This window comes from Dioscorea cayenensis, chromosome 3 (genome assembly GCF_009730915.1).
Source record: "Dioscorea cayenensis subsp. rotundata cultivar TDr96_F1 chromosome 3, TDr96_F1_v2_PseudoChromosome.rev07_lg8_w22 25.fasta, whole genome shotgun sequence".
NCBI classification, from domain to species: Eukaryota; Viridiplantae; Streptophyta; class Magnoliopsida; order Dioscoreales; family Dioscoreaceae; genus Dioscorea; species Dioscorea cayenensis.
In genome coordinates this window covers 2,244,414-2,316,502 of record NC_052473.1, presented here as the reverse complement: position 1 = coordinate 2,316,502, position 72,089 = coordinate 2,244,414, and the positions used below count along the sequence as shown (strand labels likewise).

The 72,089-nt window shown below is 32.6% G+C and overlaps 6 protein-coding genes and 1 pseudogene across 7 annotated transcripts; 2 read left to right on the top strand and 5 right to left on the bottom strand.

The window, feature by feature from the left end:
• Positions 1-6,424: 6,424 nt before the first annotated feature.
• On the bottom strand, positions 6,425-9,826 carry LOC120255663 (annotated as a pseudogene).
• Positions 9,827-9,930: 104 nt separating this feature from the next.
• On the bottom strand, positions 9,931-22,487 carry LOC120255656 (disease resistance protein RPM1-like). The gene is made up of 2 exons (XM_039263432.1): positions 22,353-22,487; positions 9,931-11,931 (listed from the first exon to the last, which is right to left on the bottom strand). The coding sequence occupies exons 1-2, from the start codon at positions 22,452-22,454 to the stop codon at positions 9,931-9,933; spliced, it is 2,103 nt and encodes a 700-aa protein (XP_039119366.1). The 5' UTR covers positions 22,455-22,487.
• Positions 22,488-22,768: 281 nt separating this feature from the next.
• On the bottom strand, positions 22,769-26,315 carry LOC120256879 (probable galactinol--sucrose galactosyltransferase 1). 2 transcript variants are annotated; one of them, XM_039264550.1, is made up of 13 exons: positions 26,035-26,315; positions 25,616-25,869; positions 25,424-25,514; positions 25,277-25,325; positions 25,098-25,189; positions 24,910-25,017; positions 24,682-24,816; positions 24,183-24,593; positions 23,959-24,100; positions 23,805-23,872; positions 23,598-23,732; positions 23,300-23,517; positions 22,769-23,212 (listed from the first exon to the last, which is right to left on the bottom strand). In XM_039264550.1, exons 1-13 carry the CDS (start codon positions 26,223-26,225, stop codon positions 22,830-22,832), a joined length of 2,277 nt encoding a protein of 758 aa, XP_039120484.1. In that variant the 5' UTR covers positions 26,226-26,315; the 3' UTR covers positions 22,769-22,829. The 2 variants fall into 2 exon arrangements, with proteins under 2 accessions (XP_039120484.1, XP_039120491.1); XM_039264557.1 differs by having other exon boundaries at positions 23,100-23,212; positions 23,307-23,517.
• A 12,030-nt stretch (positions 26,316-38,345) lies between these two features.
• Positions 38,346-38,771, top strand: LOC120255646 (chaperone protein dnaJ 11, chloroplastic). The gene has a single exon (XM_039263426.1). It carries the CDS (start codon positions 38,346-38,348, stop codon positions 38,769-38,771), a length of 426 nt encoding a protein of 141 aa, XP_039119360.1.
• A 957-nt stretch (positions 38,772-39,728) lies between these two features.
• LOC120282654 (enhancer of mRNA-decapping protein 4) lies at positions 39,729-48,906 on the bottom strand. The gene is given in 13 exon segments (XM_039289494.1): positions 39,729-40,282; positions 40,372-40,503; positions 40,588-40,746; positions 40,950-41,120; positions 41,292-41,411; positions 41,497-41,856; positions 42,253-42,825; positions 42,827-43,873; positions 44,184-44,312; positions 46,416-46,634; positions 46,736-46,892; positions 46,970-47,019; positions 48,047-48,906. Coding segments are annotated over 13 exon segments (4,149 nt in total). The 5' UTR covers positions 48,773-48,906; the 3' UTR covers positions 39,729-39,976.
• A 6,731-nt stretch (positions 48,907-55,637) lies between these two features.
• On the top strand, positions 55,638-56,105 carry LOC120256493. Its single transcript, XM_039264173.1, has one exon. It carries the CDS (start codon positions 55,757-55,759, stop codon positions 55,946-55,948), a length of 192 nt encoding a protein of 63 aa, XP_039120107.1. The 5' UTR covers positions 55,638-55,756; the 3' UTR covers positions 55,949-56,105.
• A 6,204-nt stretch (positions 56,106-62,309) lies between these two features.
• LOC120256301 (BTB/POZ domain-containing protein At1g55760-like) lies at positions 62,310-65,618 on the bottom strand. Its single transcript, XM_039264011.1, is given in 5 exon segments — positions 62,310-63,173; positions 63,976-64,094; positions 64,188-64,336; positions 65,247-65,272; positions 65,274-65,618. Coding segments are annotated over 5 exon segments (987 nt in total). The 5' UTR covers positions 65,367-65,618; the 3' UTR covers positions 62,310-62,573.
• Between the last annotated feature and the right edge of the window lie 6,471 nt (positions 65,619-72,089).

The following is a 72,089-nucleotide window of genomic DNA, read 5'->3' as shown; positions in this document are numbered from 1 at the left end:
TTTATTAAATAGTAATAATAAAAAAAAAGAAGTTGAAGGAATATTTTGTGAATATGCTTTTTTTAGGGTAAAATTAGGGGTTTGTGGTTGGAGTCAGGGACGGAACCAGGACTTCATAGTAGAGAGGGCTGAAGCCTAAAGGCAAAACAAAAAAATAAAAAGTAAAAAAAATAATCTAACAAAATAATTATTTTAAATGAAGAATAATGTGCTAATATAACTAAAATTTGAATACACATATTAAAAAAATATATATAAAGTATAATTTAAAAATTTGTTATTACCGGTTGAAAATATATGAGATTTTCACTAATTCAACTAATAAGAATACATCTCAAGTTTGTATTTTTTTTTAAAATATGGTAAAATTGATCCTACTCACTACAAACAACCAAACTATTGTTTACGTTAGGCCTCATGATCAATCCAAATTTTTTTTTTAAATTACTGAAATTTGTATATAAGATTTATTTTATTAAAATTTTGAAATAATAGTAATTTTTAAATTAAAAAATAAAATGTGAAAAAATGCACCAAAGGATAAACCAACTAACCACTCAAGTACACCCACACTCCACACTTTCAGATGTCCAAATATTGTATTTTTCATGAAATTAAGTATAGAAAAATCGAAAACCACCTAATCTTATATTGTAGTATTTTCTCCTGCGCCGAGGGGGGCTTCAGCCCCTGCTAGCCCCCTTGATTCCGCCCCTGGTTGGAGTATAGTTAACCAAATTTGGGATTCGGGATAGAAATTTGGGGTTGTAGATTGGAGATGGTCTAACAATTTGAAATAGGAATCCAAATAAAATATAAATTTCAGAAAACACACTATGGGGTCTACAACCCCAAGGTTCGGTAATTAAAAAAAATAACAACTACAAAAGCAAAACCTGTGCACACACCCCGGTCCTAAGTTTACTCAACTGCAAAACAGGGACATCTCAGAGTACGTGAGCCGATCACAAAAGTAAAAGAAAATACATGCTGAACAGAAATTTACAAATATTGCACTCAAATGTTAGACATAGAATAGGATATGCATGCAGAGGTATAATAATGGACAGAAGTAGAAATACAAAAATAATCAAAATATTGATAATACTCGGAAAAAGAAACATAAATGTATATTTCCCTAACCAATAATAGAATCAATAGATCAAGGCCAGATCTTCGACTGTGAAGTCGGAACAGACAAAATATCCACAATCGAAATAGGATCTTCAACGGCAGTTGGAATGGACACGCATACTCGGTAGCGCTACTATAGAAAACATGTGCACATGGCTAAGATTTACTCCTCTTGTTGGGCAATTTGCCATGAATGGAGACGTACAAAAAACCGAAAAAAAATATGGCGTATAGACAATGAAATACAAAATAAATCAATCTCTAAAATAATTAATTTTAGAAAATATAATAAATAGCATTCAACTAAATAAATATAATACACATATAATTATATTTCCAAATGTTTAAATAATTTTTATTATACAAAAAAATATGTAATTATACGGGTACAAAAACCTACATGGCTCAGAATTACAGAATTTGGTTCACTAATTGCCTTGAATTAGAGCTCAATGTCGGGATGTTGGCACCAAAAAATACTACACTTAGATTTAACAAAACTTGAGCTAGATCTAAACCCGCAATGTTTTAGCAAGCACACAACTCACAAGACCTAACAAACAACTCTAGTAGGCATCTGTTATAGGGCTTTTTGGCGTCACGCCCTTGGCGCGGGAGTGACAAGGCCAAGTGAAGCCGGGAGTGGTTATTCCATTCCCTTAGACCGTTTTACAGCACGTCTGTACGGTCAGATATTTTACTCGGGCATGATCTGGTTTCGTGACCGAGAGCGGAGTAGCGACCCGCTCAACTACCAAGACATGGAGAATATCGATCATCATCCGTATAGGCATACGCGTACGGGCGGAGACTATCTCTCGATCAGCATGTGCGTTTATCGAGACATCCGGGGCGGATGCGCAGCAATTATCTGGCGCTGCGGACAGATGGAAGACAAGAGTGGGAAACACATAGTGACGACGGACCCCGGCTATTCGGACTTTAGCCATTGGATGGGGAACATGTTTCGTCTTCTTCCCTTCGGCCATGGAATTCATGGGAATGCGGCCGTCTCTTTCCCCTTGGCCAAGATGCCTTTCTTTGGCTATATAAAGGGACCTTCCTCTCCTTGGATGATCATCCTCACATCCTCCATTTCTCATTCTCATCTCCTCTCCTCACTTGAGAGAGTTTCTCTTGTAACACTAGGAGCCCGGAGTGCTCCTAGGAGGAGAATGTCTTGGGTGGTTGTAATAGCTTCCATTCATCAATAGAGAGTTTTATGTTTTTCTCTCTTATCCTTGTGTCCTGCTCTACTTTGTGTGCGTGTCCTTGGGCAGGTGTAGGTTTTTACACCCGCGAGAGCAAGCTGACTTGTGATTGCACACAAGTGCCGCACGGAGGAGTCTTGAAGGTTGCCACGCCGACAAGCCCCGTGTCAATTGGTATCAGAGCTACCGCACAAAGTAGTTATGGGAGCAAGATCAGGCGAGATGTATGAATGAGATTGAGGATCACGTCGGACGCTTGGAAGGTATCACTTATCAGCTGGATCGGTTGATCCAGGAGCTCGCGGAGGAGCTTGAACACCTTGAAAGTGCGGGGATATCCAGCAGCGAGTCTGGACGGGACATTGGGGTTGCCCGAATCCTCATCTTGTGGCGTTCCTGATATGAAGAAACTGAGAGGTCAGTTTCTTCCTTGCAACATGAATAGGGTTGCAAGAGTGGCCTTGATGGAGTTGAAGCAGGCAGGCACTATCCGGGAATACGTGAAGACGTTCACATCCCTCATGCCCGGCATCAACGACATGACCACGGCGGACCGATTGTTCCACTCCATTGCGGGATTGGAACCATGGGCTCAGGCGGAGCTCCGTCGGCAAGGTGCGGTTGACTTACCGATAGCCATCATTCAGGTGGAGGCCTTGATGGATGATTGGGTTACTCATAGATCGAGTAGTGGTATGGGCACAACTCGATTTATGCAGTGGAGACCCGACAGGGGGAAGATGTTCCTCGGTGAGCCGCGTGGAGGGCAGGCTCACGATACACCCAAAACCCTTGAAGCTTGCGTTGGGCCAAAGTCGGCATGCCCAACCCGGTGAGGGTGCTTCATCTGCGACATGCCACAGCGGACGAGGGGATCATGGCTGCACTCGTCACTACCGGTGATAGTGAGCCATTGGCCCGCACGGTATCGCTCGAGGATGGGCGAGGCGGGGCCTTGATTGTGCGCTCGTTCGGCGTTGGGCGAGGGTCGCAGAGGTATCAAGATACGGGCGGGAGACCGAGTCTTGTGGGTTGTATCACTGGGAATGCGGATGCATTACCCTTTTCTTGTGGCAAATAGGCAAGGATGAAGGTAATCACTCCATTGCTATGTTGTGACTCTAAGCAATTGTTTCGTGCTAAGTTCCTTTGTGGGAGCACGACTTTGCGACGGTAGAACCTTGTGAGGCAGGAGCTAGAGCCGTGTCACTTGGCGGGGATGATGGTACGTTGCGAGGCCAGGAGGGCAGGAGCAAGTACAGATCATTCAGTCGAAGTGAGCGCAGGTAGCATGACCAAGAGCAAGCGGGAATACCCTACCGTTATGCCTCGATGGAGAGGGGATCGGCAGTGCGATCCAAGAACGGTGTGGAGGCCATAACACTTGACATCAGAAGGCGGCTTCATGTCAAGGTGCCAGAGGAAGATCGAGTCATTAGATGATGATCTCGATGGGTCCTGAGGAGGATCCGAGTTTCCCATGGAAACTCAACTTCGGTGCGAAGGCGGACCGAAGGTTTTGTTGTCTGGACACAAGGGTGATCCAGAGTTCAACTTCAGCGTTCAGATAACGTAGGTGAAGATTGAAGATGACAAAGGGAGCGGACAGCTAAGTGTGCCACTTGGGTGGATGCCAAGGCAACTTAGTTCCCTCCGACGAGGGCGTCGGACTTTCCCGATGGGGGAGGTTTGTTATAGGGCTTTTTGGCGTCACGCCCTTGGCGCGGGAGTGACAAGGCCAAGTGAAGCCGGGAGTGGTTATTCCATTCCCTTAGACCGTTTTACAGCACGTCTGTACGGTCGGATATTTTACTCGGGCATGATCTGGTTTCGTGACCGAGAGCGGAGTAGCGACCCGCTCAACTACCAAGACATGGAGAATATCGATCATCATCCGTATAGGCATACGCGTACGGGCGGAGACTATCTCTCGATCAGCATGTGCGTTTATCGAGACATCCGGGGCGGATGCGCAGCAATTATCTGGCGCTGCGGACAGATGGAAGACAAGAGTGGGAAACACATAGTGACGACGGACCCCGGCTATTCGGACTTTAGCCATTGGATGGGGAACATGTTTCGTCTTCTTCCCTTCGGCCATGGAATTCATGGGAATGCGGCCGTCTCTTTCCCCTTGGCCAAGATGCCTTTCTTTGGCTATATAAAGGGACCTTCCTCTCCTTGGATGATCATCCTCACATCCTCCATTTCTCATTCTCATCTCCTCTCCTCACTTGAGAGAGTTTCTCTTGTAACACTAGGAGCCCGGAGTGCTTCTAGGAGGAGAGTGTCTTGGGTGGTTGTAATAGCTTCCATTCATCAATAGAGAGTTTTATGTTTTTCTCTCTTATCCTTGTGTCTTGCTCTACTTTGTGTGCGTGTCCTTGGGCAGGTGTAGGTTTTTACACCCGCGAGAGCAAGCTGACTTGTGATTGCACACAAGTGCCGCACGGAGGAGTCTTGAAGGTTGCCACGCCGACAAGCCCCGTGTCAGCATCCAATTAAACATAAAATGAGCACCGGATAAAAGCCCACAATTTTACTCAACCAGCACATATAAACTCATCAATCCCTTAATCAAATCAAACATTAATAGCTTACGCCAAAATTCAAATTCAACTGTATAAACTCCATTAACACTTTCTAATCCACAATTAAGATTTTCTTACCTTTCATCATAATTCCAACATCATCATCATCATCATCATCATCGATATCATCCAACACCCTCCTCATCATCATCAATCGAACTTAAACCATCATAATTCCACTAACCCAGCTGCAAAGACAGTTACAACCCACAAAATTGCAATTAAAACAGCAGCAGCAACATTAATAACAAGAAAGCCATATATATTTTTAAAGAGAAAGGCATCAAAATAATTTAAGGAAGCAACATGCTTATCTCCACTCAAACCTCTCCCAAGCTAAGTAAACTTAACAAATGAACAATTTCTTCTAAACTTGCATAATCTCATTCACTTCAACTTTCAAACAAGATGTGCTCAAGTCATTGACTGATGGGATTTCCTAACAGAATTATCACTCAAAAGCAAAGAACAATATAAATATATGCCTTCCTTTCATTGTTGCAAAACCATCCTCAACTTCTTCTCCTTCTTCTTTCAAGCTGGATATTTGTAAAGCTTATGACCGATTGGACTGGAATTTCCTACTAGCGATTCTTGTGGCTTTTGGTCTTCCCCTGCTTGGATTGAATTGATTATGTATTGTGTATCTTCGGTTCAGTTTTTTGTCTCTCATGACCAATTTGTTTTAGACTTATTCATGGCCAATTTATTTCTAGTTTGCTCTTTGCAGATAACAGTCTTGTGTTATTCAGAGCATCTGCTAATGAGGCAGTAGTCACTATGGCTGCTGTGTTGAAGGATTTTGCAAGAGCCTCTGGTCTGGATATTAACTGCAGAAAGTCTTCTATTATATTTAGTACAAATACTGAAATACATAAATACCGGTAAGTGGGCAGGTATGTCAAATGCTTCAGATACCGGAAGCTGCAAGCCAGGAAAATATTTGGGTCTCCCTCTGGTTTTTAGTAGGAAGAAGTTAGCAGCTTTCCAATTCATTTAGGACAGGGTCAGTGACCGTTTGAACACATGGCATCAATGTTTTTTATCCTGCTTGCGGGTAATATGATTCTGCTAAAGACAGTTGGTTGTTCAGGCCATTCCAACCAAATTACTGTATGAATGTTTTCCTTTTACCAACTTGGGAAGGTATATTCTCCACCAACTTGAATACCACAGCCTCTGCCATTTAATTCTCTTCCTCAATCTTCTCAAGAACAAATGTGTGTTTAATGTTCTTGATGCTGAACTCATTCATATATATATATATATATATATATATATATATATATATAAAAGAAAAGGTATTGATACCATGACGATCATATGAAGTGATGCTAACTTTTATATATAGTTTAGCCTTAGAATTTAACTTTGCTTCATGCCCATTTTAGTTCCTTATTAATGTCTTTAATTAAAGGACCTGCTTTGCTTGTTATATCAGTTATCTTTTGTATTTTGTTATAATTCTATCTCAACCAATGTGTAAAATGCAATCAAATCATTAGTTATTCATTTAGAAAATTCATACATAGTTTAATACATATCACATACTTCGCTTGTTATATTACATACTCTTTTAACACTTTTTCACCATAACTCTACACTAACACTCCATTTCTGCAACTCTTTCTTCTCTCCAAATCCCAGCTCCAATGTCAGCAAACCAGACTCTTCATTATATATGAACTCCACTTCCTCAGCATCCACTGTGATTCTTTTCGGTTTTATCGATGAATAAGCTCCGAAGACACCAGGTCCCCTGACTTTGATTTCGATTGTTCCATTCTTCTCTGTTTCGTATTCCAATTCTTTAACAGCTCCACCAGAATTGAACATCTTGATCAGGCCAATCGGTGCGAATGAAGCTCCATTGGAGAACTCTTTGACAGGAACCACTGTAAATACTTCATATTCCCGAGACTTTAGAGTCACAGGCAGTGATGCATCCTTTGGAAGATAAGTTAGTTCTCCTACAACAAATATTCGACAAACTTGAGTTTGTTGTTTTCATTTAGTTATCGAAGAAACTTTTGAGTACATTAGAAAATATTCTATACCTCCTATATGGGAGTATAAAATAGTGTTGCCTTTCCAGTCATCGTCGGCAACTCTTGACAAGTAATCGACATCTTTTGAGCGGATAATTCCTGTTATCGTGCCCGGTTGCTCGTCGTGAATCAAGTTCTTTTTACCTACTCTACACCATCCAGCTCCTTGACAATTGAAGACACCAATGACTCCACAATGGTCATTTAAATTCCAAATCTTCAGCAAGCTGTGCTATCATAAAAATAATAAGTAATTCAGCAAGCTGATCAATGACTAAAATCATATGACAAGAAGAGCATTGATCACCTCTCTCCATCTCGAGCAGGATCCGCAAACAGACAGTCCCTGGTTGGCCTCCCGGGAAGTTTTGCTCTCAGTATTGATCCATCAGGAAGCACAAGTTTCTTCAACAAATCAAAGTCATGGTTCCCCGGTTTATCACTGCATTAATGTGATCATTTCAGAATTAGCTTACTACAATATCACCATAAATTTTCATCACCGATACATTACCTGACATAAATGGCACAACCACCAACTGCGCGTGCAGCTCCATGGTATTCAGCCATAGGATGCAAGCTCTGCCATATCAACAATATCAATTATCAGTAGTAGATATCAATGATTTATACTTAAAGTATGCAATGGTTTTTCCAATTTTGCTTACATGGAACATATCCCAATCAGGTTGCATAAACTCCCCTAGGAAAACAGTATTATAAGCTACCGAAGCAATATGAATAGTGTGCGATGCAGGATCTTTCAGCCAGTAGTCATCCGATGCCCTCACAACGGCTGTCCTCTTCGAACTACATTCAAGAATCATCAACAATCAAACAGAATTAAACCAAGTAAATATATGTATCAGAAACAAAACAAGTATTTTTATACCTGTACAAGTTATGTTAGGATAATTAATTCTAACAAGTTATCAGTATTGTGACTCATGCATGATATAATGCCATTTTCCGGGAAGTTCCTCGCAATTGAAGCTTCCAAAGCTTGGTGATATTTTCTAGCAAGCTGAACCCTTCCACCATGGCCTGCACCTAGAGTCTCAAGAATGTTTTGAACATCTACTTTGACACCATCTATTCCAGTGGATGCAAGATAAGAGTGAAGTTCATCATAAAAGTTGAAAACTTTCTCTGGATTTACAAGGCCGAGACCGTTTGATGCTATGCTATTAAAAGCTTCGCAATCTTCATTCGATTTAACTCCTGGTGATGAAACAGGATATGCCATCTTAGATTCATAGTGTTCCATTCCGGTAACACCAGGCCTTACTCCACCCCAGTAACCAGTGATCGCGTGCCAAACATAAACATATCTGAAGATAAAAATTTAGAATTATGAAAAAATAGATCAGCATAGACTAAAACTATGTTTGCTATTAAAAACTACAATGAGTTTCTAACTTCAACTCATGTTTTTCTTTGATTTCGGAAACAATGTGAGCAAGGCCGAGAGCTGGATCTTCCTCTCTGTGACCCTCCTTTCCATTTTTCTGGAATTTGTGGTTTTCTTTAATATTTGTAAGTCAGTTTGCAAAGCTGAATCAAGAAAAAAAAAATCGAAGAACTGAAATTAATAAAAGCATTATTCAGTAGAAAATCAAAGCTTGTGTAAATGTATCAAGTGTTATACTTTGCTGAATTGTCGGATTCAAAGCCGACTCCAGAGGCGTCCATTCCGACTGATTGCCATCCATCATCGATGATTACAAATTTTGCGGGAATCCCACCTTTCTCGAAGCTGCAAGAGAAACAATCGTATCTGCAGCAAATTCAAACTCTTAATTAAGAGTAGAAGGATAATTCATTCACCTTTCCAATCCTTGACGAACACCTTCGGCGGTCACTTGGGTATAAAATGCATCCCATGTACACCATCCAAACCAATTTAACATGTCTTGCATCTATAACTCAAAGATCAAAACAATAAATCAGAAACATTATTGTCTGCAGTAAAATTAAAGCACACTTTGGTTGAAGACATTAATTACCTTCTTCTTTTCGCGATGAGAAAATGTCTGCAAGTGTCTTTCCAATCCTTTTTGTTGAAGGCAATCGAAATCCTTCTAAAAAGTGACAAATAAAAAGCAACAGAGGGTGTGTTATCTAATCTAATTCATGAACTCACTCTTATCTTTAGAATATTAAGGGCTAGATGAAATAAATAAAACTCAATATTATTAAGTGCTATTACACAAAGGAAAAGACTAAAGAATTAACTTACAATTGAGAGCTATATCAAAGCTCTAAGAACCAATCCTTGCATGCATGCATGTTATTACATTTAATTCCAAGAGCCACCAATCCAAATATCTTGGATATGATTAACCCTATGAAGATCTTCTTGATTCTGCTTGCTTTCTGATTTACGGCGTAATCGGCTTGTTAACTCTTCTGGCATACCACTTAAACCAAACAACTGTAAATTCTGCAAGTTCTCAATCCCCAAAGGCACCATCATCAAATTAGGACAATCTATAAGAGATAAATGCATAAGGGATATGAGCGCCCCTTTCTCTATTTCCACCTGATTAAGATGATTCAATTTTCTAAGCATCAACCATTTGAGTTTAGAGAATAATCCACCATGGAAGAATATAGTCTCCTCAATGAAAGCTTCGTTTACTAAATGCAAATACATCAAATTGGGTAACTCGCCAAGGAAAGGAATCGAATCTTGTCTCAACTCTGAGCTAGACAAAAATAATTGAGTGAGGCTTATAAGGTGGGATTTATCAAACCACTTGGGGAGCATTCCATTGAGTAGTTTAGCTCCTAATGTGAGACTTTGAAGATAAGGTGGTGGCGAAAGCAAGTCATCCAGCATTACCTGTTTTGCTACGAGAAAAAGCTTCCTTAGCTGCTTCATTTTCCTCAAGGAAGCACATAACTTGGTGGAAAGAACCCCTTTCCATGCTATTGTCAAGGATCTCATTTCTTCCAAGCATCCAAAACTTCATCAATAATCTCCTCATTTGCTTGGAAATCTTCCAAAGTTTGTAATGCAGTCAGTTTTGATAAACCATGCGGCAGGGGAATGAAGTCTGTAAGGAGATGCTTCAAATCTTTCAATCTCACTATTGCATTTGGAAGTTTAACTAGCCCTGTTCCTCGAACATCAAGAGTTTGAAGATTTCTTAGCATGCCTAATGCATTTGGTAGTTTTTCAATCTGATTGCAACCTCTCAAACTAAAATATCTTAGACAGGAGAGATTAAACACTTCATGCGGCAACCTCTTAATCTGAGAATTTTGAAGAACTAGGACTCTCAACAGTTTCAAACTACTGAATTGGAAAATTGTGGTAGGCATCTTATCAAATGCTAAGAGGGATCGTAAATGCCGAAAGTTTTCAATCTTCAGGTTTAAGTTACTTGTGCATTTACCAAATGACAAATGACGGTATCTTTCACTTACTGGAATACCTTGTGGGATGTTGTCTCCATGGATCAAAATGCAGAATTTACTCTTTTTATACTTTGATAAAATCAAATCTCGAACAAGATCATGCACTTTATATGAAATAATTTTTCCTGATGGAGTCTGCTTGGCAACTTGGATCATGCTTCTGTGAACAAGCTGGTTGAAGTAATCCTCAGCAACCTCCTCCATTGTCTTTGTTCCCCATTCTTTTGCAAAGCCTTCAGCTACCCAAAGCCTCACTAAAGTGCTTCGTTTTATATCATAATCTTCTGGGAATAATCCACAATACAAGAAGCAATTAACAAGATAAGGAGGTAAATCAATAAAGCTCAAATTCAAAATACACAATATTTGTTCAAACTCTTTATTTTCAGTGATCTCTAAGGTTAGGTTCTGGTAAATCTCCTTCCATATTACTTCACGCTTTTCTTTCAATGATAAAAAACCGCCTGTTGTTACTATAGCGAGTGGTAAACCGTTGCACTTATCTGTAATCCTTCGAGCCCAATGCTTCAACTCCTTTGGACATCTTCTATCAGGATCCATGCAAAATGCTTTCTTACAAAAAAGACTCCATGCAGCATCATCTCCAAGTGTCTCAATTTCCAAAACTTCATTAGCAAGTAGAGCAACATCATGTTTTCTTGTTGTGATAACTATTCTACTCCCATTCTTACTGTCTATAAACACTTGTTTTATCTTATCCCAATCATCCCTTTGCCATAGATCATCTAACACAATTACATACTTCCTATCTTTAAGATAATCGTGGAGTTTCTCCATTAAACTCTTGTAGTGCATTGTGCTGATGTTGCACGGAACATCTTCCTTCTTTTCTGAGTATAGTCCTATTAAAATTTTCTTCAGCAAATCATCCACGTCAGGGCTCTGAGATGAAACAGTAATCCATGCATAACAATCAAATGCATACTTAACTTTTTTGTAAACACGAGCAACAAGTGTGGTTTTACCAACACCACCCATACCACAAACTGAGATCATGCTACGTTGCAGCATTTCTCTATTATCATCCTTCAAATATTCCATCAATATCTCGATATATTTATCAATGCCAACAATTTCTTCTTCTTCAATGAAATGAGCCTTCTCCGCAAGATACTGAAACTTTTGCCTCTCATGATCAATACTTTGTTGGCCACTTCCTACTCCTACATCAATGCCATAAAGATTTTTCATATGAAGGAGATTTTGTTGAAGGGGTTTATCAACTTTGGCCAACTGAGAAGTGATGTTGAGCCAAGCATTAATGTTTGTGACATCATGAAAGATCTTGTAGATGCAAGAACCCCAAAAACCATCCTTTGCTTGCCTCATTTGGATGAGGCGAGTGTACTCATCAAGGATGTCCTCTACAAGGTAGCTGATGTCCCTTACTTGTTCCACCCAAGCTTCTGTTGCCTCACTTTTGTGCTTCTTCTTATCCACATCTCTAAGAAAGCCTTGCATTACTGCAAACTCTCCCTTTAGTTCACTCATCTTGTCTTTTACCTTAAAAGTATGCAAGGTTCATGGAATAAATATATTAGTGTTTCAACATCCGTTAAAAAAAAAAAACAAAAGAAAAAGAAAAAGAAAAAGGATAAACCATGCAAAACTTACCAGAAAGAGGGATAGCCCAATGGTATGACACCAAAATATAAGAGGGAGGTCATGGGTTCAAATCCCTCCTCCGACAGTACTGTTTACCGTACTGTTCACCAGGGATTTTTATACTATTCTCATATTGTACATATACTTTGGTATTGTTTATATTCATAAAAAAAAGGGCACTTGTTGTCTATTATTCAAAAAAAAAGAGGGTAAAGTACGTTACCAATTATATATTTGGTACCTCTATTTGGGTCATCGAATTATACAAAAATTCAATTTGATCATCTAATTTTAGAATTACAGTTATTTATAGATCAATGATGCTCACGCCATTAACAACATGCTGATATGGTGATACATCCCACCATTTCTCACCACATTAGCGAAATTTGACACCCATTTCACGCCAAACAAACATAGGAATATTGAAAAACATGTCATTCCATGTGGCATCATTAGCTGTGTGGAAATATTGATATGAAAATGAGAGTTTTAGTAGCAACGTTGTAGTGCTGGCATGGCATGAAATCGGTAATATGTACCGCCACAATAGCATGCTTTTAACGATGTGAGTATCAGGAACCCAATTAACAGTAATTCTGAAGTTGGATTACCCAATTAAATTTTTTATAATTTAGTGATTCAAATAAAAGTATCTGAATAATTATGTGACTGTTTAGATATTTTACTCTTAGAAATATAACTTTTATAGATACAGATATAAGGACTATAGTATAGAAAAGAGAAATGCTAGAGGGCACAAAATAAAAATAAAATAGGTCAGGCAAAAGAAAAATATAAGAGATTAGCAAAATTTTCATATCTTTAAAAAATAGTGTAAACCTTAATTTTGCAAGATAACATAAGCATTAACAAGTTAAATTAAGTTGAGTGTTTTGAAAATGTAAAATAAAAATAAACCTTAATGTAAAGTACCTGAGGAAATAAGTGACTATATATTCATGATTAGAGATGAGCACATGCCGGTTAACCAGGCCCAACCCGGCAAGTCCAGGTCGGCCTTTGGTTGACCCATAACCAACGTGACCAACAGTGATAACCCGCCAGTTCGGGCCGGCCCGACCAACCCTGCAGATCACGGGTCACCGAAGGGTGACTCGGATCAGGCACAGTGCCAAACCGGCGGGTTGGGCCAAAACCCGTTGGTCCATAGGCCGACTTGCGGGTTTTATAAAATCTTAAATATTTTAAATAAATGTATAAATTTATTACTATAATTTTAAATATAAAACAAAATGTCTAAAACAAATAACAACAAACAATGGTGGGTATATGATTGGTTTTATAGGCAGTTGCTATGCAATTTTTTTTGAAATTAGCCGATGTGGGACTAAATTACAATAGTATAAGACTTGTTTATTGATTTTAAGTTTTAGTATAACATTTTTGTCTAAGCAAAATCTATTGGTAAATTGGTTAGAGTAGTGGTGTTAATGGGTGATGAAGTTCTGACTTCAAATCATGGTGACCACAATGGTTGTTTTTTATTTGTTTTAAATTAAATCTAATTTTTAAAATTTTAAATTTGAAATATAAAGATGACCTTAGAGTAGCCATTAGATTATCATCAAACAATTGCTAATGATGTGGGTCCTTTTTATTGTGAAATTAGAATTTTTTTACAGTGAAAAAGGGACTGTGTAACCGTTAAATTTTGAACAAATAGTCACTTTTTAAACATCTTTAGAAAACCAGTAAACTTCATTTAAATATTTCATCATTCCTATATATATATATATATATATATATATATATATATATGATACAAAAGTGAAAACTAATAGGATGCAACAGTTTGTTTGTTTTGTTTGTTTGAAGATAAGTGGTTACTAGAGTTATAATTAAAGTTCCCATTTCCAAACTAGCTAGATAAATTTGAGAAATTCTCTAAATCCACCTCTATATATATATATATATATATATATATATATATAAAAGGACGCGGGGTCAGATGTATAATTTTTTTTTAAATAATGGATAAATGACAATATATTAGAGAAATTAAATATTTCAAATCTATATATATAGGGGTTGTTAGATTCATAACTATTTTGAATCAATATATATTACATTTAAAGGATATTGTCCATTGGTGCACAATCTTTAATAATACATAAAAGTTTTGAAGCATAGTAATTCTGCACATTGTCCTACTCTTTGTAAATAATAACTGTTATATTATAATCTAACGGCTATTATTGTTAAATATTGGCTTGATATCCTTGGGATGAAACCAAATCTTGATCTCTTTTAATCTAACGGTCTAGATTGCTCTGTTGTTTATATAGAGTAATGTTTGTTGGGTGTTGGGAAAAAAAAAGAAAAAAGGAGAGAGGGATAGAGAGGGTGAGTTCTCTTGTATTTGGAGAGTGAAAGAGTGGTGTAGAGGAGAGCTCTTGTTCTTGCTTGATCTCATTAAAGCAAGGTAAGACCCTTGTTTTTGAGGTAAGGTTAGTTTTCTAGAGTTTGGTAATTCTCTTGTGGCTTTATACCTATTTCTTGTACTCTTATACTCTTTTTATTCCCCCATGATATAGTGAAGCATTGTTCTTCCGTGGATGTAGGCTTGTTCTTAGTCGAACCACGTTAAATTGGTGTCTCTTACTTTATTCTTGTGAGATTGGTTTGTATGTTATCCTTGCATTGTCCATTCATTGTGTGATTGCTATGTATTGTGATATTGCACACCAAGTGTTCGACGAATTGTCACACTAGTTCCGCGCTCCCTCATACGCAATAATTGGTATCAGAGCTTTGTTCTAGGGTTGTGGAGGTTGTCTAAGCTTGCAATTGAAAGAATTGAGGCTTGTATTGGTGGTGATTCGATTTCATAGCAATGGATAAAGCAATGGAGTTTGAAAAGCTCAAAGAGGACAATTGGCCAATATGGAAGATAATGATGGAGGATCACCTTGTCTATAAGGAGTTGGATCTACCACTATTGGGGAATGATGTTAAACCCTCATCTATGAGTGATGAACAATGGAAGGTTCTTGATCGAAAATGCTTGTCGATGATAAGGCCATGTATTTCACCATCCATCTTGTTTGATGTTTATCAATGTAAGACCGCTCATGAACTTTGGAGCACTTTGGAGCAATCTTTTGAGCAACCATCGGGTATCAATAAGATGCATGCCATGAAGAGATTATTTCTCTTGAAAATGAAGGATGGTGTCACGGTGTGAAAGCATGTGAATGAGTTTAACTCTATTGTGGCACAATTAAAGGCTCTAAAGGTAAATCTTGATGAAAAGGTCTTATGCTTGCTACTTTTGAGTTCTCTGCCTCCAAGTTGGGATATTCTTGTTACTATCATGGCAAATACAATAGGGAACAAGTTTAAGTTGAATGATGTTGTTTCTTCATTGAGTAGTGAGGAGACTAGAAGGGCTTCTTCATAAATGTCCAGTGACTCAAGTCAAGCACTAGCGGCCGGTGAAAGAGGAAGGTCTCAACAAAGGGATGATGTTTTGGCTAGTAAGGGCAAGTCACAAGCAAAAGGAAGATCAAAGTCATGGGCCGGATTATTACTTGTTGGTATTGCAAGAATCAAGGTCATATGAGGAATGATTGTAATCTGTTGAAGAGCAAGCGAAAGGGGAAGCAAGTTGATGGTGAAGCAAGTATAGCATCTCAAAGTGATGATGGAGTCACATTAAGCATTGCTTGTATGGAATCTTCTTCCATAGATACTTGGTTGTTGGACTCCGGTGCTTCATTTCACATATGTCCGGATCGATCATTTTTCTCCACTTATAAAAAGGTTGATTGTGGTAATTTCTACCTCAGCAATGATCGTGCTTGTAAAATTTTGGGTATTAGTGATGTGGTAATTAAGCAAGCAAATGAGAAGGAGCATACATTGACTAATGTGAGGCATGTTCCCGAGATAACAAAGAATCTTATTTTGGCGGGGCAACATGATGAGGCCGGTTATGTGGTTACTTTTGGCAATGGATAGTGGAAAATCTCCAAGGGTTGTATGACGGTATTGAAAGGGCAAAAAGATGGAAGCTTATATACTTTTTTTGATTCACCTCAAAGATGTATGTCGGCAAGTGGACATGATGATGTGTATGTTTGGCATAGTCGGCTTGGACATCTTAGTGAGCATGGAATGAAGGTATTGCAAGATAAAAAGCTTATTCCTTTATTTGAGAATTCATCTCTTAAATTATGTGTGCATTGAATCATGGGCAAGCAACATAGAGTAAATTTTAAGAGGTATGAATCTCATGGAAAATTGAAGGCATTGGAGTTGGTTTATTCCAATGTTTGTGGCCCTATGAATGTCAAGTCTCTTGGCGGTGCTTCTTATTTTGTCACTTACATAAATGATTATTCTAGAAAGTGTTGGCTTTATCCATTAGCATCCAAAGATCAAGTTTTTGAAACTTTCAAGAAGTTCAAGGCCCGTGTTGAGAAAGAAGGTGAAAGGTTTATAAAATGCTTGCAAATCGACAATGGTGGAGAGTTTTGCTCTAGTGCTTTTGATGGTTTTTGTGTGGAGAGTGGTATCAAGAGAGTGAAGACGGTCCCTTACACCGCACAACAAAATGGTGTCATTGAAAGAATGAATAGGACCATTGTGAAAAGGGTAAAAAGTATGTTGTCTCACTCCGGTCTTCCTAAGTTCTTTTGGGCGGAAGCGTCAAATACGACGGTATATCTCATCAATAAATCACCAGTGCTTCATTGGATGGTGATGTTCCGGAAATTCTTTAGAGTGGTAAGAAAATCTATTATAATCATTTAAGAGTTTTTGGTTGTGAAGCTTATATGCATGCACCTTCCGAAAAGAGAAGTAAGCTTGATTTGAAATCAAGGAGATGTGCTTTCCTTGATTATGGTGGTGATGATAGAGGCTATATATAGGTTGTGGGATCAAATTGAAAAAAAGACAATTAGAAGTCGTGATGTCATATTTTATGAGAATGTGATGTTTAAAGAAAGCCATCATGAAGAGCAAAAGGATGAGAAACTTGTTCGCATGCAAGTTGACTCATGTGTTCCTCCTCGGCAAGTAGAAGAAATTTATTCTTAAGATCATGATGATGGAGATGGCCATGGTGATGTTGGTGGCCATGATGATAGCATGGAGGTGATTGAGCAAGAAGATGCTCATGTTAATGAGGAAGAACAAGAATTTGAGTCTCCACAAATTTTGAGGAGATCTACAAGGACTCCTAAACCCATCCAAAGGTATTCTCCATCCTTGTATTATGCTTTATTTACTGATGCGGGTGAGCCCGAGTCTCTTCATGAAGCACAAAATTGCCTTGAGAAAGCTAGGTGGCAAAAGGCTATGGATGAAGAGATGGCCTCTTTGCATCGAAACCAAACTTGGGACTTGGTGAAGCTTCCAAGTGGAAAGAAAGCATTAAAGAATAGATGGGTGTATGTGATAAAGCATGAAGCCGATGGATCAAAAAGGTACAAGGCAAGACTAGTGGTGAAGGGCTATGGTCAAAAGCATGGTATTGATTTCAATGAAATATTTGCTCCGGTGGTAAAGCATAGTTCCATAAGAGTTATTCTATCTTTGGTGGCTAATCTTGATTTAGAGCTTGAACAACTTGACATCAAGACAGCCTTCTTGCATGGTGATCTTGAAGAAGAAATTTATATGTCTCAACCGGAAGGCTTTGCTAATAAGTCTAATCCTAACTTGGTGTGCAAGTTGAAGAAGGGATTGTACGATTTGAAACAAGCTTCTCGATAATGGTACAAGAAGTTTGACACTTTTATGCAAGATGAGGGCTATTCTAGATGTGATTTTGATCATTATGTTTACTTCAAGGGTTCCACATGTGGCATGTTTAATTGCTTGTTGCTTTATGTGGATGATATGTTGATAGCTAGCAATGATTGGAAGGAGATTAAGTCCTTGAAGCTCCATATGTCAAGGAAGTTTGCTACTAAAGATCTTGGCGTTGCAAAGAAGATTCTAGGCATACGCATTCACCGAGATAGAGAGCATGGGCAGTTGTGGTTGAGTCAATCCAAATACATTGGCAAAGTTCTTGAAAGGTTTGGAATGGTTGATTGCAAACCGGTTTCTACACCTCTAGCGGCACATTTTAATCTATCAAAGAAGAGTTCTCCAAAGGATGATAAATTTGAAAATATTCCTTATACCTCCGCGGTTGGTAGCTTGATGTATGTTATGATATGTACAAGGCCGGATATTGCTTATGCAGTGGGGGTTGTTTTAAGGTATATGTCTTGTGCCGGTTGGGAGCATTGGCAAGCCGTCAAGTGGGTTCTTCGTTACTTGAAGGGTACACAAAATTTATGCTTATGCTTTGGAGGTTCTTCATTGATGGTTAATGGTTATGTTGATTCCGATTATGCCGGTTGTAGAGAGACAAGGAAGTCCACTACGGGTTATATTTTCACATTTGCCAACCACGAAGGTATAAGGAACATTTTCAAATGTGAAAACATTTGGTGGTGGCGCAGTGAGTTGGATGTCTAAACTTCAAGACATTGTTGCCTTGTCTGCTACGGAAGCGGAATATATTGCCTTGACCAAAGGAGCAAAAAAAATGATTTGGTTGAAGCATGTGCTTAATCAATTTGAAGTGGTACAAGAAAAATATGTGTTGTATTGTGATAGTCAAAGTGCGATACATCTTGCTAAGAATGCGGTTTTTCATTCTAGAACAAAGCACATTGATATGCGGTACCACTTTATTCGGCTTGCTTTGGAGCGTGGATATTTACATGTTGAGAAAATTCACACAAATGACAACCTTGCGGATTTGTTGACAAAGGTTGTGCCTACGGAGAAGGCTTCTCATTATAGGAGGCTTTCTGGGTTAGTGGAGACGTAACCCGAATGTTTGGAGGACAATGCTTAATGCTTCATTGATGTTTGATTGAAGATTTGTCTTCAAGTGGGGGATTGTTAAATATTGGCTTGATATCATTGGGATGAAGCCAAATCTTGATCTCTTTTAATCCAACGGACTAGATTGCTCTGTTGTTTATATAGAGTTATGTTTGTTGGGTATTGGGAAAAAAAGAGAAAAAATGAGAGAAAGATAGAGAGGGTGAGTTCTCTTGTATTTGGAGAGTGAAAAGAGTGGTGTAGCGGAGAGCTCTTGTTCTTGCTTGATCTCATTAAATCAAGGTAAGACCCTTGTTTTTGAGGTAAGGTTAGTTTTCTAGAGCTTGGTAATCCTCTTGTGGCATTATGCCTATTTCTTGTACTCTTGTACTCTTGTACTCTTTTTATTCCCCCATGATATAGTGAAGCATTGTTCTCCCGTGGATGTAGGCTTGTTCTTAACCGAACCACGTTAAATTGGTGTCTCTTACTTTATTCTTGTGAGATTGGTTGTATGTTATCCTTGCATTGCCCATCCATTGTGTGATTGCTAGGTATTGTGATATTGCACACCAAGTGTTCGACGAATTGCCACATTAGTTTCGTGCTCCCTCACACACAACAATTATTACATATGTTTGGTTTTTAAAAAGATAAAGTCATATATACTTAGAAAACTTATTCTATATATACTATGTTTTTATATAACTCAACGAGAAATATATCCTTGTGAAAAAGGCATCATTGATTATTTGAAATTCAATAATTTATTTAAATATTTAAAATGAAAAAATAAATAAATTTAGTTGAAATTTTATATGTAATTTAAAACTATTTTGGCTGATACAGTAACAACCCGTTGCCAATATCAAGTTCTTCATTGAAATATGTAATTAATCAATTGGTTATTAAATTTTAAATAGATGAATATTAGCCTATTTTTAGAATTTGAAAAATAATTTTTTTGAAATTACAATTGTATATAATTTTTAAAAAAAATTTCCAACTATCTATTCGTCGGTGTTAAATCTGATGACTTGGATTGGCATTATATGACAAGCCAAGTAGTGACATGGCAAAAGGAAGGTGATGTGACAATAATGACTCAACAAAAAGATTAAATGATTAGGATTATGATATGGCAAATGTTGATACCATAACATGTGAAGATACAAGGGTTAATAGATCAAGATAAAGATCATGTTTAGAAGAAATTCCTCTCAATGGAGTCATGTGATGATCAACTATTTTTGGAAAGTGCATCAAGTCTAAAGGATCTCTTCAAGAAAGGTAAGTTTTATCTTAGGTATGATTATCTATTCTTGGTAAGATCTGAGATGATAAATCATATATTTAATAGAACTCATTTTAGGAAAGATCTATTTTAAAAAAGAGAGGAATAATCTATCATTGGCAAGAATAGAAGATCATAAAGATTACATGGAGCTTAGTTTGGTGTGAAGCTATTTGAAGACACAAACTAAGTTAGGTAAGGACAAGCCAATGAGATTATCAAGGCCATATTTAGCAACACAATTTGAAGAAAAATCCAAGAGCTAATTATGGGTAGAGCTATTCAATGAGACTAATCATGTATGGAGATTGATTGAAGATTACTTGAGATATGATGGAAGATTTGAAGATCCAAGCATGGATGATAGGAGATCATGCTTGAAGATATTGAAGGCTAAACTTGGATGTGATAAGATCAAGTTTAGTAACAATATTTGCATGAGTCAAACAAAGATCATTTAGGAAGACCAAACTTGGGCCAAATTTGAAAAAAAGATCGGAAGATCTTCGGTGACAATCTTTGGTGAGATTATTGCGTGTGCCTTGGTAGGCACATTCCTCGAGATAGGAGACTTGTTGAAGTGACGTGAGGAATGAAGCAGCTTCATGTGGGAAAAGCTCGGGTCGAGTCAACTGCTATGAGGCAGACTGAAAGAACCGAGAAGGTTGAAGGTTGAAGGTCGCAGATTCGGGTGCGACTAGCTAAAAGTCAGTCATGTTCAATAAGATGGGCAGTGTTGCAACTGGGTGTTGCAACATCTAACTTTGGAAGGTGTCCAAGTTAGAAAACCACAGAGAATTCTAAAATAGAAAGATTTATTTGGACGTCGGTGCGTCTATATAAGATATCATGCTTGAAGATTTAGGATGAGCCACGGAGAGACCCTTTGGTGAGAGTTGAAGAGAGTGGACATCGGTCAATCTTAAGAGGGTATTCTTTGTCTTGAGAGAGTAAGGGAGTGTTGTACTTTTTATTCTATAACCTTTTTTAGTGGATTGTTTCTCTGAGCTTGGCCCCCAAATGTAGGCAAGATTGTGCCGAACTTGGTTACCAACTTGCGTGTCTCTTTTCTCTTGTTTGATTGTGTGTGTGTGTGTGTGTGTTTAATCTTCGAATGAGTTTTTGAGTGACTTATCTTACCACACTACTCACCAGAACTATCAATCGGAATATGGTACCGTCCAAGAAGATCTCAAATTCTTAATCAATTAGTTTATAATATTGTTGTGAAAGGTTTGTTTTTCTTTTGTTTTTTTAGCTTTGGACAATGGATGACAAGCATTCCCACTTAAAGATTTATTAAAGATCATACAAATACAGAGATAAATCAATTACGGTGACTTATCAACCCCCTAAAGATTTATTAACTCAATCAGATGCCACATGGGATAGTGAAAGTCGTCTACTTGCACATACATAGCAAAAGATTTACAAGATTCATATAGAGTTAATAAATTTTCTATATCATGCAACTCTAGAGGAAAGAGATACAACTCCTCCCATAGAGACCAACCATGGTTCATTTGAATACTACTGTTAATATATAGTATTTAATCTAGACCCCCGACAACGATGGATAAACAGAATTACTACAATGTTATCGGGTAGGAATTTGAACCTTGCTCGTGTTTTACAAACAATTAATTGCGTAATATTTTTTTTATATTTTTGTTGAATATACCATTCGTAGAATCACAAGAGGATTAAATCTCTAAAATTCTAAGCAATTTTTTCACTTCTAAAATTTAGACCGGGTATTATAATCATCTTACATCTTAAGTTAAAATGAACTCATGTTAACTATGGATCAAAGGACCTAATTATATGTAATAACATATAAAAATAAATTAAAGAGTTATCAAGATAAAAGAAGAGGGTTTTTTTTTCCAACTTTGGTTTTTTCCCTTAAAATTTCATAATGGTCTCAAAGTTATTTTATTCAAAAAAATGGCTTACGAAAAATTTTGTGAAATGCCTATAAAGCACATGGGGTTAACATCATCTTTAGGTTTTCTTTTTGTGGACAAGGTTTTAATAATAATAATAATAATAATAATAATAATAATAATACAGAATTCCCATCTTTATGCTACACATGAAGGTCATGTATATACTAAATCAAATAAAAACTACATCTGAAATTCAAATTATAAATTTATAAAAAGCTTGCCTCCATCAATGGTGCAATCCTTGACTTAGCTTGCTCCACAGCTTGGGAAGCCAAGACCGAAGAAATATCCTCCACCAACTTGAATACCACAGCCTCTGCCATTTAATTCTCTTCCTCAATCTTTTCAAGAACAAATGTCCGATTAATGTTCTTGATGCTGAACTCATTCATATATATATATATATATACAAAAGAAAAGGTATTGATACCATGATGATCATATGAAGTGATGCTTAGTTTTTATATATAGATTAGTCTTAGAATCCAACTTTGCTTCATGCCCATTAATGTCTTTAATTAAAGGATCCTGCCTTGCTTGTTATTTCAGTCATCTTTTGTATTTTGTTATAATTCTATCTCAACCAATGTGTAGAATGCAATCAAATCAATCATTAGTTATTCATTAAACAAAAACATATATAATTTAATATATATAACATACTTGGCTTGTTACAATTCATACTATCTAACACTTTTTCACCATAACTCTACACTAACACTCCATTTCTGCAACTCTGTCTTCTCTCCAAATCCCAGCTCCAATGTCAGCAAACCAGACTCTTCATTATATATGAACTCCACTTCCTCAGCATCCACTGTGATTCTTTTCGGTTTGATCGATGAATAAGCTCCGAAGACACCAGGTCCCCTGACTTTGATTTCAATTGTTCCATTCTTCTCTGTTTCGTATTCCAATTCTTTAACAGCTCCACCAGAATTGAACATCTTGATCAGGCCAATCGGTGCGAATGAAGCTCCATTGGAGAACTCTTTGACAGGAACCACTGTAAATACTTCATATTCCCGAGACTTTAGAGTCACAGGCAGTGATGCATCCTTTGGAAGATAAGTTAGTTCTCCTACAACAAATGTTCGACAAACTTGAGTTTGTTCTTTTCATTTAGTTATCGAAGAAACTTTTGAGTATATTAGAAAATATTCTATACCTCTTACATGGGAGTATAAAATAGTGTTGCCTTTCCAGTCATCGTCGGCAACTCTTGACAAGTAATCGACATCTTTTGAGCGGATAATTCCTGTTATCGTGCCCGGTTGCTCGTCGTGAATCAAGTTCTTTTTACCTACTCTACACCATCCAGCTCCTTGACAATTGAAGACACCAATGACTCCACAATGGTCATTTAAATTCCAAATCTTCAGCAAGCTGTGCTATCATAAAAATAATAAGTAATTCAGCAAGCTGATCAATGACTAAAATCATACGACAAGAAGAGCATTGATCACCTCTCTCCATCTCGAGCAGGATCCGCAAACAGACAGTCCCTGGTTGGCCTCCCGGGAAGTTTTGCTCTCAGTATTGATCCATCAGGAAGCACAAGTTTCTTCAACAAATCAAAGTCATGGTTCCCCGGTTTATCACTGCATTAATGTGATCATTTCAGCATTAGCTTACTACACTATCACCATAAATTTTCATCACCGATACATTACCTGACATAAATGGCACAACCACCAACTGCGCGTGCAGCTCCATGGTATTCAGCCATAGGATGCAAGCTCTGCCATATCAACAATATCAATTATCAGTACTAGATATCAATGATTTATACTTAAAGTATGCAATGGTTTTTCCAATTTTGCTTACATGGAACATATCCCAATCAGGTTGCATAAACTCCCCTAGGAAAACAGTATTATAAGCTACCGAAGCAATATGAATAGTGTGCGATGCAGGATCTTTCGGCCAGAAGTCATCCGATGCCCTCACAACGGCAGTCCTCTTAGAACTACATTCAAGAATCATGAACAATCAAACATAATTAAATCAAGTAAATATATGTATCAGAAACAAAACAATTATTTTAATACCTGTACAAGTTGTCGGTATTGTGACTCATGCATGATATAATGCCATTATCCGGGAAGTTCCTCGCAATTGAAGCTTCCAAAGCTTGGTGATATTTTCTAGCAAGCTGAACTCTTCCACCATGGCCAGCACCTAGAGTCTCAAGAATGTTTTGAACATCTACTTTGACACCATCTACTCCAGTGGATGCAAGATAAGAGTGAAGTTCATCATAAAAGTTGAAAACTTTCTCTGGATTTACAAGGCCGAGACCGTTTGATGCTATGCTATTAAAAGCTTCGCAATCTTCATTCGATTTAACTCCTGGTGATGAAACAGGATATGCCATCTTAGATTCATAATGTTCCATTCCGGTAACACCAGGCCTTACTCCACCCCAGTAACCAGTGATCGCATGCCAAACATAAACATATCTGAAGATAAAAATTTAGAATTATGAAAAAATAGAACAGCATAGACTAAAACTATGTTTGCTATTAAAAACTACAATGAGTTTCTGACTTCAACTCATGTTTTTCTTTGATTTCGGAAACAATGTGAGCAAGGCCGAGTGCTGGATCTTCCTCTCTGTGACCCTCCTTTCCATTTTTCTGGAATTTGTGGTTTTCTTTAATATTTGTAAGTCTGTTTGCAAAGCTGAATCAAGAAAAAAAAATCGAAGAACTGAAATTAAGAAAAGCATTATTCAGTAGAAAATCAAAGCTTGCGTAAATTTATTAAGTTTTATACTTTGCTGAATTGTCGGCTTCAAAACCGACTCCAGAGGCATCCATTCCAACTGATTGCCATCCATCATCGATGATTACAAATTTTGTGGGAATCCCACCTTTCTCGAAGCTGCAAGAGAAACAATTCACATTAGTATATGTGCAGCAAATTCAAACTCTTAATTAAGAGTAGAAGGATAATTCATTCACCTTTCCAATCCTTGACAAACACCTTCAGCGGTTACTTGGGTATAAAATGCATCCCATGTACACCATCCAAACCAGTTTAACATGTCTGGCATCTGCAACTCAAAGATCAAAACATTTAATCAGAAACATTAATGTCTGCAGTAAAATTAAAGCACACTTTGGTTGAAGACATTGATTACCTTCTTCTTTTCACGATGAGAAAATGTCTGCAAGTGTCTTTCTACCATCCTATGAAATTGAAAAGTTCAAGTTCAATTGTTGAGATTGATCATAAATCATATAATAATACATTAAAAACAAAGAACTAAAGTTATAGATAAGCATACTTCACTGCATTAGTGATAACATCAAATGGGTCATTTCCAGCAGCCATGAAAACCAAATGAGTTCCTTCAAATCCTTGAACAGCAGGACAACCTGAAAATGAATAACAATAACAAGAAATACACATTAACACAACATAAACATCAACAAACAAGACATTTAATAACAATGTTATTCTTAGTCATCTCCATTACCACTTTCCAAGCAAATCTCAAGCTCATCATTTTCATTCCCTTGAAGAACAGCCCGAAAGGCTCCTTCGACAATCGGCAAGAACACAACATACAAAGAAGATTGGCCAACTTCATGTTCATCTTCAAAATGTGAACCATCTCTCCCCTCAACAATCAAGAACTGAGTTTCATACGGAATGTCTTTCCCATATGAACCCATCCTTTGTGTCATCCACCATAACTTGAATCTAAATGTGCACATGAATCTCAATCCCCTAAAAATCAAACACATAAAAATCTCAATTTTAATTCAACTTAGCCCCAATTTTCCACCAATCACAAGACTAAAACACCAAAAATCACTTTTTTTTCCACAAGTTTAAACAGGAAAATCAAAAGCAGAAACAAATGGAAACAAAATCAAGAGAAGAAGAACTCACTGAAGCTTCCCAACAGGGAAAACATTATGGCAACCACTCCTATCTGTTGAAACACCAATGAAAGCACCATTAATCAAAGCATCACCACAAGCAGAGCTTAAAACTATGTTCTCATGAACATCAGACAAGATCTTAGTCCCCAAAACATTGAGATTTCCATCAGATACAGAGATTCCAGCTCCTATTGTCATCCTTGTCCAAGACTATAAGCTCTCCAAAGATGAAAATCAAAGAAAAGTTCCACAAAAATTGGAACTCCAACAACAACCTCCTCAAATCCTTGTCAGTGCAATAAGGGAGAAATGAGAATGCCAACATTCTTATATAGCAACAGAGTTTAGAGAGAGAGAAAAAATTAAAAAATAAAAATAAATAAATAAAAATAAAATAAAAAATAAAAAATAAAAACAGGGAGAGAGAGAAATTTATTTGCATACCCTCTCCACAGATACGAAATTATCCATATACCCTACAGTAAAAATCATATTTGTCTTTATATCTCAGTAAAAAATGTTTTTTTTTTATTTTTAAAATGAATAAAATAAAAAAAAATAGTTTTTTTAATAAAATTATTTATTTTGAGAAATTCAAACTCGAGACCGGTTAATCATAACCACATGTAATTACTATTAAGTTAATTTAATTGTTTTAGTTAGAAAAATATATAATTAAATAAGATTATATAGATATCATTTTTGTAAAAAGTATATAAGTAATTTTGAAACTAGTCAAACGCAATATTGCCAAAGAGTCTCTGATTGTGAGAGTGGATTTGCAGTCCAATCCCCGTATTGGACAGGTGAGTGTTCACAAGTTGAAAATTTAATTTTTGGTGATGTGCATGTTGCCCGTCTTGTTTAAAAAATTAATAGCTTATTAAATTTTTTTAAGGCATGTAATAAAAAATTCTAAAAGATTATTACATTTTTTATACTTTCTCATGTCCTTTTCATTTGTTCCATGTTAGAGGTTTTTCATTGGTTCTTTTTACTTGTGCATTTAGAAAATTTATAAAAAATTAAATATTACATTTTAAAATTTATTTTTATATATTTAATATATCTCTACAAGCTCCAATAAATTATGAGTGATACTATTCATCATGAACATATTTCAGGAAAATCGGGCCCGAATGCTAACCTCGGCTCCATAGTATTCGGCCCACCTATTCGTGATGAATATAGCATTATTCATAAATTATGTTCAACTGCAAATTTTTAAAACATATTTTAAATATAAATTATTTTTGAAAAGTTAATATAATTTTTATAAAATTTAGATTGTCAACTAACTAATTTTTATATAATTTTTATAGCATTATTCAGCCCACCTATCAACCGATTTTTTTATGTCAATCATGTAAAATGTATAAGTAAAACAAAAGGATGGAGTATTTCTTATAAAAAATATTATTTTTAATTTTGGGTTTGTTAAAAAAATTATCTATTTGGTACATGATATATACCCAATAAGTAACCTTTGAAATTTGAAAAATATCTAATGTTGTGCTCACTAGGCTAATTTGATGACCATGGCTTTGGCTTTACGACCTTTTTAAGTTTTTCAAAATTAACAAATATTAATTAAAACAATCAATAATACTCCATAATATTTTTTAGTCAATGTGAAAAAAAAACTGAGAATAAAACTTTATAATAAATTAATTAGCGAATAAAACTTTATAATAAAAAAAAAACTTTGGAAAGGAACGTGAATTAATTTAATATATTGATTACAGGATTGGCGGGAAGCAACGGTCCATATTCACCGAACGTGAACCGGTTCGGAAAAGCGTGCTTGTTAGATTCACTTGGTTTTTATTTTATTTTATTTTATTTTATTTTATATTACTTTACGGAACTGAAAAAGTGGCTTTGCGGCCCATTGATGAAGTGGCAAGCACTCACTTGCAAAAATATCTCTAATATTTTATTAAAATAATATTAAAAAAATTTCTCGATGATTTGAGTTGTTAATTCACTTTGCTGTATTATTGGAATTTTTTTAAAATTATTAATTTTTTTAAAATAAATATACCACAAGTCATGGATGAAACTCTGGATTTTTTAATTGGCATAAAAATGAATTATTTTTTTTTATGGTTAGAATTTTTTTTTGGATAAAATCAATAAATTGCGTCAAAAATGTATACATGTAATGAATTAATTACTCTCTTAATTTATCAATAAAATAGGAACATATTACATGAAAAATTCAATGTTAATAAATAAAGAGATCATTAATTAATATTAATAATTAATAAAATATTTAAATATATGTATTAAAAACAAGAGAGAGAACGGAGAAGAGACAAATGGACACAGAAGAAAAAGGAATGATGATTAAACAGGTGCACAAATATTGTCAAAATTTATTGTACTTTCATTCAATGGGTAAGTGCCTGAGTGTTTTATTTATTTATTTATTTATTTATTTATTTTCTCCATTGAGGGGCTGCAAATGAGGTTAGATGGTCCAAATTGCACAGATATCGTTTTAATCAATGATCAAATGGTTATCAATGGATCAAGTATTATGTACTATTTATCATGTTTGCACTATTCTTTATTAGGCACAAAGCTTATTGCACTCTACTTTGTTCATCTTACTAGCTATTATAGTTAACATATGCAATAACACAACGGTTGAATTTAATTGATGGTCATCCCTCTTAATTATTTATATATATTCTCAAAAATAAAATATCTTTATTGTTTTTTTTATTCCGAACTACAAAATAGGAAAAACACATCTATCAATGTGTTTAATTTATAGTAATATAATATAACAAATAAATAAAATTATGATATTAAATGCACACTGATATATCAACTAAGTGGAGTCTGGAGACCACTTTAGTAATACACAACAAAATTATTGACACCTTTTTTTTGTGGTCAAAAAATATTGACACCTTTAAAACCCATCTTGGGCACAAGAGTGATTCCATGCTTGATGTATACTTTCATTTTGAATGCATTAAAATAATAATAAAAAAAAAAAATCGGTCACTAAGTCAATGAATATGATTTCTCCACTCAAAAAAATTGAAATGTAGTCCGACTAAAAGGTCTTTGGCTGTGGTTGTAGGTTTACCATTTTCATACTAATTGGATGATGATTCATGAACTTGACATTCAATTATTAATTATGTTCATGCTCATAATTTTGTGCATATGTTTTTCACCGTCATACAAAATAAAAAAAAATAAAAAAGAAAGAAAAAATAATGATAACAATTTGAAACAATACAAAATCAGTGCAGTGGAAGGTGGAGAGTTTTTATTTTATTTTTTTTATTCTATTAAATTTTAAAATTATTTTTTTTTACCTAAAAACTTTGTTTTTTACTCAAATCTATTATTATTTAAATTCTATTTTTTTTCTAGAAAAAAATCTAGTTGACTCGGTTCCGTGGTAGTTACCACATAATGGAGATGTGGCTCATTTTTATCATAGGTTTATAAATTTTATTTTTTATTTGTTATATGATACATGAATAGGTTGGTAATTATATTAAAAGATTGTTATCATTTACTCACTCCGTTCATTTTTATTTGTCATATTTATATAATTCACACTGATTAAGAAAAGTTGGTTGAAGTTAGTTGGGTACCTATCTTTTATAAAAAAATTTCATTACTTTCCAAAACTATCAATAATTAAAACTCAACTAAGTAGAGTATATGACTTAATGCTTATTTGATTGTGATTTATTGAAAAATTGCACAAATACATTAAATTAAATGGTAAATTTGAAAAAAATATATGTTTTTAATGCTGCACAAAATTTCTAATATGATAAGTAAAAAAAGAGAAGAGTCCAAAACATGATAAGTATTTCCTATGTTCTTTTTTATCTGTGTGGTTAATCGAATCTCACATAGCCAAGAAACTTAATTATTTTATAAAATTTTATAAAAAAAAGTACTTATCTTTTCAAAATTAATTTTAATTTATATCTTTATATTTCTCTCTCATATTTAATTTGAAAAAAAAAATTGAAAAAAATATTAAGGATAATTTTGAAAAAATAATAATAAATACTTATTGAGCGGTTAAAACATGACAAATAAAAAAAAGTATGGATTTGTGACAAATAAAAAAACAGAGGAAGTAAAATGGAACAAAACGACGGAACTGAGTTTGCGGGATCATTGCTCTTGAAAAAAAACATTGGGAATTCTAAGTGTGTTGCTCGTGATGCAAGCATAGCCGAGGGATTGAGCTGGCGCTGAGTTAGATACATGACACGTCAGCTTTACATGGAAAAGTCAAAGGGTCAACATCATCCTCGTTGGTGTTTGCGTGGCATCTCCGGTTGTTGTCCCTCTCTTTACGATGATAGCACTATTACTGACAATGACCAATCTGCCCTTCTCTACCCTCTTTAAATTACAAGATTGCCCCTACAATGAAGGAAATGAAAAAGTTTATTATTATATTTATATAATTTCTTGCACTATGCCCATAAATTTCCTCAATTTGTCTCAAAATTTTTCCTCTGTTTTTTTGGTTTTTATTACTCAGAAGATATTTATAGAAGAATTGTCCTTTTTGTTTAATTTATTCCATTATGAAAAAAATTGTTGGTTATTAATTATGATGCATGAATAGTAGCAATGATTGGTGAAGGATGCCGAGACGCAATTAATTGAACTTGTTGTTGGTATACTTGTTTAATGGTCCTACTTGTGAGTTGGAGATGTAAATGATACATTGTTGTACACAAACTACTCGAATTCGATTTTAAAAAAAAAACTCGAACTTGATTCAATCATGGTCAAATTGCGAACTCAATTCAAACATTGTAATGCTTAATTGAAGTGCTTGCGAGTTTAATCGACTAACTACGTTAGTGTATGTGTGTATATATTATATTATTTTGATTTAAATTATTATATATATTTTTTATAATTGAGTTTGAGCTTAAGCTCATAAAAATATCTATGATTATATTAAATATTTTAGTTTTTATCAAGATTTAGTCGAGCAAGTACGTATAGCTCAATTATATATCAAGTCGAGCTCGAGCTAAGAAAATAAAACTCAATTGAATTCGAGTTGAGTATCGAACAATGAGTTTTTAATAGAACTCAAACTAGAATACTTTATTGCTCAGCTCGAACTCAATCGATTACACTTATATTTGTGATAGCAGAAACGCAGAAAGATCGTTTTTTTAAATATAGAAAAACTTAGTAAAAGCATGTAAATAATTTTTTTTCCCTTCATTTTATTTTATTATTTTAAATTATTCAAATTACCCAAAATGCTCTTAAACAAATCTCTTTTTGTTTAATTTTCAATTAAACGTGTTCCACTTGCCTTTTGCATCTTCCCTTAAAAAACAATAAAACTTTTGATTTATGAGTTTAGAATAGAAAAATAAGATAAATAATCAACACAAAAGGACAATGAACGGATGATATATGATATCAAATAAAATGATATATGATATGATATGTTTTTTGGTGCAAGAACAAGGCCAAGCATGCCAGATGAGGTTGTCAAATGGGGTCATTAGAAGAAGAAACAAAAGAACATCAAATCCATGCATGCATATGCTAGCACTTAATTAAACTTTCTTGTGATTCTTTGTTGTCTTTTTGTTCACTGTCTATTAATTTGATTAATGAAATGAGTCATGGACTTGTAGACATCAAGTATCAAACCTGCACCAATCTTTAGCTTCTTCTTTCTTGTCTTATATATATATATATATACTAAGCTAATATTTAACTGGGTAGGAAAATAAAATTAACTTTTGTACAAAATATCCGAAGATAATCAATGTTGGTGTAATCTGATTGTAAGATAAGAGAGTCCCACATTGGAGATCAGGTGTTCAAACCTCACCTCACTCGTGATTTATAATGTAAATAATATAGCTTGTTCACTTTGTCATTAAAAAAAATAAAAAATAACTTTTTTTTAATAATATGAAAAGAAATTTTAGTTTTAAATTATGAAAAGATTTTTTTTTTTTTAATTGCGAAAACTTGATCATTCTATGGACATCGAGGTAAAATAAAAATTCTATATATATAGTCACTATGATTCCAAAGGATTTATTTTTGACTCAAGCAACTGATTCTAATTTAACTAATTGAAAGATTTATTCTTGAAAAACAATAATATTTATAGACACACATATGCACTTATGAAAATAAATTTAGTCATCCTTTGGTCATCCATAAACTCTCATATATATATATATATATATATATATATATATATATATATATATATATATCTTTGAGAAATTGAGATTGCAATTATAATATTGTGGGGTGAGAAAGAGAGTTAAGAAGCGTTCTGACATTAAAGCCCAAATATAACACTTATAAGTTATAAGTATTGTGCCGAGTGAGCCCAATATCATTCCATCCTTTTCTTGGGCTTTTCTGCATAACTCAGTATAAATATAAATATGTTATTTTCAGTTACATGTGTATTTACTGAAACAAGTGAATATCTATTTTTTTTTTTAATAAAATTTGTACCTTTTGTGTTAAAAGAGCACCTCGCAATCTTTCTCAATTTAAAGTTGACCATTTAAAAAGCAAACTAAACTTGAAATTGAATTAGTATCTCAAAATTAATTTAAAACTAAGTTATCTCATTTGAGTTTTGCTCATATGTAAAATTCTTGCACAATCAGACAATAAACCTATATTTATAAACATTGTTGTGACAATAGACGGCAAGAAGTTAAGATATTTGACTCTTATAATAGAGATTAAGAATTCAATTTCCTCTCAATGTATAGTTGAGCATAATAATAAAAGTGTGTGTATTTAGATAGTTTATCCAATTTATTAAAAAAAATGATACTCTAAAATGATGAAAAACATTAATTAAATGGATTTTTTAATATATATATATATATAATTTCTCATGTTGTAGAAGTTTCATGAAAGATATTGTCAAAATGCATGCCATGGAAAAAAAAAATTTCCAAGCCAATTCCAACTAAAACACCACCGTAGTCATGCATACACCATCATTTAATTTATTTCACTTAAATTGTTCAAAAACAATGACTTGTTAGAACTAGAACCATTCAATTTCTAATAAAATAAATACAATATGCCAAATCATGAAAGGAAAATCAAAGAATGTTATATCCATCAATTACTTAAAAACAGAACAAAAATAAACTTTCATAACTGTAAAAATAACAATTGAGATGATTATAAATTCTTTGTTGTTGAAAATTAGTCGAGAGAAGAAAACTTGTAAATTTTGTTTTCTCAAACGTATCCAAAGACTTGTATATTTTTTTAAAGATGATAAACACATATTAGTATTTTCACAGTGGGTGAGTTATCGTCCTCACCTCGTGGCGTGCATGAGTGGTGGGTGTAATATCACTTGTAAGTTAATTTCTCCAACGAAAATTCAAACCATTATTACTCTGCATGTCTCATGAAAGACTCATGTTAGTACTTCTAATCATTTGAACTAAATGGCTTTGGCCCTCTCGAAAGACCTAAACATCTAAACAAATGATAACAATAATTATATATGGGTAAACGTCATCTGCGGACGTTCGTAGGTGAGCACAGTAACCTTAATGGTGCTACAGTGAGACGAAATTTTGGGTTAGTGGTGGGGTGATTATTTTAGTTTGAACTTTTTACTGTGCTACCATTCAAAAGCACAATATTACTGTTCATAGAATAGTGTTGAACCGTTCGATTTCGATCGAATGGTTGATACAAACGTTCGCAGATTTTGAAGCAACCTCATTATATATATATATATATAATATAAATTCTAGACTCATCTTGTTACATAGAAAACAAATGAATATCTAAGTACAAGTTGAATGAGTCTTCAAAACAAGGACAAGAACTTACGTCATACATAATTATCATACAATATTTTCTACAAATTGGAACAAGAGGAGCTTATTTTTCTTCATGGTGGAGAGAAAAAGAAGTCCCACGCAGTGTGGAAAACCTCTAAAAATGGACCAATTGAAAGCTCTTTTACTGTCTTTTTGTTTGATACCTTGTCATATCTCACCACTTTGGTGGCCAAAATGGCTTTCTAGAAGGCATGTATAAGAGCTTATATTTATTATAATAAAATATTCAACATCCACATATTATTGATTGTTATATGTCTCTTTAATAAATTATTGTTTATTTGAATGATATATAATATTATTTTGGTGGCTAAAAACTTTCTAGAAGGCATGTATAACTGTATAAGAGCTTATATTTTATTACAATATATTCAACATCCACATATGTTTGATTGGTGTGTAGATTTTAGTAGATTGTTGCTATATTTCATTAATTATTATTTAATATGTTTTATATATTCAATAATACATCATCAAAATAACATTTTGTATTTAATAATAAATAAATCATATAATCAAGAGTTTTAAGTATTATATCAATACGGATGATATATATATATTGTGATATAGTTTGATTATTTTAATACATTATAATATACTCCAATGAATCATAATTTTTTTCTTTTCTTTATATATTTCAACACCGTAGAGAACACACATAGATTAGCCGGCCGTTACCTTCTTTCTTTAATCAATATTTTACTTTATTAATAACATTATTTTGAATAATTAATAGATAATTTTAGATCGAATTTTTTTTTTTTAACTCAAAAAACAACTATCATCTTAATCACTAAAACTGAATACCAAAAATTGTTTTTGTTTAAACTTGAGAAAATTTCATGAAACCTTAGTATTATATAAACATATGTTTTATATGTGGATTATTTAGGTAATGAATATCAATAAATAAATCATCACAAAGAAACATATGTGTTTATATGTTGGTTATATGCTAATTATTTAGGTGATCAATATGACTCATTAATCATCATTATGTGTCAAATATATAGCTTATTGATTTGATAGCGTTATTGTTAACTATTAGTATTTTTATATAACACCGTCCATCACGTCTTTTAGGTAAAAAAATGCCGGCTAAAATCTTAAAATTAATTCAAAAGTTTAAATTGATATGTAATGAAAGTCATACTAATTTGAAACATAAATAATTAATTTGATAGCATCATCGTAAAATGTTGTAACTATATAAATATATAACATTTGTGATGTCACTGTAAATCATAACATATCATGTAGTTTCGGATAATAAATATCATTCAAAATCTCATATATATTTTTTAATCTAAAGATTTAAGTTGATAAATAATGAGACTTAACATATATAGCAAATTACAGTAATATACCCTATTAATTTAAAATGATATTGTAAGCTACAAATTAATTAGGTGATGAATATTTATCAATGAATCATAACACATGTGATATAGATTTTTGATTTGATGGCACCAGCTTAAAACTGGATGTACGGTCATTTCAATCTAAAAGTTTAAGTTACGAGACTCACATGTATGAAAATAATATAATGCATTAATTTGAGAAAAGAAAAATAAATTTTTCATGAACATAATAATGAAAACTATTGTCCCATTCACACACTAAAGGGGGACAAAATAAACTTTGCTTTTGGTAGTCATTTTATATGCTTTAAGCTAAAGAATACACCGAAATAGAGCATTGTGTATCATCAAATTTGGTATATGAATCAATCATGAGAATTTGAAACAAACTTTTAAAAGAATAAATCATTAAACAATGAGATTTATATCGGCCATTTTTTTTTGTCTATTGGCATTGAATCACATATGTGTGTGCATGTCCTGTTAGAAGACGGGTTTAAACCTCAACTCATATAAAATGAGGACACATGTGAGTTAAGATATTAACTCCACGTCTATACATACCATGGGCGGAGCTAAAAATTTCTTTTAGAAGAAGGCAAAAAAAAATTTAAAAGGAGATTTTTTTTTAAAAGATAAGTAAAAAGTGAATGAGGCAAATATTAGATTTTTTATAAATATTTTTCTAAAACTATTTTTTTTTTTAAAATAGCTTACATATACTACTTTTTAAAAAATCATGTTGTGGAACAATAAATTTTACAAAAAAAATGTTATTATATAACTAATTTATTAAATATCAAAAAGTAAACAATAAAATTTTATAAATTTATTTGTCTAAAACTATAATATTTTTAGACAATATATTAATTTGTAAAAAAAAAAAATCAACTCATCAAACAATAGACTTTTGCCACAATATATATAAATCAATTTGTAAAATATTAAAGATGTAAACAATAAAATTTCACAAAAATCTTTTCTAAAAATATTATTTTTATATTATATATATATATATATATATATATATTATTTACAAAAACAAAAATCAGGGAGGCCATGGCCCCCTTCACCCACCTCTAGTTCTGTCCATGGTACACACCTTTCAGACGTGGCTTTCCACATTTCATAAATAAAAAATAATATATATATATATATATACATCGATATAAAATCTAATCTTTCTGTTTTTTTATTTAAGATATCATTAAAAACAAATAAATCACCGATCATGGTAGTGAAACTAGTTTCTAATGAGATTAAACAAATATAACAATCAAAACCGATGTTAAATATTTAATTATTGGATTAATAAAGTATGGGTTTTTTTTTTTATCATTGGGAACCTTGTTACACCAAGCTTACTGATTGAGTAATTAGTCTCTTTCCATGAATATTATTGCTCACCAACTTTGATTATAATAATTTCATTAAGATATTAAAAAATAATAATAAATGATTGTTTTTATAATAAAAGTTATTGTATAAAAGAGACTCTGTTTACTTAAATTGACTTTATTTACTGTAATGTTTGACTTCAAATAGTAGCCCATTTTTCTAATAAACCATACTTTTGTTATTTAAATGAGCTAAATTATGAATTTATTTATTTTATAAAAAAATTCTTATTTTTTAAAAATAAATTTATATCTTTTTATTCTTTATAATTTCCACGCTTCGTATGCAAAATATTATTTAAGACAAAAAAAAAAAAAAATGTATAATTTAATTAAAATTTAGAGTGCTAATTTTTTTTTTATAAAATATAGACAAATCACATATTAAATACGTGCTTAAATGTAAAATTAATATTTCAACATATTTATGCTATTACTCTATCTATGATAAGTATGAACTATTTTTTCAGGCGAATATTAATATTTTATATAGAAAATCTGATCTCCGTAGATTAAGACTTTGTTGGCTTTAAAATAAAAACTGATATAAAATATAAAAAAATTAGATATATTGAGAAACATGAAAAAATATATTTTTGGAAAAATGCAAGTCATATATATCAAGAGGAATGATATGATAATGGAGTTAGAATGAAGGCATCTAGAAGACAAGTCACGTGACGAGAAGGTGCAATCACATGACCTTTTCATTAAAAAGATAAATGACTTATAAAAGGAGTCTTATCTCTTTAGGACTACGTGGCATCTAGGCATCACATGCCTACAAATCTTCTAGAAGCCATCACATACCTAAAGCTTTTCCTTAATTAATTAATTATAGAAAAATTGTCCTTCTAGATAAAAAAATAACCGTTACATATTTTTCATAAAATATTAATATATAATTTTTAAATATTATTTTATTGTAATAAATATATATATATATATATATATATCATATAACTCTGCCATCGTGTAATATACGAGTGATAAGACATGTCATTATTAATTTTGAACCCTAATAAAAAATAATTTTATCGATTTTAAAATTCTGATAAATTAAAATGTCATAATATTAGATTACTGACGGCAAAAAATTAAATTATTAATTTTTTTTCCATGTTAATATTAATTTTTTGGTAATAAAAATATACGATTAATAATAGCAAACAAGAGCAAACTTCTTTTTAATTCATGAAAATATTAATAAGAAAAACATATATGCACAGATGAACAAACTTCATTTTGTATATTTTTTTATGAATTAAAAAAATATTAATAAGATATAAAATTATAATCAAGCATCATGCATCTAACTCTGCTACCGCTCCACGTGGCACCAAACGAAACCTAACTATAATCTATAATTAGTTGCCACGTGGCCCCCATTGGTTTGGAAATCCATCTAATCTTAATTCCTCTTTGATTCCCCTCAAGTTGAAGATCTCGAGGACCATCCAACGGCTACGATTAAGAATAAGACGTTATTACAAGCGCTTCTAGAAGCCGGCAGGTGGGTCCCAACATTATCGGATCCAAAGCAGTAGACCCGAATCCGCAAGTGATTAGACCCGCTATAAAAACACCCACAATCTTCTCATCTCTTCGTTGTTTGAAGTGAAGCTAAGAAAAAAAGGTGCGATTTTTAGAAACCCTAATTTTTTTTGTTGGAAAAGCATGGCTGGAAGTGCAACCCTAGTTCTGGGAGGGGGATTGGCGAACCTGAGAGTGGGGAAGGCGGAGGGGCGGAGGAGAGGAGGGGCGGCGGGAGCGGTGGCGGTGGCGGTGGCGCCGGCGAGGAGGAGAGAGAGTTTTTATGAGGTTTTGAAAGTCAGGGAGACGGCGACGGCGGGGGAGATAAAGATGGCGTATAGAGCGCTGGCGAAGAGATTTCATCCGGATGTGGCTGGGGAAGTGGCGGATTTCGCGGAGATTAATAGGGCGTATGCGACGTTGTCGGATCCGGGGGAGAGGGTGAAGTATGATGCGGAGATGAGAAGGTTAGGTTTAGGGTTAGGGTTAGGGTTAGGGTTTGGATTTGGGAGGGGTGTGGAGGAGGGGAAGGTTTGGGGACGGAGATGGGAGACGGATCAGTGTTGGTGAAAGGATGTTTGGGAATTTTGGGGGTTTTTTAGGGTGTTTCTGTAAATGAGATTTTAGGGTTATAAAAAAAAAGGGGGTTTGTGTATAAATTGTGATGAGGAACTTTTTTCTCTTTATCTTTTTGAAATTTGAAAAAAATTTATAAAAAAAAGGGGGGGTTTCTTGCAAATGTTTCTGTGAGGATCTTTGGGGAAATGTTTGGCGAAAATTAATCTGAAAAATATGAAGAAGAATGAATGAATTCTCGGACAATTGGAATTTTTTTTTAACTGAATTATTTTTATTTTGAATTAAGAGATTGGAACAACAAAACAGAGAGGAAGCTATGAGATTTATTTTATTTTTTTACTTTATGATTTGTTATAAATTTATAAAGAAAAAAACTCTTTACACAAGCAGGAAATTAGTGTATCATTTCTCTTAAATTAAAGAGTTATTTTTTAAAAAAAATTTATGTAGACAGAAAAGGGAAAGAAAGCTTAATTTAAGGGGAAAATACAAAGATGAAGAATAACCACAAAAAAAAAAATTCTTTAAAAACAACAAATGAGAAGCGTATATGCACATATATTTGTGTGTATATATATGCATATTATTGTTTATTAAGGATTTTTTTGTTAGAAACCATTTTGGAGTATTTATTTGTTTAGGACCATTGGATGATGATCCAATAGTTATTATTTATATAGATATGGTATAATTTTACACTTTGTATTTAATACTATTTATAAATAATTTTTAAGTGTTAAATAATAATCAAATGGCTATTATCAATATCTTTAAATAATATATATATATATATATTAGCAGTTTTGATATTATAAAAATTAAAAAAATTGATAAAATGACTTTCGAAAACAACTGGCCCAAATATTTAGGGACACTTACATATTAGACATTTGATTGACAAACAACCACAAGAACATACCAGCAATTGAAAGCAAACAGGAAAATATATAAAGAACTGCACATAGACTGACAACATCTCACTTGATAATACCATTGCACCAAAACCAAATACAAAGAAACTCAACAGAACAAGTGTTTTTTATAACTCTAATTAACTTGGAAAACAGAACAAGAGCAACATAGCCTAAATTTACACTAGACCAATAACTCCATAACTCTAACTTTAATGAAGGTCCTTGCTTTGAAACCCTATTTTTCTTCTATACAAACAGGAAGACTACACCATGTGAATGACTTCATTTACAGCCAATCAACACAGAATTGATAACATGCATAATTAGCCTAATGCAGCTGGCATCGGCAGAATTTGAAGTTGGGAGAGATCTTTGGTGAGCCATAGTGTTGTATACCTGCTCAAAGATGGGTCTTACATGCATTGCGATCAATGGGTCCGTAGGGTTGATGGCCGAGGCAACCTCTGTGATCCATTGGAGTTTCCGAGATGTGTCATTCGCGACGTCATATGTTAGCTGCTGCAGCAGAGCTAGCAAAACGCCTTGACTCAAGGGTGGAACCATTGAACAGATCGCCCGAATGTCAACCTGAGAAAAATATCGTATTTGTTAGGTTAAGAGCTGCAGACCCATATCATCTATTGATGACAATCTTGTGGACCTGGTATCAGTCGTACCTGAGAACATAACCATGATACAATGGTAACATCACTCCTTTGAAGAGCGAAGGTGAAGGCTTCCTCATATTTTCGATCAGATATCAATCTAGTCAGCTCCTTTGTCGGATCTTCGACCACAGGTTGAACAGTCTATGGCAATGAAATATTTTTTTCAGCATTTAGAAAGTACCAGAAGCAACCAAAAGGAATTACGAGAAGCCGCTTCAAACTTACCATCTCAGGAACAATACCAGGGCCATTGGTTTGTTGGATGCCCATTGGATTTGGTGTTTTTGAGTTTCCAGCAGTGGTCAAAGCCAAAAGCTTCCTATGACCATCAGCTAACTCGGTGGACAGGTTATGGGTCATTGATGATGCAGAATTGATAGCATCCTGTGACAAAAAAGAACAATAAACAATTAATTTGAAAAGAAGGTCGAAAAAATTATCAAAGAAAAACTAAGACCTTTCTAGACTGAATATGACAACCAGGCAGATAACAAGGGAAATTATGTAATCTCCTACCCCAAAAAGAGGTTTATAAAAAATAATAGATTGGAAATTAATGCATAAGCTGCTATATGGTAGACACATACCCTAAGGGTAAGAGCCAAAGGAGCATGTGCAGACTCAAACTGCTGCTGTGCAGCAACAGTATGCTCGGCCATCCCTTTCTGAAAGGCTGTATCCACTTGCTCAAACATCGATTTGCAAGAATGCTCAAATGCAGGAATAACTGAGGATTCCAAAGTCAATCTAAGAGCATCCTGGAAGAAAAAAAATTGAATTCAAAAAAACATTAGCTCACAGGATAACTATAGAGCAACATGTTCCATCAGAAAAAATCGGTTCATAATTTTTTAACTGAAATATTAATGTGCACGTAATATGCTTATTGGTTAGTTGTTATGACAGATCATCCAGCCTTATTTGTGTACCTGAAGAGCTTGCTTGCCAGAAGTTTGAAACTGTGTCTGAATTTGCCGAGCTACTTGAGCTTCAAGTTTCGAACTGATAGATTTGTCCAACTGATTCACTGCCTTGTCCCCAACCCCCCTCTGATTAAAAGATATGCTTTTGAGTACATAGATAGAATCAAAATATTAGTAGAGAGGAAAAAAAAGAATGAGGTCAAAAGAGAACCTGGAATGAATCAGCAATAGCTGAAGATATTGTTTTCTCAATAAAAGGGGTAATTGTGCGAGCTAAGACTGGCCCGATTGCTGAGATCTCCTTCTTCAGTGCCCTTTCCAAGATAGCAGGAAGATCTTTGTTCATGCAGTTTGAGATGAGATTTGTCAGCTGCTGTACACGGTCTCTCTCCACCTTCTCATGCTTTGCATTCTCCTCTTGAAAGCGAGCCCACAAAGCATCAGTGTTCGCCTTAACAACTTTCTCAATGCTTCGTCCCAAGGCAGTCTCCACCCGTTTGCATTCTTTATTGATGGGTACTGCAACCACTGTGCTGATTTGCTTCTGCATTTCCTTTTGCATGATCATAAGCTGCAAGAAAGTATAGATGTCTATAAGGATAGAGATTATCAACATTAGGGTCTGGCTATAACATATCTTATCAATAAGGCACTGATGTTCAACCTACAATGAGAACTTTTGAGTTCCAACCCTAATAGCATAGCATCTAATGAACTTATTTTAAATGGGTGGCGCAAATGGTTGGGCAGAGGTGAAAGATAACAATACTATCACTAGCAATATCAAGAACACACTGAAAGTTGCCGGTGCTGAGCCCAGAAATCTGAAACTGCAACAGAAATCTTATTTGCACGCAAAAGTGCACACTCACATAGTCGTGTGTAAATACGTGTTTGTTTCCTTTCTGGTACACAACATCTGGTTGACATATGAAGGTTATAAATTAATTTCATCTATAAACTTTACCTGGTTGATGGAATCCTGCAATGACTGGATTTGAGAAACAGCAGCATCAATTGATGGAGCACTTGAGACAATCCCTTGTTCATCAAAAGAATCCATGGAATTAAATGGGCTCGAAAAAGGTGATGGAATTGATGATTGTGACTGCTTTCCTTTTTGTTTCTTTCCTTTTGTAGCTGAAAGTGATTGTGAGGGTGTGTCCGGAGAAGCTTCACTGGTCTTAACAGCCATATCTTTGGTGCATTCTTGGATTCCATCATCTCCAATATTTGAGGATTGTTCCAATGCCTCAATGACAGCAACATCATCAACAAGATGGGATTGCACTTCAAGGCTGTTGGTTTCAGTTCTTAGAGTAGAACACTCTTTGTCTGTTTCAATCTTGGCTTCTGAAGTCTGTGAGCTGGTGGGCTTTTCCATGACCTCTACAAGAACCGGTGAGTCGATGTAAAATTCCCCAGGCTGACTTGTCCCAGTCTCAACTATGTCCTTGACACCCAATTTCAAGCTATCCATATCCTTGTTAACAATAACTTCTTGAATCCTAACCTCCTCAACTTTCAGATCTTGGGTCACAAAGAGTATTCTCAGCTAAAGATGTAGCTCCTGATAAAATTTCTGATGGAGTAACGAGGTGTGTACCTTCATTTATCTTACTCGTTGAAAGAGAATTGGCCACCACAGATACATCACCTGTACTACCTTTAACATCATTCTTTCCCAAGTTGTCATCCACGCAAGAAACATCAGTGACATTTGAAGATGCAGTATCTGCTTTCCTTTCAACTGGAAGAATGGAGTTATCAACATTACGGTCACCCGCAGAAGGCGTACGCTCTAAGCCCTTTGGGGGACTCATGAAGTTGACTTGTCGCCCAGCATTTCCTACATGCAAAGCAATCGGAGAAGATACAGCATGCAAAGCCTCAGCATCACAGCTCGGAAGTGGTGGAGCAGAAGGCTTACATTCCACATTTGAAAAGGTAGAATCATGAGCATTACTACTCTCTGACGCATCTGAAGTTACAGGATGCAGAGCTGCCTCAGAATTGCTTACAGACAGAGGGAGACCTGACAAACCACCTCCCACAGGAAGGTCACTCACTGTAAGACCACGAGTAGGCTCAACAACAACAAACCCTTCTGATATGGATGTATCAGAAACATTAGGAAGAGAAGATTCCTTTCCCAATCCCATATTGTCTATGGTTGGTGGCAAGCACTGAGACAAGTCCAATGCATATTGTTGAATGGCCTGTGTTTGGACACAGTAGACCTGAACCATTTGTTCCACATCAGAGAAGAAGTCTCGTGTGCCTGTTAGACTCAAAATAGGCATTGCAACAGTAAAATCTGCAATATAGTCCATCCGTGTGGCAGCAGGACATGGACCGTAGTCTATATGCACTGCATATATTGCATTTTTCTTAGCATTAGCAAGTAACAAAAGGTTTGAATGAGGCAGCACAACAACTTGGTTGAAAAATGCCTCTTCAAGCCGTGGTTCAGATGAACTTCTTAATTCCAACGTCTGAATGCAATGCCATGATTCTGAATCACTGGACAATAGCCAACCTTCTTCTCCTGTTGAGGCCCATATCTTCACTTCTCGATTCAGAGGACCCTATAGAAAAACCAAAAACTAAAATATTACCACCCAGAAAGAATCAGTAGATCAAAGTTTTAAGAAAATTACCAAGCTAAATGAATGTTCTACCATTATGAGAAAATATTTGAAACATTTTCTCTGGAAATTATCAAGAGAATCCAAATAAGAACTAACTACCAAGCAAGGAAATCAAATAGAACTTAGAAGCCATGGAACTTTCATGCAAAGAAAAAAAAGGCTTTTATTAGACATTTATATAAAACAAATGCATGGCCAAAATTTGCTTTTGTTGAATATTCATCTAAAACTAAGCATGGGGCCATACCGCTGTGATCAAAACAATGTGATCAGGGCGATGAGAAGCTGTCAAAAATGCAACGCAGTTGACAGGTTGACCATCATGTGGTCTCAGGGTCACAAGTGGCATCATTCTGCGGTCATCCCAAATCTTTACCTGCAGTGAGCAAATTCCATTTGTTAAAGTATAAGCAACAACTGTTTCTTAATGCAATCAATGGAGAAATGACAGCAGTGAATAAGCAAATTTCGAAAGCCCTTTAGACAAGCCTTTAGGACAAAGTATGAAACAATAGCTTAACAAATACAAATAATCTGCTTGCACATACAAATCGTAACAGCCTTAAAAAAAATAAGAGTAGAACCATCAACATGAATCTAAAACAGAAGCAAATGCAACAATGTGTACAAGTGTACACCAAACAGCACTACTACTAAAGTGATGATTCACTGAACTTGCATATAGAACAGCGAATAATATCAACTTCATTTGCTTAGTCGCAAAACAAGGAACTGACAAACCAAACACTCAAGCCTGCGTAACATCAAACTCTTCCTTGTATTAACTGCCATAAAAATGCATTGGATTAACAAACAGGCAGAACAGGATACCATTAACAACTATGGGCAACCAAGGTCCACCGCATAACATATACCTTCAGAGTATTTTAAAAATTAATGGCAGACCATTCATCTAATATTTTTAGTATTATTTGAACAATAATGATCGGCTGGTCATGCATGAGAGATGCTCAAGGGAAGGTGATATCATATTGGAAGGATATTCAGTCAAAATAATATCTGGCTAGAGCCCCATGACAGAAAAATGCAATCTTGCACACTTAAAAGGCAAGTTAGCTAATAAGAAATCTTACCCACTAGCGTCACCAGTGAAATATACTAGCAACAATTGGCAATACATCAGACAGTATCATCCTTGTCCATTAATGCTATCGAGAAAATAGAAGCTACTCAAAGTTAAACAATTACTATATGGAAACTGTTTTGTTTTAATAATCATCAGATACATTCATGTCCATCTATACTTCCTGAAAACCACAGAACAAACAAGACAAACATCGACACAAGCAAAGAAACTATTTGCCTGAGCTTACAATTCCAATTAAAATACCTATTGCGTAAAAAGCGCGGACACCAACATTTGATACGCAATGCAACATGATACGACACAACGATATGCCATTTTCCAAAAAATTAGGACACTACACACTGGGGCCTAAATGATTTTATATGTATTTTTTACATGCACATATTTTTTCACAAAAATTTGACACAAGCCAACTACAAGAAAATTAGGAGTTTAAAATCCTTAACATCAAGTCATTAACTATTGCAATTATCAATATTTAATAATTTCACATGCACATAAAAAAATTTATAAGTTCATATATACTAAGAGTTGGTCCCAACAACAAGTCCATCTGCTAGGCATGCATGTTCTGGAGTGTCAGAGAGACTCCGAAATTAAAAATCAATTAAAAATAAAATAAAATTGATGCTCCAAGCCTCTTATGTGTTGGAGAAGGTCAGAGGCGTGACAGTGTCCGATGCATGTCTGACACAGGTGTGTAAGCCTCAGAGCAATGCCAATGCTTCATGGCCTATTGCCTACTTGATCATTTATATCATTTCCAGAAGGCACAATAGCGAGCTTACAGTTCCATTTAAAGACAGAAAACAAAATATAAACTGGACCAAAAATTAAACAAATGATTAACTGATGTGATTGTAATTGCCTAAAAAAAAGTTGATTGCATAGATCCACTTATTGGTCATGCATAACTTGTAAAAGTAGATGCGTTTAGAGGTTCAATGGAAAATAACTTATCACAGCTATTTTGATAAAATTCCTTCTTGGAACCTTAAAGACTCTAAAAATGACAAAATGTCTAGTAACCACAGCAGTAGAAACAAAATTGATATTCTTAAGAAAACCTACAAGCCAATACAGTTAAAAACCTCATAAACAGTTGAAAGAGAAATTTGGGTTAAACTAGCCCGATTTCCCTTACAATTTTCCTTGACTCTGGTAAAAGCATCCTTCACAAACAGGAATAACTGTGAACTTGATGGCTCAAAAATCAAAGACCAAAATTTACTCCATATGGCAATAATCTGTGGAAGTGCCCAGTTACGTATCACAAGGACTCACTTACCCAATTTAAGAAACATTTCTCTGTTTAAACAATAATATTTAGTCCAGCTATTATCAAGAGCATTAAGGGAATAAAATACAAACCGTGCCATCTTTTGAGGCTGACACTAAACGAGTCATCATCCATTGCGATATAGATAAATCAGTGACTTCCCCATCATGTTTCCCAATAAGTTGCACTCCATCAATTAGCTTGTCCATAGGACACCGAAGAGGTTCCTCAGCAGAAAATTCTTTGCCTCTTCCAACTTTCGTTGTGTCTATTTTTAACACAGAATTGCCAATTCCAATGATCAATATTTCCTGAAACAGTTTTCAGAATAAAGCACACATAAGGATAACACAGAAACTATTGCACCGACGTGAAGGACCAATATGGTAAACCAACAATAAATTTATCATACTTGCTTATGGGAATGCCAGCAGATGCGTGGATGGTATGATTCTTCATCTCCTACTATTTGTAGAGCAATAATGATTTTCCCTGTTATCAAAGGCTTATCTTCATCGTCAGGGCCCTCATTGATCTTCCACACGAAAACCCTTCCATCGACACTTGCACTGCATGATAGACAATGAGAATAGGACCAACACTAAGAAAAATTTACAGAACCATCAAGGGTGAAAAAGATATGCACCTAGCCAAAAAGTGGACATCTTCGGCAAAGAAGGCCATATCTGTCACTCTCTGTATAGAAAACACCAACCAGAAATAAATAAATCAATCAACAAAAATGAGGAGAAACGACCGTGACAAATATAATTCAGCAAATTGAAACTAAAGTATAGAGATGCATATCAGCAGTGAAGAATCAAGTGAACACAATATAAAAAGAGACATTTCCGCAAATAATATGAACAAAAGCATTGATCAACAAACAACTCATAATAGAACATCATATAGCAACAAGGTTAAGAAAATAAAAAATACAACCAAAGAAATGGAGAACAAGAGGTTAGTAATGAAGCAAAGCAAAATAAACTAAACACGGAAAATACAGTTATCATTTAGCCAGAACATTGCAGAAAACAGGAGAAAAGTAAAAATAAAAAAAAAAGTTCAAAAATAAAACCAGGACATAGCAGCATATAATGAAACCAAAAGTAGGTGAATGAAATGACGTTAAAATGTGAATTATAAGTCAAAGGATAAAAGCTAGTTCCAATCAGCCCAAAGACAGAAACACGACAAACGCACGCATCAAACAAATATATCACCTATATATTCCACTAACTGTAGAAACAAAAGTTACTAAACTCCTGTAGGTGCAATCTTCACATAATTCCTTGCCTTCATTGAACTGATATATGCCAATGCATTAGAGAATTCAAAAGTTCATCCATAAAAACCTGTAACTGAGATAATTTTACTCCTTTTATACACTAAGTAGCAAACATTCAAAAGGAACCAACTCAATAATCAGACTTACCACCACAATCACCATTCTGCGCGGGCAATTTTAATGAATAAAAGATTAAAAAGTGCTAGAAGCTATCACAATACTATCAGAAGTTATAATAGTTGTCCAGTAATCCACTCGAAAAGAAGTATTGAACCAGTAATGTAAAAGTAAGGTTTAGCTTCAACAGAATATAACTTTCCTCCAGAAGCGGAAAAAAAAAATACTTAGATTCAATGCAAAAGTCTCACTTGAAGACTAATATAAGCACAACTTTTAACGAAGAATGCAAAAAGTTTCAGATAAATTCTCAACCTGAGTGTGACCCCGGAGAAGAGATCTGAGAGCGGTGTTGATGTTCAGCACACGGATCGCCCCCAGCTTAAGCCCATAACAGATATACGTTCGATTGACGGCGATCTGCCGCCCAAGAACAAGCCCAGGATCAGAAGCATACTTGGTGATCGGAGTGACCTCGAGCTGCGGCGGCTGTGACTCCCCCGGCAATCTCGAGTCCACATCGTACACAGCCCGATCCCTTCCCCCCAGATGCCGTCCGCGCGGCATTTTGCTGCTAGGTTTCCGTGCTGGCGGTGGCTGCGCGACCGCCGTCACAGCCGGAGGCGCAGACGGTATAGCATGTAGGATCGGGGGTTCTGACGGCGGAGCAAGAGGCATCGAGACCGCAGACTCCAGCGGAGGAGAGGAAACAAGGAGGGCCATGATGCGGGCGCCGGAATTCTGGTTAGGGTTAGTATTAGGGTTTGCGGGAGGGGCAAAAGGGAGGTTAGGGCGGGGAAGGGGATCCTGAGCGTAGTGAAGGAACGGATGATTGTGGAACGGCGGGGTCGGCGGAGGATAGGAGAAGGCGCCGTGTGGCGGCGGCGGGTACACCGTCGCCGGCGAGTTATACGACATAGGAGGCGGAGCGAACGGAGAGGAAGCGGCGGTGGGATTAGGGCTAGGGTTTGTGGGAGGTTTGAAGAGCTTGTTGACGTCGAATGGGGCGGGGTTGTTAGGGTTCCCCGCCGGCGAGGCCATCGGCGCCGGAGAAGAAGAGGGGAGCTAGGGTTTAGAGAGAAGGGAAGAGGAGGCGGTACGATGAACCGCGGGTGAGGGAGGAACAGTATAAGATCTGGGAAGTGAGAGAGCAAAGCGGAGATTGGGAGAGTGGAGAAGGACGAAGACGAGAAGGAAATAGAGGGCTTTTTCTCGGTCTGTTCACCCGCGGTTTAGGATAATGATGTTTCGGCTGGCCTATGGTGTCTTGCCATGTGGATTTAAGCGGTGTGATGTTCTTATCAGCGTGGAGATTCGTGTTTGTGGATCTCGATGAGGGTTGGATGGATGAGAGCGAAGAAACCATTATGGTTGACGAGATGGGTCTCTCATCAGCCGATCTATGTGCCTCGAGATCTGTGTTTTTCTTTGTTAGTGTATCTAATCCACAAATGGCTTTTTAAAAATGGAGATAAGTCTTCCACCAACTACATAATTTATCTACAAATATCTGTCTAGTAATCAATTTAATCTAATGGTTTTAGATTATCAATTTCAGTAAATAATAATTTGTACAGTACTATCATTGGTATGAGAGATATCCCACTGAACTCGTCAATAGTATGAGAGATATCCACGAAACTGATTGGAGATAGTTATTATAAAAATGAGATATAACTCGATTTTATTTATTGGATTACTTCGATTTAATAATTTATAGAGTAAAAAAATTTGAAATCTTTTGAGATAATTATTAACCTATCCATATATTATATAATAAAAAATAATAAAATTTATAAAGTTATGGTTAAGAAACGAGACACGTCTTGGTTTCATAATAATTACCATAGAACCTAGTCTATTGGATCAAAAGTCTCAATATTCTCAATCAATAATTCAATAGTTTCATATCATCTATTCCAATGAGCAGTGATTTGTGAACGATATTATTTATTGTACAAATTAAGATATTATAAATAGTGAAAATTGAGATATGTAGCACTTTAATCTCAATTGTTGGATCATCATTACAACAATAATATAATAAATCATATACGTTAACCTTTATTTGCACTCTTTTATTTGCAAACATTCTGCCCTATCGTCATGCGGAAGTCCACAAATGACTTATTTGTGTTTAAATCATTTATGATAATTTCAAAAAAATAATTTATAAAATTTATTCAAACAAATTACATAATGAAATGTCCAATTTGTCCAAACTAAGATTGAAAATGGAAGAAGTCAAGTAAATTCAAGGTAGAAAGAAAGTGAAAGCAAAGAGAAAAATTAGACTGACTTTGGAAATTTTCAAACACACAGTGAATAATGTGAATGATGGGTTATTGTTTTTTTAAAAAAAGTCAAACTTATAGCAGTGTATTTTAAAAATTTATATACAACAACAAATAAATCAGGAAGTTTTATTTAAAAAAAAATTAAAAGTTTATACTAATATATGTCTTTCATGTTCTAACAAAAATTATTACTTTTTAATAGTTAGCAATCAGGTTTTAAGGTTTTTGGGACTAACAATGATAGAGTTTATAAATAATTATTGGTTTTTTTTAATATTATAACAATTGTGTGTGTGTGTGTGTTTTTGTTATTAGCTTAATTTTTATGAGAAATTTGGCAATGATTTATTTGGATAGAGTTTATATATGAATTATTGGTTTTTTTTAAATATTATAACAAGTGTGTGTGTTTTTTTTTTAATTAGCTTATTTTTTGAGGAATATGGCAATGATTTATTTGGGTGAGATGAGAAGATGAGACAAGTGACCACTAGATGTTAAAGAAAAGCAAATGGTCTTTTGCTAGAAAAGGATAATGTTTAGAATTAAGTTTTGATGGTATGATTGATAGCTATGTCAAACTACAAGAGTGAGTCATTAAACAAGACAAGAGATGTTGGTTTTTTTTTTCCTTCTTAATTTATGGTTTTTGTTTGTATATACACCTTCACGTATTTGAAAATTTGTTAGATATATATATAATTATTTATTTATTTATTTTATAATTATGGATAGAGACACGGACCTATATATTCCATTGTATTGGAAAAAAATTGAATAGAAATCTTTCACTTGAAAAGGGAATATATGGATACTATCTAACTACAATGGATGGTTCATTAATATTTATAATTGTGTATTTTTATTAAATTTGTTATAAATATATAAAGTATGATTGTTCATGAATTAATGATTTTGTTGAGAAAATAAAGTTTCAAAATTATATATATGTTTGCTTTTATATTTAATAGACTTTGATTAGGCTTACAAGCATGAAAGCTTGACTAATTGGAAAATATAAATTATTCTAAATTTAATCAAATCTAATCATAAATATTTAACTATACTTAGATTATTAAAATATGTTTGCCTTTGTCATTCATGGCAATTAATTTTAGCCAAAAAGAAAAAGGCATGATTTCTTCTATTAAATAAAAATCCATTATTATTTTGGTATTTTGCTTGACATAAACACAATTACATATTTGTTTGAGATATATTTATAATTTATATTTTTTAAAATTATAATTTCGCTTAAAAATTTTTCATACTCCTAGGACAATGATGGGATGAAAGAGACTTATTATTAAATTCTCTAAAAAAAATAATACATACATTTATGATCTTGGCAAAATATATATATATATATATATATATATGTGCAAAATTTTCTATTTTGCTCATTTATATGCAAATATTTATATTTTATTCATTATAAACACATTTGTGTGTGTGTTTTTTTTTTAAATACCAATAGTTTCATATTTTTAAGGTTATAGTTTTTTATAAAACTTTCATTTTCCTAATTTTCATCAATAGAGTCAACCACATTAAGCAAAAAATGACTCAAATAGTCTAGAAAACGATAGTTCTGCTTTGTCACTTTGTACTGTATTTTTTATACTCTCTTGTATGTATTGCTCCTATTAATTTAACAAAATAGTGATTTATCTATTTTTTTTAAAAAAAATATAAATAATTACCTAATTTGTGTATTGTGCTTAATATAAATACATGTTTAGGGATGGCAAAATCGTACCGACCCATGATTTCAGACCCGATTTAACTTTGGGCGGGGCGGATTTGGTTTTTTCATGCCTCATCCCGCCATGTTAATAATTTAACTTATTATAAATATTATATAGTGTAGGGGTAAATAATTTTTTTTTTAAAAAATTCAATAAATTTTTTATGAACTTGTTTTTTATAAATATATGTTTTATAAAAAAATATATTTTAAAAATATTTTTAGGAATTTTAGTTATTTATTTGTAACTGTGAGCGAGGCGAGCGGTTTATGGAAAAAAAAAAGAGAACAGAGCCATCGAGGCGGGGCGAGGATGGTAAAAGGCGTGTCCCGCCCCGCCCCACTCCATTGCCATCCCTATACATGTTTTTTTAGATATATTTATAAATTTATATATTATAACATCAATTAGTAATGAACCTTAAATAAAAACCGGAATATATATTATATGAAAGGTGAATATCACTTGACACATGCATATGCAATTTGTGCAATTTTGTGCAATTTAACATGTCAGACGATACGTCGATCCTTATTATTATTATTATTATTATATAAAATAATTTTATTATTACTTTTTTTTCTATTAATATGACGCCAATGCCACGTCACTACTTCTCTTTTTAGTTTTTATAAGCTATCTTTCCACTATATCCTCTCTCCTTTTGCATTCACTTTTTTAATGCCTTCTTTCACTTTTACAAAACTGAATCTTTGTTTTATCTAATAAAATGAACGTAATTATATTTTTAAATTTTTTAGTGGATATATATATATATATACCTATTAAGTCTTAGTCTATTGGTATCGAGTTCCTTAGTATATACTTTATATCAGTGCATATCCTGACTATTAATCGTAAATAACATATTTATCACTTAGTGTCAATATATATACTACATCACTTGATTTAAATTTAAATGAATGAAAAAGAAAATCTAGTACACCTTATCAGGGGCGGAGCCAGAAATCAAATAGAGGGGGGGCGAACTACAAGTTTTAAAATAATTAATTAACAAAAATTTTATATTATAAAATACATTTAATTTTTTTTATAACAATAAGTAAAATTTAAGAGAAATAGTTAAAATTAATTAATATATCAAAATTTGATAAATTCGACTTGGGGAGCTTATTAGAGGTCTATCTTTGGAATTTCAGAATATATTTTCTAATTTATTTAATAAAAATTAAATTTATTTAGATTTTATTTTAATAAATATCTATTTAAGATGTTTGTTTATTGTTTTCACATACTATAAAAGTATATATTTAAAATTTGTAAATAAAACTCAATAAAATAAAACCTAACAAAAAAAAACATTGTAACAATATAAAAACTACAAATGCTCTTATTTATAATTAAAAAATAAATGTTATATTAATTTTAGAGAAACAAATACATGAAAAAACCAATCATAATAGAATTTTGAAAAGTTAGTTAGAGAAGATATGACTGATTAAGCATTTAAATAAAATATTTAATATCTTACTGTATTTTTTTAAAATTTAAATGTTAACTAAGATTAAATTACATTGATTAAATATTAAATTAAAAATATTTTTGTATCATGTAATTATTAATAGTCTTTTAAAATTTTAGTTTGTAAAATTATTATTAAAAAAATTTAAAGATGAGGATTTTAAAAATTAAGGGCGTAAAGTAATTACTTCATTGATCTTATCCTTGAGTTGATGTTGTTTTGATTTATAATTGTAAAAATATAGATAATATTTTAAATTAAAAAATTTTTCATTTACATGATATATATAATTTAATAATTTATCTAAATTCATTTAAATATTTTTTAAAAAAATTTAATTTTATAAATTACTTACATTGAAAATCTTATTAATTACAAAATAGACTGATATTTAAATATTTTTAAAAAATAATAACTTTCATTTAAACTCCTATTTAAATTAATTATAATTTTTGAAAAAATATTTATTACTAAATCAAAGCTTTAATATTTCTCAAATCCCTAAATCATGAACATTAATCAATCATACATATTTTTACAAATTCTAGAAATTTTTAAAAATAACAAACTTAACCAAATATCAAATAAATGAGAAAAAAAATCAAATCATTTAACTAAAAAAATAAATTAAAAAATATAATATAATGAAAATATAAAAAGATATTAATATATAAAGATAAAGAAATAAAAAAATAAAAAAATATATATTAAAAAAGCTTCAAAAGAAGGGCGGAGCCAAGAGAAGGCGGGAGGGGAGGAGGAGAAGGCCGGAGGGGAGGGGCGGGTGAGGGCGTGCTGGAAGGAAGAGGGCGAGGGAACTCGTCGGGAGGAGCAGCAGAGGGGTCACGGACCCCTGCCCGGCGAGGCGGCCGCCCCTTGCCCCCCCTGTCGCTCCGCCCCTGCACCTTATAAACCTTCAATGTTATTTATATACATTCTCATTATTGAAGAACTTATATTTTATCAATTTATTTAATTTTTTTATATTTTGATTCTAAAATAAAAAATAATAAAAGGCTTTTTAACAGAAAAAGAAAAGGAAATAAGATATTAGTTTTGGTTTTTTTAAATTTTTTAGTTTTTTTCACCAAAAAATATTTATATTAATTAGTTAGAAAACAGCCTCTTAAGACCTGATATATATATATATATTATTTATTTTATAAATAATAAATTTAAGGTCCAAAATAAGTGAATCGCGTTTCCCTTGACCCACTCTTCACGGCAAAAGCATGTCTTAATCCACGTGATATAACAACCGATAGAGTTTTTACATATATACCCCTATGCAAGTCAGAAATTACACAAATATCATAATAAAATTTCAATGTGAAAAAAGTAGCTTTTTACGTAGACTTCTTATTAATCTCATGCATGTCTCACACGAAATTTTAGGCTAAATTTTATGATCAGTTTATAAAAAAAATATTATACCTTAAAATATATAGAAAAAATATAAAAACAAGAAATATACATATATAAAATAGACAATAAATTTTAAATATTTAGATATATAAATGGGAATTTAAATTTACAAGGATATATTATAAACAAAAAAATTTAACCAGTCTATACATGTAATTTTAAAATTTAAATATATATATATATATATATATATTTTTCTCCCAACAAACAGATCTATCAACCATCACGTTGTTCACCAAATAAATAAATAAATTTAAAAATATCTTGTATATATACATTAATTTCACATTATTTAATTTAAATTATATATTTATCGCCATAATTAATTCAAAACACCAATATATAGTATAAATAAAAAAAAATAAAAACACGAAAAATGTACATATATAAAATAGATAATAAATTTTAAATATTTAGATATATAAATAGGAATTTAAATTTACACGGATATATTAGAAATAAAAAAATTAACAAAGTCTACACTTATAATTTTTAATATATATATATATATATTTCTCCCAAACAAATAGATCTATCAACCACTACATTGCTTACCAAAAAAACAACAAATTTGAAAAATCTCATATATATATATATATATTTAAATTATATATTTATTGTCATACTATATTTCAAAACACTAATATAACAAGACTTATCATTTTTAAAAAATTTCTCTATTTATATATCAATAAAAAATTCCAATAAACTTAAAATTTGATTATGTACCATATCTTTTACCAAAAACATAAAAAAATAAAGGAAATATATAAATGCAAAAAAATATCTGCATAATTATAAAAAAAAAAAAATCCCTAAATTTAATGCCCAAAATTAGAGAACGCGTTTCCCAACCACTTTTACCTAATTACCCCCAAAACACCCATAAAATTACAATTATACCCTTCTCCATCACTATACTTTATATACTCTCTCTCTCTCTCTCTCTCTGTTCTTCTCTCATTCCATCTGAATCTTCACCAAAAGTCCTCTTTTTTTTGGTGAAATTTTCACTTCAACCCTTCGATTTCTTTTTATTTAGAGTTTTCTTCATCTCTGAGAGCTTTCGACGATGTGCTGCCCTTCGAAAACGTGCTGCCTTTGCTTGCTGGTGATCTTGGTGGTGTTGGCGATCGGATTCATCTTCGGTTTCGGCGTCTTCGCCCATGGATTTCACAAGCTCAAGGATACTTTTCATATGGATCATCCAAGTGATGGGTTTGATGGCAAAAGGCCTTTCATCGGTGCTCCACCGCCGTTCTGAGTGTTCTTTGGATCTTTAGGTTTGTGATTCTGATTTTTAATTTTAGGGTTTCTTCTTCTTTTTTTTTGGGGGGTTTGATTGTAATGTGGGTCTGGGATTGAGATCTGATCTTTGGATTGGTTTGTTTTTTGGTTTATTTGATGAAAAATTTTTATTTTATTTTTTTAGGGTAATTTGGAGGGAATTATATATTTTTTTCTTTTTTTTTTCCCTTATGTTGCGATCTGTGCCCTAATTTTGTTTTTTTTAGGGATTTTTCTGTTTGTTGATTCACTTTATGATTTTGAAATTATTTAATTGAATTTATTGTTTTTTGAGATTTAGGGAAAACCCTAGTTTAAGTTTTTTTTTTATTATTTTTTTTAAAATTTGATATTTGTTTTTATTATATTGTGATTTTTTTTTCAAAAATATAATTCATAAGATTACCCCTTTTTTTGCATTATAGTCTTGTTAATTTTGAGTTTAATTTATACTTATTTTTATATATTTTTATTTTAAAAAATAATAATTTAGATTTACAGTGTGTTGTTTTGGAATATAAATTAAATTTGTTTTTTTTATTAATAGAGTAATTATCTTGGGCGTGTATGTTTTTTTATTTTAAAGCATTATTTAGGTTATTCTAATTTAATTTGTGTTCATATTTGGTGAAAATTGATAATATGTACCCTAGTTTGTCACATCATGGCTCACATCACATATCAACACAACAACCATGTGACCTCTCATACTGACACGTTACACATTATTTTTTTTTAAACAATTTTTTTTTGAAAAAAATGAATTATAAGTTCGAAATTTTAAAACATCTCAAATTTGTAAATGTCCCAAACAGTTTTAATTTTTTTCGGTTCATATAGCTCTTAATTTATCTTATTCTTCCTGTTTAAAATGTATAGTTTTCACTTAACGTTACGTGTTTTCATATAACTATATAATATATATATATATTTATTTATTTATTTAATATATATTATTATTTATTTTTTTTAGTGTATGATATTTTTCTTTAATATTAAGTGTTTCCATTGTAAAAATTGAGAGGCGTCAATTACTTTTATGACAAAAATACATAAAAATTATGAATTTAAAAAAAAATACTTTTGTTAAATACTAAAATTCAGAAACTTTTTTTTGTGAATAACCAAATTTTAATAAGATTATTTATTCATTATTTGTATATTTTTTTATTTAATTGAACTCTTGTGTGTTTGACTTGTTATGTCCACGTATGCAATTTGACATGTTAAATTAGTTTACGGATTATTAATTTCTCACCGGAATTATGTGTATGTTTTTCCATTAAATATAAATTAAAATTTAAAAAAAAAAAAATAATACAAATTAAAATTAGGGGTTTAAAAACAAAAATTAACAATATGTTACCTACCCAAAACTATTACCCTTGAATAGCCATTGATTGATAAAGAGAGGTTTTAATGGTGAATTGAAAGGCAATTATTTCTCTCAATTGATTCTTTCCAAGTGCCCACCTAATTTGATAAAAATTTTATTATTATGGTATCAGAATATTTATTCAAATGAGCAATCAAATCAATCAATGTCTATGTTTGGGTTGAAAGCAAAGACTATGTTAATAATAATCTAGAGGAATTTTTTTTAATAGATGTTTAGTGAAACAATACTGTATGCATGCATACTTATTTATTTTTAATGTTTGTTCTAGAGGTGGGCACGGGCCGGTTAACCGGGCCCGCCGGGTCCGGTTCGGTGAAAACCGGACCCGGAACCGGCCCGTGCTACAGTAAAGGCCCGCCGGGCCGGGTTGACCCGGCAGAACCGCCGGGTCCGGTTCACTCAAAGAATGAACCGGACCCGGCCCGTTTTATTACAGTACCCGCCGGGTCCGGGCCAGGCCCGTTTGACCCGGCGGGTTTTTATCATTTTTATTATATTAAATAATATTTTATTATTAAATTATAATATTTTATTTACGAGGACCATCACCATAGGAATTATCCCATTAACCAATTGATCTACATATCTTTCATGTTTAAATATAAACAATAAATAAATATAAAGAAGTTGCAAATTTTTTTAAAAAAATTTAATTCCAAAACAACAAAAAAATTAAAATAATTTATAATAACTAAATTTTTTTTAAGAAATATCAAAATAATTTCAAAAAGGATAAAATAAGTTACATTTTTATTTGTTTATCTATCAAATTAAATTATTAAGACACCTTTTTTTAAGTTCAACAAAAATTACATATTAAGTAGTATTCTTATTTTTAAATTAAAGTTATCATCAACTTATTTATTTATTATAGTTTAGGTTGCTTCTAGATTTCAATTTGGTCTTTTAACTATAGGATTATTATTGTGCTCATCATGTTGTCGTTGAAAAAGTTCTTAATCAAAAATAATATGGTGTTAACTATTATTCAAAGATGTTCCTTTTTTACTAATATATTTTTTATAAATTAATATACATAATTTAAAAAAATATTTTTTTGTAATTTAATTTTTTTATTTTTATAAATTGAAACAAAATAATCTAATATATATATGAAATGAATAAAAGGCTCCTATTTAAGAGAATTTAAGAGTGCATGTGTAGGAATTAGTGCTTATGAGCCAAAAGAGATTAACAAAATAATTATTTTTAAAGAAAAATATTTATAAAAATTTATTTTTTTGATACTTTTGATATTTTTTACATATTGATTTATATAGTTTTTTTAATTTATTATATGGTCTCTTAATTTTTTATAAATTAAATATATATGTAAAATATTTTTGATCCATATCCTACATCTATCTATATATAATTTTTCTAATAGATGTCAAAAATAAAAGAGTAGTTTCAGTGGTTTGTTTTTGTTGTCTAAGTTTAAGAGTCAGTCGGTTCAAATCCCATGACCAACACGTCATTTACTTAAATAGTAATAATAAACCAGTATTGCACGATGTTTATTTCTACATGGAGCATGGCGTGGGTTAGCCTGCCGGTTCTTACATGAGCTTGGCCCGCGGTTGGACCGGCGGGCCAACCCTGCCGACCACGGGTTGAGAAGCTCAACCCGTAACCGGCCCGTCTAGAATACGGGCGGTTGCAGGGTCGATGAACCGGCCCGCCGGTTCAGTGACCCGGCGGGCCGGTTCCGGGCCGGGCACGGGCCGGGCCGGGTTGCCGGACGGCCCGTGCCCACCTCTAGTTTGTTCAATGAATGTGATCATGAAAATTAAATATGTATATTATTATAAAAGAAAAATTATTAAAAACTCTTGCTTTATTTTCATTGTGATCTAGTCTTTCCAACTTATTCATTTATTTTTTATTTTTGTTTTCTTTTTAATATTTTTCTATTAAAGAATATACAACAATGAGTGCTAAACGTTGGCCATGAAGTAATAATCTGAATAAAAAAAAAGATAATTTAAATTAATACAAATTATATTGAATATTTGCTGAAATTTGGACATCAATGATATCACTTGAACCGACGAGCAAAATGAACAATAACGCGAATGATAAAATTAATAAAAATTATACTAAAATTTTGTAAAAACCACATTACATGACAACAAATGAAGAAAATTAGCGCTCAAAAATTACAGTTCTATCCAAATGGTGAAAAACAATCAACACTTGTGTAATCCCAATGACCTCTGTAGATTGTAGTTGAATTGGACTTCAATTATTATGCGAGCCGTTACCGGCAGGGGTGTCCAGGGAGTAATAGAGTGGATAGAAAATGGATTCAAACTACGCATTACGTAAGGTTCAGCCACGTAAAGAGATATTATCATCCTTTTCTAAGTAAGCTTTATAGCTTGAATCATGTCCGGGATTACATATGACAATTGATGGAATACCACTTTTAATTTGAACCGATTTTTCGTATTTACAATTGGTTTGCCAATCGCCCTGAGTGTTAATCAGTTCCTTCCAGTGTTTCAACCTTAGATAATGTGGTGCGACATCATCTATCACGTTGTACAAAATATCATTTCGAAAAGTGACAGAATTAAAATCTAGGTAGCCGCAAATATAATTATGAGTATCTAAAAATATAGTCTAAGCAGTCTTACCAGTAAGACTTGGTCCTTTAAGGATAGGACTGATCGATTGATGAATGACAAATTTCATGCGTAAAAGTTTTTTAGTCTTTTATTTAAATATCTTGAAAATTATGTCACATGCCAGATATAAATATATGATAATTATACAAATATATATTTAAAAATAAATAAATATGCAACTTAGAAATGTTAGGACAGAGATGTGTTATTAAAATGTGATAACATGCTTTACCAAAAAACAAAAAATGATAGCATGTGTTGAAACTTGAAAGTGATCATCTTTTTCATCTTAAAAATAATAAAATAAAATAAATAAAAAAAAAGAACCATTCATTTAAGATAACTTGGAAGCAAGAAACATAATGGAGAATCAAGCTTAAAGCAAACTCTTATCACCTTGCAAATAAAAACACAACTCTATCCTATCAAACAAAAGCCTTTTGATTCTTGGTCCTTGGATGCCTTTCAATTCCTTAATTAAAAAGTCCTTTCGATGCTTTTAATTGTCCTTGTTAATTTAAGTAATTACAACATATAATTAACATTCAATTTCATATCACCTCTAAAAAATTTGCAAGCATTTCTTATTAATTAATTATTTATAATAAACCATTGCAATAAGTGAGTTGATATTTTATTTTTCTTCCAAATCAAAAATTAAAAGTTTAATTCCATGTCATATCTACGTTTAATATAAAAAATAATAATGTACTTATAATTATATTAAATTTAATTAATAATAAGGTGTATATATATATATATATATATAAAGGGCAAGCTGTTTAGAGATGTCGACTTTAAATTTCAAATTTAGAGATGTTCTACACCAGCCGTTAAATTTACTACTATCAATTTATATATATTGTTAAACGGTGCCGAACAATAGTCTACACAATAGATAATAGTAACTCTGCACAGTTTCTTTTATAAGTAATTGTCATTAGATGACAATCTAATAGCTATTATCAAATATCGTTATATAACAATAACTCTAAGGATGGTCATAGATGACGTTTTGCCAATATATATATATATATATATATATTTTAAAACAACAAGAGTATTGCAAATACTAAGCATGCGTTCTCATCATCAATGTTCTCTATGAGGTTTGAAATCACCAATGATGACATTAAAGAGAGCTTGAAGTCCATCAATGGTGGCTGTATTTTGTATAATATATAGCAGTGGATATAAAAAGGAGGAAAGTTTGCCACCTTTGCATGGTCATCTACGTTGTGCATGGCCTTGATTGACAGGGAATCAGAAATATTAATAACATTTTGGATTAAGTTTTTACTCACTTGCAAAGCTTTAATTCAAGAATGAAAAACCATAATTAGTCTCTGGACTAAAGTTTAAAACTACTTGTTGCTTGTAGTGAGTTTAATGTTTAGTTTTGGTCTTCAAGTAAAAACATTTTGATTTTGTCTCCAAATTAGATATTATATATATTTTGTTTTAGAGCTGATGTGCCAATTTACATCTAAATGACATTTCACCATTTCCTTAAAAAAATTTACTATTTTTAAAAATGTTCTTTATAATATATATATATATATATATATGTATGTATGTATGTATTTTAATTATATTGTACATAAATATACAAAATGTGGAATACTCTCTATCTTTATTAAAAAAAAACAATTACATATTCATATTTTAAAAAAAAACTATGATTTCTTTGTTGAAATCAATTATATTTCTAAATACCATACAATATGGATTATAAAGGAGATTTTTTTCCAATAAAAAATGGTTAAACAATATTTAAATATAGCTTTGATCAAATTAAAATATCCAGAGTTACTTAAGAGTGTGGTTAGTAAAATTAATAAATAAAAAAAAAAAAAAAAGAGGGTTGGTTGTTATTTCACTATTTTCCCTCAAATATAAGCTTTAGTTTAATAATTGCACATTTAAGCATTTAAGTTTGAGCTTAATGCTAAATATATATATATATATATATAATTTAACTTAAACGAAATTTTTTTATTTGATTTGAATTAATTATTGTTCAAAGTTCAAACTATCCTTACTTTTAAATGCAAAGGAAAATAAAATACCAAACTTTCTATTATATTGATAAAATCATAAACATTTTAAATTTTTTTCCTGGTTTGTTATATGTCAAGACATGTGAGATCTTCATTTTGACTTATTTTCATCATTATTTGATTTTCATTGGTTCCCTGAGTTCATTTCATTCTTCATTATTTTTCTGCTCATCATTTTTCCTTCAATCCAAACACAACACAACACTAAAAAAAAAAAATAATAATATTCAATCTGATGAACTGAAACCCTTTGAGCAACAACAATTTATTCAGATGAACAACAACAAAAAGCTTTTGATTACATAAACAACAAAACCCAACATTTTTCATCAGATAACTTCATGTCTAGTCTCCGCAAACAACGGAAGATTTCACATTAATAACCATGAAACTCTTCTTCTTCTTCTTCTTCACCCAAAGAATGGCGAATAAATACTGTACAATGATTTTCAGCAACAACCAACACAACTCTCACACAAACACAGACACAAACACACACATTCGAACTTTGTATTAAGTTTTCCAGGCGGCGAGAACCTCCTGAAAGATCTCAGCTATGAGTTCTCTGTCAGCAGTTTGGAGGAAAGCATTGAAATCATCGTGAATTTCGTAAATCTTGCTGAAGCTGACCAAGTACCTCATGCAGCTGCTCTTCAGCCTCGGCAGCCGGTAAAGATGCGCGGTCTGGAGCCTCTCAAGTACATTCTTTGTATCGATGTCCTCTGAAAGGCTCTCGTGGCAAGCCTCCTTGAGGTCGGAGATATCGTACTTGTCTGCAGCACGTAAGAGGGCAAGACGATGAGTTAGGAATTCATCGGCTTTGAAGTCACCGTAGATGTAGTTGAGGAAAGCTTGACAGGCTTCGAAGGACATGTCAGAGATATTCACAGCAGAGAGCTCTTTTTCTTTGAGGTTGTGGGAGAACATGCTCTGGAAAACAGGGGATCTCGTCGCAAGGACTGCCCGATGAGCACCGATGCTGCCATCGGTGGCGTTGATGATGATATCGGTGTGGATGCCCTCGGAAAGCATTCGGCTGAAGCAGGTAAGTGCAGTAGCAGCCGATTGTTTCTCGATGTTGTAGCTATTCCAAATGGAAGATGGTTCACCTCCCTGCACATTGGAACACACTTTAGCACCCATTGTTTGAAGAATTAGAAGCAGTCTTGGGTTCTGAAGCAGAGAATGTAGGACATAATATGCTGTTATGGTATTATATCAGAGAATGAGAAAAATACTTTGGATTGATCACATGTCACGATCAAGTGGAATTATTGATTAGCTAACCCCAAATTAGTTTCTCATATGTCCGTTTAACAGCTTTAATCAGTAATTCAGAGCATAAATTTCAATCTCGTCTTGAAGACAATGAGAGTAAGAGCGGAAACTCTTTAAGAAATTCTTGATGGAAAACTAAATCTAATCTTACAAAGGAATATAGCAAGTTCGAAGTATTTAATTATAAGAACATTCGTCCAAAGACGATGGAAAAGAGAAACATTTAATGATACATTCAACAAGCAAGCAACTTTTGAGAAATGGCTATTGGTGGTCTCCAACTGTTTGCCTTATGTTTTGTCTGAGAGGAAAAAAGAAAATTTTCCGTACATAAATCTAACATTAAGCTTATGAAGAAAGAAAGGAATCCAAGGTAAGTGCTCAACCTTACTTGCAAGTATCGAAAAGGAGAAAAAAAAAAAGCATATATGAGGATTTGTCATTCAGGATTAGAGTCTCAGGTTCTTTATATTTTTGTATTCTTCTTTATATACATGCAACCATCATGTGCTTCTGAGATAAAATTGGTTCATTGAGAAGTTCAAGGATCAGTGAAAACTCAGTATCTGCAAGTCATTCATATAAATATAACTCATATATAGAGTATACAACAAGAAGAAAGATTAGAATGTCTTACAGATGGTGATGCTATCTTTAGATCGAGGAACTCAACATCAACGATAAATCTACCACTAAAAAAGTTTTCTACTGCCCACACAAAGTCATCGTTGCTCTTGAGCTGTTTGTCAAAAATTACTGCACAAGAATAGAAATAAACAATCAATATTCAAACAAGAGGCACAGATTTAAAGCTTACTTGTCTAAAATAATTGACAAAGAAGAAGCAACCTGGGTGAACAATTGTTTTGCGATTCGGGGAGGAGGTGGAAACTAGTTTGATCACAAAGGAGGCGATGGGCGGCTGTTCTCTTGTCAGGTTAGAAACCTCTGGATAAAGCTTCACTAAGAGATGCTTATTCCTCTCAACTGTCAAGTGCCTTTGCATCCACAAGCAGAAAACACCAAATCATTTATTCAATTAGTTAACTAATCCAAGGTTAGATAGCTAAGAAACTTGCATTCCAGACATGTTGAAGTAAAAGCTAGTGAAGTTCTGGTTCATTCACTCAATGAAGAATTATATAAATTGATAGTTTCACCAGATATATAGAACCATTCTGTCCATTTAAAGAACCCATGGATTAACGAGAACAAATTGAGTCCAAGAACATGGAAAGAAGCCATGCACATGATTGAACTAAGAAAATGAACATTGAGAAGATATGAAAATCCAACAACCCAAAGCACAATATATATATCAATATATATAAATTGCATAAAATCCTTATATTTTACTGCTACCTCAGAAAAGCATGATGGGAACTCCGATTTTCATCATGAACAAATCAACAGAACCAAAGCAAAAGAATCAAAGAAATCAAAAACGAAGAGAACAATTCAAAAATATCTCTGAACATGAACAACAAAAACCCAAACTAAAGTAAGAAAATTTCACAGATGTGAAACCTACACAGAGATTAAAATAGTTACTCCATTACTCCCAAAATCAAAACTTTCTTACCATATCTTGGCAATTTCCAACAAATGATAAACCAACAAACAGTAAAAAAAATAAAAATCAAAACTTTCCTGATAAAAGAAAATCATAAAAACCCAAGCACCCAAATTCCAAATTCTTCATCTCTTTTTTCACCTACTCTCAGGGGAAAAAAACCCAAAACCCTTGATTGAAATCCCAAAAGAATTACACAATCAAAAATCAAATCCAAAAACACCACCACCAATGTAAAAATCCCAACTTTCATATCTTTTCTTCACCAACTCCCACAACCCCACAAAAATCCTTGAAAAAAGACGAAACAAAAAGAAAAAGATAAAGATTAAAACCAGTTCCAGAGGCCGATGCGGAATGGGATCGGACTTGCGATAAGAGGAAGAGGAAAAGGCATCAACACGCCACTGAGCGAGACGCGGAGCAGTCTCAACGCGATAAGCGGAGTCGTTCATGACTCCAGCCCAACTGGCGGCGGCGCCGATGGCGGCAGTGACTTCATTGATGCAATCCAAGATGCCCAGCAGCTCCCCGGCCTTACCCAGCTTGGCTGCTATCCCTGTTCCACCTCCTCGTCCTCATATACCAACGCTACAGTCTGGGAATGAGAGGGAATCGGAATTGCTTCAAAGGAAGCACTAAGCAGTGGAGATGGGTTTTGAGTGGGGACTTTGGTTCCCTTTTTATTGAAGTGAAGGCAAGTGAAGTGGAAGTATAACCTTTCTCTTTTTTCTTTTTTCTTTTTTTTCTTTTTAATAAATGAATAAATAAATAATATATATATATATATATATATAGAACATCAGCTACGGACATTCGTAAAGCGTCTGCAGTTAAGTAAAGTGCTGATTATGGTGCTACAGTGAAAGATAATTAGGATTAGTTGGGTTGACTATTGTCGAGAGATAATTAGGGTTAGTTGGGTTGAATAGTTTAGGTTTTTGTTTTTAAAAAGTTTGCTGTTGGTTTGGTGTAGTAGAAATAGGGTTGGACGGTTCAGTTTTTTTAAATATTGTACACAAATTGGTTGAACAGTTTAGATCAAATTACTGTACATCTCATTTTTCTAGTCATAAGCACAGTAATATTATTTATGAAACAGTGCAAGACCGTTTGATCGAAATCCAACGGTTGCTTCGATCCAATGGTTGATAACAACGTTCGTAGATTTAAAATCTATGAACATACACAGCCGATTCATCCTTATATATATATATATGAGAAAACAACAACTGCGTTCGTACAACACGCCGCAATTGAGCACAGTATCAATTAGAACATACAGTGAGGGTTAATTGGATTTTAGTTTGAGTGGATTAGTTGTTGGTTTGAGTTGATTAGTTATTGGTTTACTTATAAAAAAATTATCTGTACGTGTAGTAATAGGGTTAAACCGTTCAGATTTGTTGCTGAAATTAATTGAACGGTTTAGATCATAATGTGTATCCCATTTTTCATTTATTGAATAGTGCACAACCATTGAATGGAAATGAACGTCTTAGATAAAAATCATTTTTAGTTTTTTACATGTGGATCAACCACGAGAAAGCATGATTTTATATGCAAAATTTAATCTATAATTACAATTATTATATGTAGATATTAATTAATTTAATTTTTTGACGGAATATGGACAAGCCATCTTAGAGTGTATACAACAGTAAAATTAATATCTTAATATATTTGTGTTCTCATTTTGTGTGAGTTGAGATTTAAACTCATCTTCTCAGCATGTGACCATGTGTTAATAGATCAAAAAAATCATTGACTACATATTAAATTTATTTTATTTTAATAACATATGGGAGAATTGGTTATAAACCCCTCAAAAGTTCTATAATTGCATATTTACCCTCCGAAAAAACATAATTGTATATATACCCCTGAAAAATATAGGTAATTACGGATATGCCCTTACTGTTAGATTCCGATAATCAAACTTGATTAACTAGGGTTATAATTTGGATTAAGATATATAAAAGGTCCAAAATAACCCTTGTACAACTTAAAATTTTTTTTTCAAGGATATATATGCAATGATATAATAGTAATTATATATATATATATTGTTTGTTAATAGATGGTTTTTCAACTAATTTGAACCCCAAGGGTATATACGCAATTATGTATATTATTCAAGGGTATGTATGCAATTAATTTTTATTCATGGGCAAATATACAATTTCAAAATTTTTTAGGGGTACACCTGCAAAAGCCCCATAACATATTTGTTTTTTTATATTTTTTTAATATTAAATAAACAACCCAAAATATTACAAAAATATAATAAACACAACCAATTAAATTTTTTTATTTTTTTTATAAGGCAAAACTCAAAGGCAGAAGGGTAGATGATGCATCTCCGACCACCGGCAAGCTTATTCACCTCAGCATGTTTTAAAAATATGGAAAATTTAATCATGATTGGATTTGTTTATTTTTAATTTATTTGTGAAAATTAACTCAGTACCAGAAAAATATTTGTAACTAAAAAAAAAATTATATATTTTAATAACAACTAATTTTAATCAATGTTCATTGTGTTATTAACTCATTTAATAGTATCTAATAATATATTTTTGAAAAAGTAAAAAAAAACTTAATGTTTCCGAGATTTGCAAAATAAAAAGTAAGGTTTTTTTTTTCTTTAATTTTATGATGTGTGGTTTCTCAAATTTATAAAAAGAGAAAAAATTGTCAACAATGTTAACTTTATCAGTTTTTACATGGGTAAATACATCTATTTATGTAAAAAATCATTACGTGATATAAAAAACATGATTTTTTAACATGATTTTGTTTGAGTTTTGGAATTTAAGTTTTTTTTTAGATTTTTGAAAGAGATTAATAAACTTAATATATATATCATATAAATTAGTTATTAAATAAAATAATGATTTTGCCCATTTGAATTAACACCATTAATGATTTGATAATAGTTTTTTTCTCTTTTTTGCAAATCCGAGAAACCACACATTATAGATCGGAAATAAAAATTTTACTCTTTATTTTGTAAATTTCGGAAATTATAAGAGGTTTTTTTATACTTTTCCCTATATTCTTATAAAAACCTTATATAAAAAATCTTTTCCACATAATATAATAATAATAATAATTTTTTTGGGTATGTGTATTTATATAAATAGGTTGGTTGGTTCAACCGTGATTCTTGAACCATTTATTTGATAGTAATAGAAAGTTTAGCTACATCTTAATTTATATTGAGATAATAAATAAAAAGTTTAAGTTATTTACTTTATTATTTAAAAATTTACTGTGAATAAAATAAACAAAAAAAATTTTCATGTAAGCAAGGGACAATGAAATGTTAACAATTACCTTTGATGAAAGGGTTTCGATCCTTGCCATTCATTTCTTCTCGAGATCAGCTCTTCATCATCTAACGATGAAACCTATGCTTTCATATCCAAAATATCACTATTTTTTTATTCATATTCTTGGATTACATAATGGGTCCCACACAACTACAAGCAAAGCTAAACCCCTAATCCAATGCATATTCAGATTCTTGTTTCCAAATAGTGGGCCCATGTGAAATCCTGACCGTTCATCTTTGGATTAAATTAATCTTGATGATCAACGCCAGCAAATTTTCATAATATGCCTGTTCGCTACAAGGTGAAGGAGAGCCACTTCTAGACTCAAATGCGGTTGTTGACTGTTTACTGTTTTCAAATTTATGATTGATTTATATATATAATAATAATATATTTTAAGTATGTCTTCAAAAAATAAATTTAGTAATATCTTTACAGTAACTGTTAGATTACCCATCTAATTCCTAAATTTTTATTATTAATTACAGAGGTGGGTCAGTGATGCTAACCATGGGCGAATCTAGAGGGGGGCAAGGGGGTGCTTGAGCATCCCCTTGGGCCTTACCCATGAATATAATATATATATATATTATTAAAATATTAATAATATGATTTATACTGACACTCTTTATCTTTATTTTTCAAGATTCTACCTACAATATTTAAAATAAATTAATAAAATTATTATATTAAATTAAATTGATGTTGGGATAATAATAAATAATATCGCTAGTCAAAATATATCTTCAAATATTTTTATTTTTAAATTTTATTTTTAGATATATTTTTTATTGAAATTATTAATACATAATTATAATTTTTTAAGGATATTTATATAAATAAATAGTAATAGTAATAATAATAATAATAATAATAATAATAATAATAATAATAATAATAATAAAAACTCTAAAAAAAATTACAATTACTATCTCAAAATCTCTAAAAACAAATCATCTCATGAATTGTATTGATTGATGAGATTTTTTTTCCTTTTACTCAATCTATTCCAAGTATATTTTATTTTTCACTATAGAGACTTATTTTATTTTTTTAATTTGTTTTATATCTAATTTAATTTGCTTAATTTTTTATGTGATTATTTGTTATGTAAATTTGTTTGATATTCGTTAAATCGTTGTTTGATTATTTATTATGGAAAATTATCGTGAAAATTGTTAGGTATTTGTGGTGATTAATTGATTATTCGTTAGATTATTTCTTAAATAATTGTTATATTTAATAATTAAATTTGTGTTAAGTTTTTTTAATTGTATTATTTGTTAAATAGTGTTTAACAGTTAGCTGACTTATTTACTAATTATGTAAATATGATAGGTTTTTTTACACCTAAACTAAAATTATTAGATGAATGTATATTTTATATTTTTCAAATATTTATTATTATCCTCTCAAATCTGAATTAATAAAATTATTTAATACTTATATATATTTTTTTAAATTTAAATTCAACACTCCCTAAATTTTGTCTCTAGTTCACGCACTGATGCTAACCTCATTTCTAGGGTTATATTATAATAAAACAACAATTGTTAGATGATGATCTAACAGTTGTTGTGGGATATCCTTAGATTTTTAAATTTAGGGACGCCCCTAAATTACTATATATGTGTGTGTGTATGGTGACATGTTTATATTATAAAAAATAATTTTTAAATTTTTATATTTATACATCAATAATCAATGGACAATGATCTCTTAGTCTATTGGTATTTGGTTTTTTGTGTAAGATATTTGTTTTTAGGAAAACTCGAGATTAAATTCAAAAACACACATCATATATATGTTACAGTATTGACGTATATCTTTGACTTCTCTTGAACGATATGTGTTTATCGTCTATTTGCAAAAACAAACCTCAATAATAATGTATCTATTGGCAGTTATTTTTTATTTTCTAAAATTTTTAAGTCCATCAATAAATTTGCAGGGATCTCAAAATTATTATTTTTGTTTGTAACCCATATTTTTATAGTGGGTCCTACCATTAAGAGTGGGCCTATATGAAATCCTGACTATCTATCTTTGGATCAAATAATATTCATCACGAACATCAACAATTTCTCATAAATTGAAAAAGAAAAAACCCATAAAGATCGGAATTCGAGATTCATAATGTGTACAATCTCAATTGTGTTGAAATGTGAGAATAAATTGTCAAAGTTTTAGTTATAAAACTTGACCAAAATGAAGACTATAAATGTATAAATCCAATCAAAATCCAATCAAAATCCAATCAAAATCAAATCAAACAAGTATGAATCACTGATAATTAAAATTCTAATGTGATATAAAAGAAAATGCAATCATACCTTATTTTTCTTTTGGTCAAATCCAATACTTGATCTTAATCTACCACCAAGTTACCAACCCATTATAAATCTCTTTTTCAAAATTTTTTATTTACAAAAAATAACAAAATTATTTATTTTATAAAAATAATTCATAAAATATATAGCAAATCTAATCAAATCAAACAAAACAAATATAAAATCGCTATCAATTAAAATTCTAATCCGAGAGAAATCAATTCCTAATAGCTTTTTTTTATACTTAGTATTTGGTCAAAGCCAAACCTTGATCATAATCACCACCAACTTTTTATCAACCTTTTTGTTTTTTTTTTAAATTTTTTATTTACCAAAAAATAACAAAATTACCTACCTATGAATATAAGTCCTAAAGTTTAACATACAACAACTATGAATGTTTGGGATGACATCATCAAGTTTATTCTATGAAAAACAACCGCACCAAAAGAATTAGGAGGAATCTAATTTGGTAGATAATTAATAAGAATAATTCATTATAAAAATCCAAACCAATAAAAAGTTAAAAAAAAAAAATTCAAGTTGCATGGAAAGGTGACAGGGTGATGAAGGTGGAGGAGTCTTTTAATTGTCAAATTTAGTCCCAAGTGTTTTTTATTTTTTTAGGATTGATTTTAATAAAATGATGTCTAATATTAAGTCTGACTAAGACACTCAACTCTTTAATTCATTCTTGTGCCACTAAAGATAGATGAACTCTTACGTCAATTATTTCTTAATATCATCAGTACATATTATTCGTTTGTTATTTCTTTTTTTGTATTATTAGCTTGACTTCATTTCTGGTGGATTATGTGATCTTATTTTATAATATTAATTTGTTCAATTTTTAACTTGTAGGCTTGTAATCGCTCACGCTTTTAATTAATAAAATTATAATTTATTTAATTTTATCAAATAAGAAAAAAAAAAAAGTGTGAAAGGGTCCCTAAATGGTGTGACTACCTTCTAACTTAGTGAGTAGTGGGCCAACAACCTCTAACTAGTGCCATGAAATTCGGTTTAATTATAATTGTTTGACGGATGTTTGTGGCAATTGATCATTGAATTTTGTCACTAAATAAAAATGAAAAATTAAAGTGAAAATGAAAGGGTGATGTTGAACATTATGCTAATGTGCCAAACTTGATTACAAGTGGCAACCATCCTTAGATCCATTGTGCCACATATTCATGCTTACTAATGGCTAACTTAAATGTTGTGTTTCCTTGATCCAAAGTCAAGTCAAAATCAAGCACAAAGTGTTTGTTGGTTGGTGGTATGGTGTTGTTAGATATGCATGAATTAATTCAAATTTGATGATTTATTAATTTAAAAGTTAAACAAGGATTTGTTGCTTGTTGGATTATCTCTTAACTAATTTATTTAGCATCTTGGACTTTGGATATATAATAAAGTGTTGATATGAGTGAATCAAATGCTAGCATGTGTATCTTGTCTAGAAAAAAGGTCAATTATATGTTTTCCTTTGATGAAGGGAAGCATGAAT

Coding starts and splice junctions, on each gene's coding strand:
- LOC120256879 (XM_039264550.1), bottom strand. CDS start 26,225: ATGACAATAGGAGCTGGAATCTCTGTATCTGATGGAAATCTCAATGTT. Junction 24,101..24,182: donor AATACCGACAACTTGTACAG/GTATTAAAATAA, acceptor TCTTGAATGTAG/TTCTAAGAGGACTGCCGTTG. Junction 23,213..23,299: donor TTTATACTCCCATGTAAGAG/GTATAGAATATT, acceptor CATTTGTTGTAG/GAGAACTAACTTATCTTCCA.
- LOC120256493 (XM_039264173.1), top strand. CDS start 55,757: ATGTGCTGCCCTTCGAAAACGTGCTGCCTTTGCTTGCTGGTGATCTTG.
- LOC120255646 (XM_039263426.1), top strand. CDS start 38,346: ATGGCTGGAAGTGCAACCCTAGTTCTGGGAGGGGGATTGGCGAACCTG.
- LOC120255656 (XM_039263432.1), bottom strand. CDS start 22,454: ATGGCAGAGGCTGTGGTATTCAAGTTGGTGGAGGATATTTCTTCGGTC. Junction 11,932..22,352: donor GGATTGCACCATTGATGGAG/GCAAGCTTTTTA, acceptor CATACTTTTAAG/GTAAAAGACAAGATGAGTGA.